Here is a 72,089-nt window from a genome sequence, read left to right on the forward strand (position 1 = left end):
TCTGCTTTCAATCCACATGCGAGAGCGGCCCAGAATTATAACAATGTTGAGGACTTAGTTGTTTCACCCTCAGCAATGTCGGCTTTGGAAGTGCTGCAATCATGCCCAGCACAACGCAAATTACTTTTGTCGGCTATAGGAGCTGTTGATATTCAGGACCCGAACCTGATAATCTTTGATCTAGAAAATAGTACACCGCGTCTCCCTCATCAAATGGATTTCCAGATTCCAGTGATAGTAAAAAACAGGCTTATTCATCGGACTGTAATTGATGAGGGAGCTTCCACGTGTATTATGTCGATTCAGTGTTGGAGATCGCTTGGTTCTCCTTCACTGAACCAATCCCCGACTATTCTTAAGGCCTTTGATGGCCGTGGGTTCCATCCGTTTGGCATTCTCCAGGATTTTCCTATAGGGGTTGAAGGAAAAACCGTTAGTCTGGATGTGGAGGTGGTTGATGCCCCTCTAGACTACAACCTTCTTTTGGGTCGCAATTGGTCTTACGCTATGACAACGGTCGTTTCATCGGTCTTCAGAGTAATAAAGTTTCCACACAATGGCAAGATCGTGACAATAGACCCGCTGGCTTACTTTTCATCCGACCCAGCCTCTTCAGAGAGTATTCAGCATGTCGGTAAAACGACTATCCCTTATAAGGATGTTGGCGTAGGACTAGTTAAAGATTATGGTTTACTGGGAACTTTTCCTTTTCCTCCACTCAACGCAGACCCTTCATTTGCATTCATTCATATGATTACATCAGACACCATTATTTACGATGATCCTTGGATTGTCCCATCTGAATCTGAGATAGACTCATTCGGTGATGCTATGCCTTTGAGTCCATATGAAATTGCTTATGAAGCCGTGCAGTCTTTTACCGACCCGCGTTCAACCCAAATCGACCAAATGAATGTGGTCGGTGAGGGATCACTTTTCACATCAACCTCAGAACAGATAGCGTTTCCTGAAGTTGTGTCATCTGACGAACAACTTCGTAAAATCCTAAGTGTAGACGATCTACCATGGGAAGATCTCCATCATAGATCTTCGTTTTCACCTAAGGGTGATGACTTTGAAAATGATTTTTCATCAATCTTTACAGCTTAATATGTCAAGGACGCTCAGAATCCCATGAAACATCCTGATTCAGAGTTGAATTTGGGGAACATTTCCCAAACTATTGTCATTGACATTTCAGTCAAATCTGGAATTGTTGAGAACATTCATATAGATGCCTCGTGTACAAATGACAAAATTCAAATATACAAGGCCCTATTTCAAGAATTCCGCGACGTGTTTGCCTGGTCCTATGAGGAAATGCCAGGAATTGATCCCTCCATTGTTGTCCATGAGATCAAGACTTACCCGGACGCTAAACCCGTTCGGCAACGTCTGCGTCAGATACACCCTAGGAAAGTAGCTGCAATTAAAGCAGAAGTAGAGAAGTTGTTGAAAGCAGGTTTCATTTATCCGATCCCGTTAACGGATTGGGTATCGAATATTGTTCCAGTTAACAAGAAAAAGGGAACAATAAGAATATGCATCGACTATAGGGATATTAATTGTGCTTGTCCAAAAGACAACTATCCCACGCCCTATATCGATCAAATAATTGATGATTGTGTCGGCAGTGAAATATTTTCCTTTATGGACGGTTTTTCCGGTTACAACCAAATCAATATTCTACCTGCCGATCAACCAAAAACGGCTTTCATTTGTCCTTGGGGGACATTTGCTTACTGCAAATTACCTTTTGGACTTAAGAATGCCGGAGCCACTTTTCAACGAGAAATGTCTTATGCGTTTCACGACATCAAACACATTGTGCAACCGTATCTCGATGATTTGCCTGCTCATTCTTTACATCGAGCTAATCACCTTGTCCATTTACGAGCTATTTTTATGAGGTGTCGGCATTATCGAATTCGGTTGAACCCACAAAAATGTGTCTTCTGCATAGAAGTGGGATGATTACTAGGATTTGTAGTTTCAAAAGCTGGTATCCACATCGATCCCTCGAAGGTAGAAGATATCATCAAATTGTCTCCTCCTTCGAGTCTTCACCAACTCCAAAGTTTGCAGGGGAAAGCAAACTTTTTACGTCGATTCATTCCTAACTACGCCGAGGTTACCAAGGGTTTCACTAGGTTGTTGAAACAAAACGCTCAATTCTCTTGGGATGAGATAGCTCAAAAATCTTTTGATGCACTTAAGCACGCGTTGACCCATGCACCGTTGCTGCATCCTCCCAACTACAACCAGGATTACTTTTTGTATCTCGCCGCCTCCCACTCCACCATTGGAATGGCCTTAGTTCAGGAAGATGAATTCGGAACGGAACATGTGATATATTACCTTAGTCGGACGTTAAATCCAACCGAGCTAAAGTACTCACATGTGGAAAAGTTGGCACTGGCAGCCGTTCAAGCTGTCCAGCGTTTTCGTCACTACATTTTACTCTGTAAAACTACAGTGATTTCGGATTGCAACCCTATGATTTATATTTTGACTAAACAATTGCTAGGGGGCAAGTACTCCAAATGGATCGTTATCCTGCAGGAGTTCGATTTGGAGTTCGAGAAATCCAAGTCTAAGAAATCCTTAGTCTTTGCCGAGTTAATGTGTGATTTCCCGCGTGCTGACACGGAAACAGTGGCAGAGGAGCCCATTGCAGACGAATCTTTGTTTCTTATCAGCACTTTAGATCAGTGGTATGGGGATATAATCGTCTATCTCCAGACCCAATCCTTTCGGCCCGACATTTCAAAGTCGGAGCGTCGGAAAATTCGATTCCAATCCCAACAATACAAAATTATTGGAGATACTCTTTATCGTCGTGGGGCGGATTTGATTTTTCGACGTTGCTTAACTCACGAGGAAGCTGAAAGGGTTTTGAATGACTGTCACTCTGGAGTGTGTGGCGGTCATATGTCTGGGTATGCCACAGCCCAAAAGATATTGCGCGCTGGCTATTTCTGTCCGTCCTTGTTTAAAGACTGTATTATTGCGGTCCGAAAATGCCACAACTGTCAAGTATTTGATCGAAAGATGGGTGCGCCACCTGCTCCTCTCCACCCTATAATTGTCGTTGGTCCTTTCGCCAAATGGGGTATCGATTTTATTACTTGTAACCCTCACTCGGCCGAGGGGCATGCGTATATCATCCTTGCGGTTGATTATTTTACTAAGTGGGCCGAGGCGATGCCTACATTCGAGGCAGACGGCAAGACAGCTGCAATTTTCGTATTCAATCACATTATTTCTAGGTTTGGTGTCCCACAAGCGATAATCACTGATCATGGGCGCCATTTTCGAAACATTATGATGACAGAACTTACAGGCCAGCTTGGTTTACGTCACGATAGTTCTACTCCTTATTATCCCCAAGCGAACGGTCTGGTTGAGTCCATCAACAAAGTTCTAGTTATCATGATCCGATGAATCATTGGTATTCATCGGTCGAATTGGCACAACATGTTATTTTCAGCGCTTTGGGCGTATCGAACCTCAGTGAAAACATCAACAGGGTTCACTCCTTTCCAACTAGTTTATGGTTTGGAAGCCGTGCTGCCCATTGAATGCGAAATCCCGTCACTGCAAATGGCCATCGAATTACTCCCAGCTACTTCCGAAGAGGAGAAGCGTCTGTTATACTTAGCTAAATTAGATGAGACTCGACGTGAAGCTGCTTTAGCAATCGAGACTCATGCAAAACGTATGAAAGCTCAGTATGATCGGAATGTGACCCCTCAAAATTTTTCGGAAGGAGACCTAGTGTTGTTATATGATCAAGCTAATGATAAATTAGGTGCTGGAAAATTCGTTCCTATGTGGCATGGACCCTACATTGTCAAGCGAAAGCTAGCAAAAGGGGCCTATGAGCTGGTAGACTTTGACGGGGACTCTTTGGGTAAACCCAGAAATGGACTTTACCTAAAGAGGTATTATGCTTAAAAGATGGGTATGGAGATTTTAGTTAGGTTAGATTTTTCTTTCTAGCTGGTGTGTTTGTTAGTTTAGACAGTGTGCTTAGCTTAGAGAGTGTGTTTTTCGTCGTTATTCTGGCTTATCTTGGTTTTACTCTTGATATTGCAGATGTCGATGCCTCTCCAAACGTACATTGGATTCGCTGATGGTGCTTGTCGTAGTACACGGAATATCTCTTCTACAGCTTGGGTTATCTATTCGCCCTCTGACGAGTTAGTTTCTATGCATGGGGTGAGCCTCGGTCAAACAACAAACAACATTGCAGAATACAATGCAGTGATTGAGTTATTATCTGAATCTATTTCATTTGGGATTCAGAGTTTGATAGTGAGGTTAGATTCTGAACTCGTTGTATTACAGCTTAATAGAGTTTATGCCATTAGGAATCCAGTGTTATTAAGATTGTTTTTGAGAGTGCGTCTCTTGGAACGTGAATTTGATTACATTGAATATCAGCATATTCCAAGGTCTTTAAATACATTAGCAGATGCAATTGCGTCTCGAATGTTAAACAGACATTTGCAATAATCATAAATGTAAATTTACAAACATTTCATCATACATGTTTAACAAAATAAACCGGTAATAATGATATATATAGATAGGAGTGTGTCAAAAAAATATACATCGTCTTCGATCATAGGTTGAAAAACACCTTATGATCGGCAAAAATGATAAGTACAAAAAACCAAAATGTCACATGTGTCTACAAAGTGACCATCCAATCACTGGTGATGCTCCCTATACGACACCACTGCACGGGCTACCCTACACAAGAACCTCCTAAAAGGTCCTGGGACTGCGACTACATAGCGCTGAAGTCTGATAGGAATATCATCTATAGTAGTCTCTGGTATATCCGCCGTCAGACGCTCTAGATCCTGCTCCAACTCAGCTAGTGTCTCTGCAGCCTCGTCCTGTGGGACCGGTGCCGGTGCAGCTGGTTGTCTCCTCTCAAAAGCCCGGAGATTGGCTGGACGTCGTGGGCCTACATCTGCATTTTGAAAATTTTTACTGTCAGTTTTGAGACAATATATAAAAAACAAAAAAAATAGATAATTTAAAAACTTGCGAAAAATGAAGTACCTTTGTCATCCCATTGTTCTCCCTGTGGAAGAACCATGTCCGGATCACCGCGAAAATCCACTCCGGCATAAGGAAAATCCTGGATCGCAATGACCTGGTTCTCCAACCAGTGAAAGTAACCCGCAGGAAATCGGACAACTCCCGCTCCCTCATCAGGATGCCGGGCCATCACCACAACCCACCGCATCAACTTAGGCTCCCGAGGAGGCCCAACCTCAACAATGAGATGCTGCGGGATCAGCATCAGAACTCTCTCTAGGGCAAAGCTCACAAATAAAGGCCCATACCCAAAGGTCTTCAATTGGCTGTTCTTTGCCGTAGTCAGTTGGCCCTTCATATTGGCCAACACAGCATCGCACCAGTTGAAAATGGTGCCTCGGAAGCAATCAATAGCCATCCGCATTTGGGATCCAGTGGCTATGTGCAAAGCGGCAGCCCCGCAAAGTCTGGTAACTGTAAAGGAAATTACCATAAGTTTAGGTCGAGATATGTATTTGATTTCTATCCCCTTCTCCTAGTTTTGATTATTGGACCACTCTAGCCGGAGACTAGCAAGGGATTGGCCACCCGGCCTAGTCCCGAACAGAGACAGTTGCTCGCCCCTGTTAGGCAAACCAGTGAGAAAATATATGTCTGAGGGCTCTATCTCGAGCTGATGCCCTCCGATGTAAAAACATTGATCCTGAACGTTCCACCTTTCAACCAGCCACTCTAAGAATGGCACCTGGGCCCTCATGCCAGGTATGGCCCAGTATTTGTAGAGACCGCATACCTTCAAAGCATCAATAGAAGGTTGATGACCTATTGCAGCCAAATCGATATCTTCGTGTTCTCTTTCGCGCCAATCAAGCATGGTGGGCAATCTACACACCAGAAAACATCCATTAGAATTCATTAAATCAAAAATTAATGGTTTAGTTTTGAGATTTGGGGTTTTAAATTTTCTTTGCGCGTAGTACGCACCCCACTTTCAGAAACAGAGCGTGGGTACGCAGCTACTCTGAAGGTAGGTTGCGTACACCCGCCATTTTCCCAATGGAGAAAATGTTGGGGTACGCAGGTCACCCATGGGGCACCTGCGTACCCCGAAAAGCGGATCTTGAAACCCCAAAGCCCCCCAAAAATCAAACTAGGGCTTAAAATGAAATTCTAAACAGATGAAAACGAAGAGGAGGATGTTGTGAAATACCTGAAAGAGACGGCGCTCGATTCCGACGGTCGGATTCTCTGCAAAGTCCACGGGAAGTTTCTTGCCAAAAGCCCTTTTCTCTCCCTCAACAGTAAAATGGTAAAAATGAAATGGTAAAAGATCTTTTTATAGGTTTTTTGGATAAATGAATGCTAAGTTTGTTTATTTTTCACCATGAGAGGCTATTTTTCAATGTATTTTTGCCTATCTCAAACAGGTATGAGTAATGTGTTGTTTTTGTGCAGGACAAAAGGATTTTCAGGGAAAATTTTTATTTTTCACGAACCAAGACATCAGAGTCATATTTTAAGCCCTTTTCTGACTCCTAAAACATGAAAAGATTGCTGAGCGTTTCTTTTACACTCGTTAAAATGGAATTAAAAGACGGTCCTCTTATAGCCCTTTTCTGACCGTAAAAACACGAAAAGATTGCCGGATTTTTGTCGTTTCAAATTCGATACTGGAAATAAAACGACGTGCCCTTGATCGCTTTTTACTTTTCAGGTCAAAGGCACTAATCATGAAAGTACTCCTTGGTCGCAAGATCAAGCGGTTCTCTCAGGTATTATTTTATACATTTTCGGGCTTGGGAGACACAAATTTACGAAAAAGTTCAACCCTGGAGTCTTCTTAAGTTTTTTCAGACTCTCTAAAATTGAAAAACGCCGAGTTTCTCCTATACTGGACTCGTTAAAATTTCACAGTAAAGGACCTGTTTGATTACAAACAGGAACGTACCACTCCTTCTTAGGGTCCGAATCTAAACTAAGTTGGACTCATCCGAAGGATGAGCTTATAATCAAGCATATGTTATCCTCCTCAAGCTTGTAAAAAATAAAGAGGTACTTGCCAGAAATGGTGGGGGAAAAGAGAGAAGAATGAACCTATTTGTTATCCTTTGTTACAGAAGAACCTTATGACCGCTCTTGAACATGACACTTTTTCATTCACCTGGGTTGGGAAATCCTTTGCCTTAAAGTTGATTAAACCACTTTGAAAGTCTTCAACCATTCTGGGTATTAACTTTGGGTCAATCGTCGCCAAGCCATCTGTCGTGTCGTTATGTGTTCAAGAGGTCTCTGCAAATAAACCATTCATATGCAAAATACTTGTCATCCATTTTGACCATCCCTGAGTCAGTCCTTACAGCAACATTTCTTCAACTTGAACAATGATTTCGTGTTGTGGGCTTGCCTGCAACGGGTCGCTTTCTATCGACATCAGCACATTATCTAGAAATATGACTTAGAAATCGTCAGTACCTTGAAGTCTGCACGCATCAATGGCAGGTTTCTTGCCTTTGACGACAGTTTACATCATTGACTTTCGATCAAAGGATTCTGTGACGTGTTCGACATCAGCCCATTCATTCGCATCTCATGGATTGTACTGGGTACTTTGAGAACCATTGACATCACTGGTGGTCTCTCTCACACTTGTTAACAGTTTACATCATCGACTGGTAATCAAGTGGTTTCTACCATGTTCGACATCAACTCATTTATTCGCATGGATAGAACCGTACCAATTCGGGAAGTAGGAATGAAGACCCTGGATCTAGTTTCCACCATCCAGGCTGCGAGGAGTTTTGTATTCATTATATGGTAGACTAACCATAAACAGATGGTTGCGTCCATACTGTGTCTACATGAGTCTATGATTGTGATGTACTGCAAAATCATTCCTGTATCAGAGCAGTAGTTAGATTGTTAGTTAAAGTTTTCAATCTGAGTATGGGAATGCCTACCTCAACGATGATATCATCTTATATATTTTGTGTTGAATATTTGCAGGTTCTGACCAGGCTCTCCACAAGATAATCCTTGAAATGATAAAGTACTTCACCCTTCCTAGATGATATAAAACCCTAATCTACTACAAGCTTCGCACTTTAGGGGGCAATCTGTTACACCAAAAAATGTCACCATGACTATTTGCAGTTAGTATGGCTCCATCCACTGTCATACTATCCTCCTTGGCAAGTCTCATGCCTCTGCTCTTCATGTCAAACTCCAAGAAAGAGAGAAAAGTCATTTAAAGTCAATTATCTCTGGGTACGCAGTTTCTCTCAGCCTTACCTGTGTGTACGCAACCCAAGTTCACAATACCTGCGTAATTTTACGCTCTGTATGTAAAGGGGTGGGTGCGTACCCCTGTAAAGGTCAAAAGGCGCGAGTTTCATCTTAAAAACGTTACTTGTGGTCAAATCTAGAGCATTCTAGAAGATGGTTTGACGTGTATTGAGCGCCTCCAGATGGTTCATGCACCCCAAAGAAAGAGGAACTTATCCCATGAAGAGGGGAGCTATCCCATTGAAAGAGGGGCTTATCCCATTCATGGTGAACTAATTAACTTCCTCCAAAGCACTATAAATACAGGCATTGGGCCAGAGGGAGTGGAGGTTGAAAGCTGAACATTCATAAGGGTAGATGTTGCTGGAATTAGGACTTCCTTGTAGAAGCTTGTGAGGAGAGATTCCCATCCTTTCTTGTTTCATTTGGAAGTGGGTGAGCTGATCAAAGTAAAGGAGAACTCTTGTTGGACCCTGGGAGGGACCTGCACAACACCAAGGCTCAGGTTGTAATGGTTTCTTTTGTTTCCTATTAATACAAATAAGTCCATTCTTCTCAACAATTTGTTATTTATGAGTTGTTTCATATACTCCTTGGTCTGTATGGTAAATATGTTTTATTTTATGAGATATTCAGGTGCTATTTAATCGTTTGATTGTTAGTGAATACAGGTTTCGAAGAGAAGGAGGAGCTCATCCGGATCGACGAGGCTGGACTACTACAACAGCGGTGGACTACAGGTAGGATCTAAAAACTTGATTTCTTATATTGTAAATGCATATTTAGAGAAGGATTGCTCTTAATTGTCTTGTTTGTCACTAGAAAGCCTTAAGCTTCTAGGGAGGTTGGTTTTGTCCGCAAAATCGACTCTTTCCGCATGACATCAGCCAAGGAAAGGAAAAGGAGATATCGAATCGGCGCAAGAGAACAAATGGATAACTAGGAATTAACAGTTTGGCGAATCCCTCAGGATCCTTTGATCTTGAGGGATCACTATCTTAACTATTTTTGCATCATTGATATCTCCGCTCAGCTGTTTAAAAAAGGGGTAGCACTACTAGCCCGGGGAGGACGACCTGTTGTTATTCTTATGTAATTTCTCTTTGTATTAAAACTTTGATCATCGACTCTCGTTGAGAAGTGATCCACTGTAACTCTGCTTTGATGCTTTAATATAAATCTGGTTGCTGTTCCATCTTTGATCTTGGAATAATATCAAGTGGTGTGTCCCTGGAGGCTAAGGGCCCGACCCTGGTGGAACATTTGCTCCTGTACCATTATCTTTAATTCGTGTGTGGTTTTCATTATCAGCTTTGTTCGGTAATCTGATGTGTTTTGTTATTTTACATCACGACTCTGTTATATTTACAATATCATTCTCTGTGACAGGAATGTCGTATTGTTCATTCTGACTTTGTAACGCATTGTTATTCCCTTAATCATTGATATAACATTACTGTTTCTTACAGAATGCTATTGCTGTTCAATTACAGAGTAACTGGGCTGTAACGTTCATAAGTTGGTATTACTATATTCATCTATGGTTTACACTTAATCGTGATTGTTGTTCAACTGACATTGCTATTCCATTACGAATTGCAATTGTTATTCTTTGTAATTGAGATTAATATTTGTGGTATCGAAGTCAGATTACTGTTTCCCTCAATATCAAGGTGTGTTGTGTTTGTTATTTATTTTGGTTTACTGTACATTCACATTTGGCTCTAAGTGCTGTTCTATATTTCATTGCTAATCAATTGCCATTCTATTTCCATTTGCTATCCGATTTATTCTTAGAGTAAGGATTGCTATCTGATTGATGTAGGATACGATTGCTGCCTTTATTTCCATAGAATAAGGTTTCGTCATTTATAAGAACTAGTTGTTGTTCCATTTCCTAGTTGTTGTTCCATTTTATAGTTGCTTTTCCATTTGTAGTTGTTGTTCCATTTCTTGTTATTCGCGTTGTCATTGCTTTGAATGATCTGAGACTGTAGTGAGCGTTGACATTTGTTGTCTAGTTCCCAGGTTGATGATCTGTTCCTTGATTATCTTTAGTTACATCAGTTTACAGAGGGATGAGTTACTGTTACTGTACCCTTGACTGATAATTCACTTAGTTTTCTGAATGCATGATTTAAGTCTTAAAGTGCTTTGCTGTAAGTAGATCTTGTTTTAAGCATCCGTTTACTTTTGTATTTTGAGCACTATAATACTAGCATTACTCTGACTAATGATCACCTCAAACTGAGTACACTCTTTGAGATAACAAATCATTCCTGGATTGATAAGTTAATGTGGGGTAATAGAGGTGAAAAAGACCCTTTTTACAGCTCGATAGTACCCACAATTCGCGGAGCTTTACAACAAAATTTGGTCAAAACGTGGGCTTTAAGCCCCAAAACATGCCTTGGGGGGGATTCCTTGCCCAACAGGCACCCAACATAAACATCATGACTCACCCTCGAGTCACTCTGTCGGCGCGGCAATCTTTGAGTGGAGTCTTGCCAACTATTCTTGACTAAGCCACATTTTTTTGAACCTGCTGCATTCGTTCTTCTGAAGCCCCTGTGTCAGGAGAGCTCATCTACCTCAATGTATACATCCCCTACATATGTGCGAGCTTGTCTTCAATATCTGTCGTGATCGTGAAGGCCTCATCAATCTACGATTGGATGTGCGCTTTTAGGACTGCTTCCTTATGCCGAGCCGTGTCCACATGTTCTTTCAATGCCTTGGCCTGCTGTATCCTCGCAAGCCTTTGAGTGAGGACCACCGTCTACGTAGTACCCCGAACACTGTCATATTGTTGCTGGAGTTTTCATGCCTTTGTTTCCAAGTGCTGGATATTGTGGTCCTCTTGCAGATCTATGAGGACCCTCATGATTCTTCCAACATGCGGATGCAATCTTGTACTACACTTCCAATTTCCTCCAATCCCGTTGTGATAGCGCTAGTGCGCTATTATCTAACTTCCGAGGGAGTGGATCGATGAACCTTTAACCACAGCTCAGTGATCTAAAGGTTCAGCTCCAATTGAACCTTGGTCGTTTCTTCCTTTGCCTCACGGACCCCTGCTGCCAATCTGTGGATCCGTGCCTCCGCTGGTATCTTCTGGGATGGCCAGCTCCGGGACGCTTCTACATGCGTCATCTATTTCCTGTAGCAACTGCTGATTCCGTGAGACCAATTCGTTGCACTGCGAGCTTATTTTTTCTATATTGATTTTTTTTCATTGAGAACGTCGACCACGCGGCTCTCCCTAGTGCACATCTATGTCATTATCCCATCCTGCATCCCATATAAGGTCTCGTGTGGAAGTGCAGCTAGATTGAGACTGAGACCTTTTAGCGCACTACTTGAAGGCCTATCGGCCTCATTCGATGGTACTAGTGCTCCTTTCGGTAGCACTATGGTGTTCATCATGCGTGCGCACAATATCTGTTCTACTGTTGTTGAGCCGGCTGCGAGGTTGGTCAAGAGAGTACCAACTTGAGGAGGGTGCACCTGTAATTCCTGCAGCTATGCTCTGAGGGCCCCCAACACAATCTGGTTCTCCTGCCTAAACTCTTGGAGAGCCTCAGAGGTGACATCATGCATTGTCTCGCCAATGTCATGTAGATCTACCGCGGTCAAGGTGATTGGGACAATGGACAAATTCAAAGCCTTTTTCTTCTTCTACGACCCTGTTCACTCTGTTGGGTGTTGGCACTTCAGCTATGTTGACACTATTGGTGGGTCTGTGCCTTCCTCTGTGGTCTCTACTTTCTCAGCTTCCTGTCATTGTGTTGTCTCGGCTATACCTACCTGCCCAGCTGCCTCCTGCACTGCTACTGCTGCTGTGGCCTTCTCTTGTTCTACTGCTACCTGTGCCGCCTCTCATGTTGCCTACACTTCCACTTTTGTTGCTTCCTGTCTTCTTTTTTTGGCCAACTGTGTGATGCTCATCTTGATTCATCTTTCTTCCTTTGAGCTTCTGACCTCTCTGTTTCTGTGAAGTTGGGGGCACACCACTCCGGCGGCCATGCCTAGAGGACATTGAAAATGGCATCGTCCATGGCTACAATGGGTAATTTTGTCCACTTCTTCATTGGTTCCTTCTGCACCCTGATGTAGATGTTATGCATGTCTTCCTTTAGTTCTGCGAAGCTCTGTGGACTGTTGTAGACCGTGGGTGACAACCTTGGCTTACGGTTGATCCATGTCGTGATGTCCATCTCCATAAGCACCGAGAAGATCTTGCAGTTGCGAACCCTTTCCGCATTCTTCGTAGCCTAGAGCGAAGCGCACTTCGCGGCCTCTGGTAAATCTCTGTCAATTACTGGGAATTGACTATCCTCTGGTAATTCCACGGCTACAAGCACTATGGACAGCAACAACCATGCATAGTTGAATGTTTTACCCTGTTCCTAGTAAGCTTCACAACAATTCTCTAAGAATTCTACACAGAGGAATTCAAGTCAATTAAACTGGAACCCCTCCACGCACTACTCGGCTAGTGCGACCACCAGCGCAGGTACCTTGTCTGCACGACACTTGCGCATAACTTTCCCTGCCAGTATTTGGGCTTCCAAGCGTACCGCTTTGTCCGCAATGTTGGAGATGGCGTAGCCCCTTTTATTCTTCTCCAACTTGTACTTCTTCTTCATGGACCCTGTGATGACCAAATCACTACTCTTTCCTTCTGATATCATCGCGGGGTCCTCCCCTTTGCATGAAAGACAAGAGACATGATCCAAATTGGATCCTTAAACTCTCTTAAAGTTACCCGAACTCTGTAAAAACTCATGCTGAAGATCAAAGTCTTATGGATGTCGAGCGTATCAGAAATAAACTCTGAACAACGACAATTTTTTGTTAGCATGGAGCAACGAGGACCCTTGGTCAAATCGTGCAGACCGTTGGCCCATGGTAACAACGCGCTGGCACAAAATTGGCAAACAGGAGGTCAAATCCCAAAACAGACGCAGTTTCTGATACGCGATTGGCGCTAAGTGCTAATCGCGAATCACAGGGCATCCCCCTCAGTGAAGGAAAGCCCCCAAGCACTCGGTCATGAGGAAAGCATAAAACCGTACGGAAATCACCTATTCCATCAGGAGGTGGGACCCACACTAAAACTGGCAGGATATCGGAAGGGCTTCAAGTGGTAAGCGGGTTCGACCGAGTCCCGCCTGATGCCATACACTAGGTGACGCGTGTCTGATGGATGAGAGAGAAAACTTCTCTCATCGCGCGGGTAAAGGTCATGCTACTTACCCTCATGGTATGGACGAAGACTGTAGGATCTGGAGGCTCCATATCAACGACGAAGAAATGCTCTGATGGATGACCGGATTCAACGGGGAAATAGGTTGAGTCATATGAGATTTGAGGTCCGACATGACCACTAAGTTGGTAGAGGAATTAGTTTCGCGAGCAATCTTGGAGCAACGGAAGTAACGATCATTCAAAGAGAACTAACATTCAGTTCGTGAGGAAACTGGTGGCCACCTCTCTATGAAGCATTACAGTGATGATGACGTAGAGCAGGGGAATTCTGGCGGACAGAGACGTAGCCCAGGAGGATTGGGTGAACTCCTTATTAATTTTGTTGTGTTTATGTGTTTGCTTACTGTGTTTCTCTACTGCTTCTGTATCTATGTATTTCGCAATCTTATCGATTCGTTGCATAAAATAACATAGGAACACCCCAACACATGAGTCTGTAATACCTTCATTAATTCCCTGAGGTCATTTACGAGTGATTTCAGATCAAGTGGTATTAGAGCTTCTAGATTGTTAAGGTTAGACAAGCTTGTGGTGGATTTTTTTGTTGAATTCTAACTAGATCAAAGCTCGAATTAGGAGAAGGAGAGTTGGTTGAAACTAACCCAAAAATTGGTAGAATCTATTCCAAGAAGAAAATGTCAGAAAAAAGTCCCTTGGGATCATACGCCTAGTTTATAGATAGTTTCCTGGCCATGAGGTCCATGGGAGAGGAAATTTATAGGGAGTTTAAGAAATGTAAAGATGCAAATGCATCACACTCCAAAGATAAAGGAGAAGAAGAATCTCTCCTCCATGACCACTCAAAAGGCAAAGGGAAAGAAGAAAACTTTCTTACACCTCCTAATAGCCATAAGAATAAAAAGAAGACATCTCTGATTAAATTAGATGTTAAATTTGATTTACCAACATATGATGGAGAGTTGAATGTGGAGAAGCTGGATAATTGGATCAGACAAATTGATGTTTATTGCAGAGTACAAAGTATTGACTCAGACAAAAGTAAGATTCAGCTAGCCAGCCTACGCCTTGGAGGCACTGCCTTGGTATGGTAGGAAGGCAGGACACAAGCTGACATGAAGAAACATGGTAAGATTCTTTCTGTTTGGAGTGAGTTTGTTTCTGCAATGAAAAAGCAGTTCTATCCACTAGCTTACATGCAGCAAGCCATGATGAGCTGGCAAACTCTTCGCCAATTGAAAGGGCAAAGTGTACAAGGTTACACCCAAGAATTTCGGAAAAGAGCTTTGATTCTAGGAATGTCATTAGACTCACCTGAGACTCTGTTGAAGTACATAGGTGGTGTACACAACTACATGAGGCACACCATCCTCATATTTAATCCCACTAGTATAGATGAGGTATCCATTCAGGCTACACATCTGGAAGCCAGAGATAAGAATGGGAACCTAGAAATTAGGTGATCATCCCAACCAATTGCAAGCAAAAATAAGGAGAAAAGAAAACAAAAATGGAAAGAGAGGAAGGCCAACACTGCACAGAAGAGAAAGTCTTCATGCACTCACTGTACAAAGGAGGGGCATGATGATGAGCACTGTTGGATCCTGCATCTGGAGCTGAGACCTAAGAAGTTCAAGGGCAAGAAGAAGAAGGTTGTTGCAACTATTCAGAAAGTTTTGGGGTTAGGCTCAGGAGATCAAACAACCATTGCAGCCACAGTTATAAAAGGTAAGAATTTTGAAGCATCTACTAGTAATTCTACATAATCTACTAATAATGAAGAAAATGAGAGAAAAATACATAAGCTTTTCAATATTCGAGTTATTTCCAAGCATCAAAAGATTGATACTTTGTTTGATAGTGGATGACAAGTAAATTTAATTTCTGAGGCAATTGTAAAGAAGTTGGGATTACTGACTACACCTCACAAGAAACCATACCCATTAGGTTGGTTAAGTGATAAAGCACAACTAGAAGTGACTAGACAATGTAAACTTAAGTTTTCTTTTGGGTCAGCATTTGTAGATGAGGTTGAGTTAGATATAGTTCCTTTGGATATATGTGGAATTGTTTTAGGAAGTCCTTACTTGTATGATAGAAAAGCTATTTTCTATAGAGCTGAGAACAAGTATCTACTCCTTAAAGATGGGATCGAATATATTGTAATAGCTCATAAGCTCAAGAATAATAACACTCTCATAAACTCAGGGTAGATGAAACGAATTGTAAATTCATGCAAACAATTTTTACTGATGGTTGTAAAGGAAAAGAAACGTGATAAAATGAATGTATTTGAGGGTTGTGATGCTAAATAGCAAGCTGATTTAGAAAAAGTTGTTTCAGAATATGATATCTTGTTTCAAGAACCTAAAGGTCTGCCACCCAAAAAGGAAATAGTGCATGATATTAATTTGCAGCAAGATGCTCCATTGCCTAACATTAGAATGTAAAAGTTGTCCGCTTTAGAGAATGCAGAAATCAAGAAGAAGGTTCAGGAGTTGCTCGAGAAGGGGTTCATCAGACTTATCACATCACCATGTGGGTTTCCAATTGTCTTGGTGAGAAAGAAAGATGGCTCGTGGAGAATGTGCATTGATTACTGAGCACTGAACAAGATAGCGATAAAAAATCGTTATCCTCTTCCTCGCATAGATGATCTATTAGATCAATTGAAAGAAGCTGTTTATTTTTCCAAGTTAGACTTGCATAGTGGATATCATCAGGTCAGAGTGTCAGAGCAAGATGCATGGAAGACTGCTTTCAAAACAAAGCAGGGATTGTATGAGTGGTTGGTTATGCCTTTTGGCTTAACTAATGCTCTTGCTACTTTCATGAGTAATGAATGATGTGCTCAGACCTTTTTTTGATGATTTTGTTATTCTATATTTGGATGACATTCTTATATTCAACAAAACGTGGGAAGAACATTTAAATCATGTTAAGCAAACCCTAGATGTTTGAAAAGAGAAAATCTTTATGTTAAACTCTCAAAATGTGAATTTGGCAAAACATATTTAAATTATTTAAGACATATAGTAGGTGGTGGTGAATTTAAGATAGATCCCTCTAAGGTCGCAGTCATTGTAAACTGGCCTAAACCCAAATCTGCCACAAAAGTTAGAAGCTTCTTAGGAGCAGCACAGTATTGGAGAAATTTTATCTCTAACTTTTCCTTAATTGCAGCTCGCTTACAAGCTTTAACAGGATTGAACAAGGTATTTCAGTGGGGAGGCAAACAGCAGAAAGCCTTTGACACCTTGAAAGAAAAGATTATTACAGCACCAATACTAGTGCTGCCCGATCTTCAAAGACCATTTGAAATCCAAACAGATGCCAATGACTATGACATGGGAGCAGTGTTGATACAACACGGTAAACCCATATGTTATCATTCTGAGACATTTAATTCTGCAGTAGTTAACTATCCCACATATGATAAAGAATTCTATGCATTAGTACATAGTGTGAAAAAGTGGAAACATTACTTAATGGGAAAAGAGACAGTTATACATACTGATCATCAACCACTTCAATATCTACACTCCCAAACTAAGTTGTAGCAATCAAGACATTATAGATGGATGGGTTTTCTACAGAAATTTCATTTAGTCATCAGATATAAAAGGGCTGTACACAATAAAGTTGCAGACATGTTGTCCAGACCAATTATAAATGCATCTACTATACTTAAGCATAATTCAATATTGCATGAGAGCTACATTGAACAGTATGCTCAATATATAGATTTTAAAGATGTATATGCACCTTTAAGTCAAGGCAAATGGATAGAAGAATTGGATTATCATGTTAAGGACCGACTCTTGTATCATTGTGGGAAGCTATGCATTCCACAAACTGAAAGAGTAAAGATAATTCAAGAAGCACACACTTCTCTAATATCAGGTCACTTTGGGGTAAGTAAAACAGTTGCACAGCTGCAAAGATTTTGTTATTGGCCAAAAATGAATGAGACAATTTATAGATATGTAAGAGGGTGTACCATGTGTGCTAAAAGTAAGCCCAACAATAGAAAACTAGGCTTGTACACTCCACTACCAGTTCCTTCTCATCCTTGGGAAAGTGTTTCCATGGAATTTGTTGGAGGACTGCCTAAATCTAGGAAAGGTCATGAATATTTATATGTTGTTGTGGATAGGTTCAACAAAATGTGTATTTTGATACCTTGTAATAAACAAATTACAGCTGAACAAATTACAAAGTTATTCTTTCATCATGTATGGGTTCATTTTGGATTACCCACTTCCATTATATCTGATCAAGACACTTGATTTGTTGGGAAGTTTTGGTCGAGTCTGTGGGAACTGATGGGCACCAAACTGAAGAAAAGCATAGCCTTTCATCCACAAACAGATGGCCAGACAAAAGTGGTCAACAGGACAATGATCCAGTTGCTCAGAGGCTATTGCAGCAAGCATCCCAAACTTTGGGATGAACATTTGTGTTATGTGCAGCATGCTTACAACTGAGAAAAACATTCTTCTACACAGAGATCTCCTTTTGAGACCTGTTTTGGTTTCACACCAAGGTCTCCTTTGGATTTTGTCTTTGGTAAAGACATAGCAGTTGATGGACATAGTGATGTGGACAAGGAAACCAATTTCATTGAACAAATCCAGGAGATTCACTAGGTAGTACAGGAACAACTGGAAAAGAGCCAAGCCAAATACAAGGCAAGGCATGGCAAGCATCGGATGGAGCATAGTTTCCAAGTTGGTGATCAAGTCTGGCTGTATATCAGTAAAGACAGAATGCAAGGTGAAAGTAAAAAGCTAAAGCCAATAAGGTATGGACCTTTCAAGATACTTGAGAAAATTGGTGAGAATGCTTTTTGCCTTGATTTACCAGCTTACATGCACATCTACTCAGTCATTAATGTAGATAGCTTGAGACTATTTGAACCTTCATTAATTGAAGATCCCGAAGAGCAGAGTCAATTGCCTTCTATTGATGATCTATTACCTGAATATCTCAATGAATTGCAGGAAGGCATAGTTCTCGACAGGAAGGCGAGGATGACGCGTAGGGGAAATGTTGAGTACCTCAGAATTGGACTCAAGGGTTCAAAGCCAAGCAGTGTAAAATGGATAGATATTGGACAAGTGAGATAGCTATACCCTCACTTAGTTGATGCTTGAAAACCAACTTTTGGTGGTCCAAAATATTTTTCAGTGGGAAGGCCATGATCTGAATTAGATCCTTAAACTCTCTTAAAGTTACCCGAACTCTGTAAAAACTCATGCCAAAGATCAAAGTCTTGTGGATGTCGAGCTTATCAGAAATAACCTCTGAACAATGACAATTTGTGGTTAGCATGGAGAAATGAGGACGCTCAGTCAGAGCGCGAAGACCGTTGGCCCATGGTAACCGCGTGCTGGCACAAAATTGGCAAACAGGAGGTCAAATCCTGAAACAGAGGTAGTTTCTGATACACAATTAGTGCTAAGTGCTAATTGCATATCGCAGGGCATCCCCCTCAGTGAAGGAAATCCCCCAAGCACTTTGTCACGAGGAAAGCATAAAACTGTACGGAAATCACCGATTCCGTATGGAGACGGGACCCACACTAAAACCGGCAAGATATTGGAACGACTTCAAGCGGTAAGCGAGTTCAATCGAGTCCCGCCCGATTCCATACACTGGGTGATGCATGTTCGGTGGATGAGAGACAAAACCGCTCTCATCGATTGAGTAAAGGTCATGCTACTTATCCGCGCGATATGGATGGAGACCGTAGGATCTGGAGGCTCTAAATCAACGGCGGAGAAATGATCCGATGGATGACCGGATTCAATGGGGAAATAGGCTGAGTCATATGAGATTTGAGGTCCGACATGACCGCTAAGTTGGTAGAGGGATCAGTTTTGTGGGCAATCTTGGAGCAACCGAAATAACGATTGTTCAAAGAGAACTAACACTCAGTTCATGAGGAAATAGGTGGCCACCTCTCTATGAAGTGTTACAGTGATGATGACGCAGAGCAGGGGAATTCAAGCGGACAGAGGTAGGAGATCCAGGGAGCTGGGAAGCGGAAACAAACAATCAGGGAGCGGATTGGCTTTAAGCCACGAACAAACAGAGAGTAAAGCAAGCAAAAAGAGAGAGAAGAAAAATCTAAGAGGCAACAAAGGAGTGAATTACAGAGAACAGAGAAGCTGAGCTGACCTACAGATCAAAGGCAGCATCGAGCTAGACAGAGACAGAGAGAGTCCGAGAGTCTATGAACTCCAGAGAAGGCTTGAGAGGTTCAAGCAACTCTTCTGTGCATACCTGTTAGGTATTAAGTACCAAATTGGGCTCATACCACTAAGACCAGTTGAGGTCGAGATTCAGTAAGGAGAGTTTGTGCACTCTAGAGACTTGGGGAATCCAAGTACCATCCTACTGATCATCATCTGTTAAGGGAGACTTGAATTGAGCTCCTTATTGTAAAAACTTTGATTTAAGACATAATAGAAAAGGCCACCACTCAAGGCTGGACTAGGAGACATAGCCCAGGAGGGTTGGGTGAACTCCTTATTAATTTTGTTGTGTTTATGTGTTTGCTTACTGTGTTTCTATACTACTTCTATGTCGGTGTATTTCACAATCTTATCGATTCGTTGCATAAAATAACATAGGCACACCCCAGCACATGAGTCTGTAATACCTTCATTAATTCCCTGAGGTCATTTACGAGTATTTTCAAATCAAGAAATGATGGATCAATTCTACTGTGACGGGGATGGGCTCCTCCAGACATACGCACCCATCATGCACCAGGCAAAGTAACTGTCTGATGATGAAAATGGTTATTGGGTTATGGTGGAAATGTGGCACCCCAGAGTAGGTTCAGTAGCCTTGTCTTTTCCACTCCGTGCAACCATATCCGTGACTCTAATGTGGTCACCCCTCCCACGATGTTCTACTTTATAAGGTTGTCGGTTGCAAGATGAAGGAACTTCTCATGGTCAGCGAGGTCCTAGTCTTTGAATTTCATGCTCGGCACATAGCCCAGGTGCATACCTTCAAACATAATGCCATTCGGGAGGAGCAGGGTCTGGAGCGGGGTCTAGAGTGAGCTCTTGGTCTCATCCAGGTCCTTGGGGGGAACATAGGCAGGAAGTTTTGACGAAATGGGTACGGGCTCAGCTTCCTCCCCCTTGCCTTCGTCCACATCTTCTTCATCCATTAACTCCTCTAAGTTTATTTCTTCTTCATCTGACTCCACGGTAACTGCTTTTACCTTCTCTTTCATGGTTAACTTGGTGCATGATAGGTTCCTTGGGGACATGTGTATGGGAACCATTTCTTTCTTGTCCTTCTTGGGCCTTAGCGTACGTGGTGATTTCGGGATTTCTACCAGGGTCCCAGCGCCCTCTAGTGCATCCCTCACAGTCACGTTCTGCCTAGCTTCTTTAGCAATTAGTGCTGCGGTTACCATAATTTCCTCTGAGGTGGCCATTATGTCTGTCCCAAAATCTAGCACTTGCAAATGTACGATCTTAATCAATTCTTGACACAAATCAACCAGGGCTCGACTCAATACCTTAATCCGCAAATTACCAAGTTTTTTTTGTTGAGGAACCCTTTGAAATTTATAGTACCTTTTGAGTTTGAATTCGACCGTTCCCCCCATATCTGGTTCATTAATGCTTCCCTGACGGCAAATTCCCCCAAATCTTACCCATAAATCGTGTCTTAAATTCCTGTTGCCCACTTCATTTTGCCTCAAGTTGAGCATCCCATAGTGAATAGTGACTTCAACAGTCATTTTCTGGCCAACCAGCATGGTAGCACAACCCCCTGTGTGTGGTCACGAACCTTGTGACTTTGTCCTTCTGTGCGCATCTCTCACATCGTACAGTCTTCCGACAAAGTAATTTATAGTCCCATGCTCCCTTTCAACTACCTGGAATGCTAAGACTTTACTTCCCTCAAGTAGTCAGGTGGGCACACCACCTGTGTAAACATCTGCCCTAACATTTATCACTTTACCAGGGAGATACCCACCTTTCATTGTTATAGATGGTAGCGCGCCCCTTACCTTTGGCAATGTGCCACTGTGGTTGATTCGCTTGGTAATCTGTGGTCCAAGCCAAGGCATCAGGCTGATCAATTCGCATCGATAGTCCTCAAACCTATCAGCGAGGTTTGGTGCACCCTGCTTTGGCACCCTAGTTTTTTTATCGAGAAAATCTTTCTTTATCTCATTTTCCAGTTTCTTGACTTCCACTTCTATTAGTACACTCTTATTCCTTAATCGCACCCTTTCCTTCTCAAATTCTTGGAGCCTGAAATTTCCCTGCCGGACTTCTTCCTCAAATCCTAAGTGTTGGACATGGGATCCCCCGCAGCAGGTTTTGGGGCTCAAAACTCAAGTTTTAGTCAATATAATGTAAAGACTCCGCAAAGTATGGATGCGGAGTGTGAATTGTATAATCGGGTCATAGGGTTGTCCGCCCTAAAATAAAGTAATTTAATGTAAAGTTGTGTTGGCCTACCCATGGTTCGCGGACCATGGGATTGTATAAATAGAGCGAGGCTCTAAGTGTAAAGGGAGGTCACAATAAATAGAGATGTGAAGGCATGGTTAGAGCGTAGAGTTGGATCTGAATTGTACTGGGTCATAGTAGTAGGAAGAGGCTCTGCTGCTGAGTGCGTAGAGGCCTAGTAGAGTCCGCAGCTGAGTGCGCAAACCCCTGCAGCTGAGTGCATAGGGCGGAGTCGAGTCTGTAATTGGGATTGTACTTGAAAAGGATTACTAATAAAGATAAGTTTGATTTAGAATATTGTGCATCTATGTCTCTATTTATCTTTATGCACTTATACTATTTATGGTTACGTGCACTTATCTGAATATTGAATAAGTAATAAGAAGATTGGGCCCACACGATTTAAGTTAAGCACTAATATAATAGTGCAGTAAAAATAGATATTAGGGTAGTAATTTATTCGTGCCCCTTACAAAGGTGTGCGAAGGCAGTGGCATAGGTCGTGAAGGATAGATAGTTGTGCGAAGCAGCGTGAATGCGCAAGGTCGGACCACGAACTTCCAGAAACTTCATCAAGACATCCCTAGGCTGTGGAAACCTGGTTCTAGCACCCTCCCATATTACTTCAGGTGAGACCTCAGTCCGTGCTCTGTGGACTATTGCTAAAGGGGCCAGTAGTACCGGAATTTGTTTGGCTAAATGTCCTTTGAACCTGGGTCAGGCCCCACTAAGCCAACAAATGGTTCCGTTGCCGGGAGCGGGATCTGCATAAGGGATGCCTGATGTCGTGCCATTGGAACCCAACAAAGAAGGAAATTGAAGAGTGGTTAGACAAGAAGATTCACGAGTTCGTGACACAGGAACACAAAACTCTGCAAGTATCTAAGGAAAAATGGTTGGAGTGTTACATGTACATAGAAATCCATGATATTTTCTTTGCATCCTCTCCTTTTGAGTTGTACGAGTGGATTGCGAAGCTAGCCGATAGTAAGGGAAAGTGTAGGCTCGACAAACTGATAGTGTGGACTTTGGAATTAGTACGCAGATTAGAAGCATCAGAGGACACGATTGCGTGAGCTGTGGACCATTGGCATAATCGGATATTAGGGGGATTTATCACTGAGTTTTTAGTAGACACGACCATGAGATACAACGAGGCAGAATGACGCTTTCTCGAAGGGATGCGAGATAAGTACATTAGATCTTTGAATACTTGGATTAAGATTCTATTGTGTGAAAAAAGGGTTATGTGAATAAATTAATGTTTGGAGCTACGCGGAGCAGAAATATCTAAAAAAGCAGCGAAGAATTAGAAAATAGTCCCTTAATTTCACCCTCAAGGGAAAGCAAGGACGAGCTTGCGATGGTTTCTCTGAGAAGCGCGGTCAGTTTGATAAGCCAGCGCATCCCGCGGTTACCACCTCTACCAACATCGCCACCTGCTTCACCTCCCTCACCTCCATCTCCACCCACTCCACCTCCACCACCTCCACAGTTTAGTATGGCAAGCGCGATCAAACTACTAGTATTTAGAGGGGTAGGGAACGAAGATCTGATCCAATTTTGGTTCGTGGTAAGAGTAGTATGGAAAGCACAAGGTGTCATGGACGACAATATTAAGAAGGCTACATTGGTGAGTTCACTGCGGGATCGCACATTGACATGGTATATGAAGCACTCTAACGACCACCCAAATGCAGGGATAGCAGAGATTCAGACCGCGCTGAATATAGAATTTATCAGGCCCAAGTCAGAAACACAATCAATCATCGAGTTTAAAGAAATCGTGATGCTCCTGGGTGAGACTCCTTGGGATCTGGATCAACGGATAAAGAGTTTGATCCGCAAAGCCAATATGAAGTTGACAGATGGACAGCATCACGCATGGTTTGTAGCATCTCTGACACCACACTTGAGGATGGTGCTATCACAGCAAAAGCTTTCCACCCATGCCGAAGCGTTGGAAATGGCGATGAGGTTACATGAGACCTCAATACAAGACCTCGGGTTGGGAGTTCAACAAATCCATGTGCAACTACAGAATCTGTGTTTGGAAATGCAAAGTTTGAAGCAGGATAGGGGACCACGGCTACAGGCACACAAGGAAGTATGGTGCATAAAATGCAAAGTCCAGGGCTATGACAAGGATCATTATCCAGTGTTCGCAAACTACTTGGCAGGAGGAGGGCCAATGCCGTTGCGACTGGAGGCACAGTCTGGGCCGAGTGCGGCACCTGCTTTATGGTGCGCGATTTGTCAGATAGGAGGGAAACACACAACAAATAATTGTCATTTTCTGCAGAAGTATACACAGACACCACAACAATTGTTTTGTAATTTCTACAGGTCGGTAGGCCACGATGACCGCACTTGCCACATCTACGAGCTAATGATGGATCAGACCCCTTCCTATAGGATGCAGACCAAAACATGAGCCCTCGACCCTGCTGCGGGGATGGCGCGCTCTGGATTTCAGGGGCAAGGTCGAGGACGAGGAGGGATGGGACCAGGAAGGGGTCGCAGACAGTTAACTTTTTACAATTGCAGAGGACCTAGGCACTATGCTCGCGATTGTACCAACCCGATGAGGATATCCTGTTTGTATTGTGCTCAGTTTGATAATGAAACAATAGACTGTCCTACATTGATCACCCAGATGTGTGAAAAAAGGGGTATTCCAGCCTCCTCTGACTCAGAATATACAAATGATGAGGTCTGAGCCACACGAAGAAGACCCAAATGTGAACATGATGCTCAGAAGCGGTGCAACCACGAGAGAAGATAAGGGGAAGTAGCCAGAGGAAGATACATGGGTTCGCAAGATTCCTGTAAAAGAACCTGAGCTTGACTTAGAATGCGCAAAGGAGACATTCATGGAAGTTAAGAAGAGCTTCACAGAGGCCTCCACTTCAGGTAGTAAGGATCAACCAGAGACAGGAATGGATCCTTCAATGCTCACTAACTTTCTAGAGACATGCATGAAACTGTTGTGTGACAGTAAGGTAGTTAAGGGACTATAGGAGCTGATCAGCAGGTGCGTGGGGTCAGGAGAACCGCGCATAGTCTGGAAATTAGGAAAGCATGCATTGCGCACCGGAAGGGAAATGAGGTTGACTGCGCAGATTGGTGAGTATGAAATGGACTAGGTAATCCTACATCTAGGTTCGGATGTGAATGTATTACCGAAGAAAACATGGGAACGCATGGGCGGGCCCGCGTTATAATGGTCCCCTATTTAGTTACGAATGGCAAACAAACAGAAGATTTTTCCCATGGGAAGGTTGTAAGGGGTAATACTTGATATTGAAGACGCGAGCCCACAGGTGGATTTTGAGGTAATAAAGGTTATTTAGGACAGCAATCCCTATCCCACGCTGTTAGGAATAGAATGGGCCACTAATATGAACAAATTCATCAACTTGAAGAAGTGTAAAATGATCTTCAAATTTACTACGCATAGTAGTCCCACTGGATCCAACTGAAGGAGCACGCTACACTGAATCAATGCGCAATGACGATAGCGATGATGATCTTGATTGTATTTACAAGATAACTGTGTGAGACCAGGATTGGGTAAATCTGACTGCGGATAGGAGAATCTCGTGGGAGCGCGAAAGCTCCTACACTTCAGATTCAGACAAAGAAATAGAATGATGGCAAAATCGGTTACACGAAGTAAAAACACTGAATTGCAACATGATGGTTAGATCACTGCGTTGTGTAACAACAAAGGCAAGAGAGCTACCGACATATGATGGATTGACAACGGTGGATGAATTCTTAAGAAAATTTGAAAGCACAGCACCCAAACAGCAACGATTTGACGCGTTGAAGTGGGCACTCCGCGGAACACCCACATGATGGTGGGGTACACATCAAAGCAATTTTGAGGACTGGCGCAGATGTAAAAGGATGATTCACCTACATTTTGGAAGCCGCCAGCTTCAAACACGAATCAGACAGCCAGGATGGAGCAACTTGCACCCACATGTCTTGATCGATACAGACACACCCCAAACACAGGATCGAAAATCAAAACAGGACGCAACAACAGGAAAGGCGACGCACACCACAAACGTTCCATGCGGAGGCATTCAATAGGGTATGCAGAGTCCTGAACAAGGTTCACCAGGTGAGACGAACTGATTGGGACCTATGTGTGCCAGCGGTTAGATGGGCCTATAGGGCCATGTGCAAAAGCCTAAGCACGGAGATGGTTCTAAAGCTGAGGAGCAGAGTCAAGACCATAATTTTTGAGGAAAGGAATCATCATGCAATAGCTCCCAAAGTGGGGACAGTACGTGAGGACCAGGATGAAGGAATTATGCAGCAACGCAAGGGTGAACATATGCGGATTCACGAAGCCAGTTGGCAAGGGAAACTTAAGCTTCGCGAACTCGAAGAGGATCGGGTACGACTAAGGAAGAGAAGTAGGTTAATGGACGTAGAGATCAAAAAACTAGAAAATGAAATCACACAAGCATGTCTCGTCGATAAACTCAGAGTGACTAGACAAGATACGAACAATCAAACTCTTGCATCAGAATATTGTCGTCGAGAATTTGTGACTCTGCTAAAATGGCTGCGACCGCACCTTACTAAACAAAGTAACTAGGGGAGCACACCGCAGAAGGAAGAACACACGACACTGACTGTTGCAAGGGCAATTGAGGAGTGCTTGCAGACTAGGTAAGAAGGTGAATTGAAGTCTCGCATAGGTGGTGCGACCACCTGACTAGCCATAGGGAGCATAGTCTCAGTGCTCCGAGCAGTTGAAAGAGAATGCAGGTCTATAAAAGAGTCTGTGGGGGAGTTGCACGATAAGGAGGTTGCGTGCAGGATCAATATATCACAGGGGTCATGCCCGCGCATAGGGGGCTACGCTGACGGGCGGGTAGGCTGGGAGGTGACTGTTGGTGTCACTGTTCGTTTCAAGATGTCCAATTTAAGAAAAAGAGGAGCGGGCGGTGGGCAATTAAGACACGAAGTCAAAACTAGATTTGGGACGATCTACCACCAAGAATGCATTAATGACTCAGAAATGAGGGAAATGGTCAAATTAAAATTCGAAAGACGCTATAAAACTACCAAGGTTGGCCACGAGACAACACTTCTTTGTTTTAGATTTGAGCTGTTACAGAGAGCCCACAGTGTTGAGCGCCAAGCGGTGTTTGAGCCTCCAAAGTCGTGAACAACTACAGACAACTCGAACAAGATGAGAACTACCAGGAGAGGGGTGGGTTTTGTCGAAAGTACCACCAAGGATGCCGCGTAGATCCCTACGCTACAGGTGGGGGACGCACTAGAAATTCCAAAAATTGCCCCAGATGCCGAGGCCCAAGACGAATCTGCAGGCAACAAGACCAGTCCGCATGTCCCCGCGAAATCCACGGTTTGGTAAAATTTCGATGGAAGACAAGGGCAAGATTGTTAATCTTGAGACAAATTATGAGGAGGAGGACCTCCAGGCTTTCATCAAAGAGATAGAGGCAGATGAAGAAATGGAAGAAGACATCCAGTTGGTGCGTGCTGCCACAAAACTGGCCAAGTATGTCCCTCCGCGGAAAGGGAAAGCAAAAGTACCCAAGGATTTGGATGTCGTTAAGAGCTCACTCCAAACCCCGCTCCTCCCAGATGGAATTATGTTTGAAGGTTTGGCCCTAGGTCACATGCCCACGATGAAATTTGAAGATTGGGACCTCACAGACAGTGAAAATTTCCCACATTTGGAGACTAGCAACCTCATGAAACAGAGCAAGGATGGGTCAGTTACAACGTTAGAGCTGCAGAAATGGCTGCGTGGTGTGGAGAAGGCTGGGCTACTCCAACTACTATGGATTCCACACTTTCACCGGGCACCGATCACGATCTTTGTCATCATGAAACTGCTTTTCCTGGTGCACAATGGGTACTTGTGGCTGGAGGAGCCTATTCCCATCACGACGGAGCTTATTCACAGGATTTCTTGGCTTCCCTGTATGAGAAGGGACCACACGGAAATAGCTGGTAAAAGCGGAGATTTGGCACTCCCAGAGGCCATGAAGAAGAAATACAAGTTGGAAAAGAAGTAGAGAGGCTATGTAATTAGTAGCATTCAAGACAAAGGGGTGCGCGTAGCCACCCAACTGCTCGCTGAGAAGGTGATGAGGAAATGTCGTGGCAAAAAGGTACCAACGACGATCGTCTCATTGGCCAAACAATGTGCGGAGGGGGTCTGATTCAACTGGGCCAAATTCCTCTGTGAAGAATTCCTAACCAACTGCAAAGAAGCTCAGGAGTAGGGCAAGACCTGCCACTACACGTGATTGCTCTTGTCTATCTTATTGGTGACACGGGAACTGCCTGAGGACAGTCAGTTCCCTCCTCTTGAACAAGACTTGCCAGAAGCGAAAAAATATGTGTCACTCTGGGCGACAAAGGACACCAGAAGGATCCGTGAGACCAAGATATTATGGGTGCTCATGGAGGCGAGCGTCCGGGTGTGGATCAAAAAAAGGTCACGCCTATCCCCCACAGTGTATGACAGTCTGCGGAGCTTTGCAGACTTCAAGGCGGATATGCACAATGTGTAAATCAAGGCGTGTAAGGATCTGGCACAGAACTAGACCAAACTTCCTTTCATCACAATTGATGATGCCATTTTTGTTGTGCTCGACTCATGGCCCCCTGATTGGCACACCCTGGCGGCGCGCGATAAGACAACGATACAAAAACAGAAGGATGCCACCAAGCTGCTGGCACAATAGAAGCACAATGAGCAGTTGGCCGAGGAGGTAAGGGCTTTCGATGAGGCAGCGAAGGAAGCCGCAGAGTAGACCAAGGCCGCCGAAAAAGTAGCAACAGCACTGCAAACAGGGGCCACCATGATGCAGGAGGAAGGAGGCCCGGACCTAACAATGAGACAGGGGACAGAGGACACGGCGGAAGGCGCGAACCCAAGCATGACATCTACACAACTGAAATGGCCGCATGGTACGAAATGAACAGGCCCATGGAAGAAGAACAAGGCTTCCAAACTGGACGGTGAACCCATTACACTGATATAGGGTGACCTATACGACATTGGCGACACAATTTGCAAGGTCACCAGGGAATTGCTCTAGGAAGCAATGTCGGAGCAACAAAATTTGTTGGGGACCCTCAAGGTGTAGCTGCAGGAACTTCAAGTGCGACCCCCACAGGAGGGAACGGTAGCCGCATACAGTGCCATAGGTACATCAGCAGCAAAGCAGTTGCTGCAGGCCAAAATGGCTAACACCGTCGTGCTGCTAGAAGGAGCACTGACAGCGGATGGAATGGAGGACAGAGCCACTGTGGGCCGGCTCAGGGGACTTGGCCTAAGCTTGGCTGCCCTTCCGCGGGATACATTATACCAGCTACAGGACAGAGCGACAACAGAACTCCATGCTAGGGAAGGATGCACTGTACAAATGCTTAGTGAAAAGTGAATCAACATCGAGAAGCTTTGTCTACAAAGCGATGAAGCTCTGGCATAGAATCAACAGCAGGAGCAGATAGTAAAGGAAGCATGTCACCACGCTCCAGAGCTAGAAATTGCGACAAACCTACTAGTTGGAATGCGAATTCATAGATTGGATAGTGGATTCCGTGAGGCAAAGGAGGAAGCAACGAGGATACAACTGGACCTCAACCTTCAGATTGTCGAACTAAAATTAAAGGCATAGTCATCCACACCCCCGAAGTTTGGGAACAGTGCGCTGACACTATCCAAAAAGGGCTGGAGGAAATAGGATAGGTAGTGTAGAACTGTACTACGATGTTGAAAGAATCCTTCAAAGTATTCACTTCCTTGCATGAGGACCCCACCATACAGCGATTAGAAATGGAGGCACAAGAGCTTCAAGTACAGTATGACAGTGTGTGTGGCATGACATAGACAGTTGTCTTGACCGACCCAACAACTGGCGAAGCTACAACAGGTGAAGGCATTGAAGGAACAGGTGGATGCCGAGCGATAGAAAGAGGCAGTACTTAAAGCACACATCCAACCTTGGATTGATGAGGCCTTCCTCATCACTACTGACATCAAAGGAAAGCTCCCAAAGATGAAGGTAATGCATGCCGTAAGTTGGGAATCTATGCCTGACAGTGAGAATTCAGCCAAAAGAATAGAACAGATCCAGTAGATGGCAGAATAGTGCATTGCAGACCTTCGTGCAGCACAGGCACAGTTGGATGGGCTCTGTGCCAAGATCACCACACAGTGACTTGGGATGAGTCATGATGATTGTGCTTGGGGCTTGTTGGGCATGGGATCCCCCGTAGTAGGTTTTGGGGCTCAAAGCCCGAGTTTTGGTCAATATAATGTAAAGACTCTGCAAAGTATGGGTGTGGAGCGTGAATTATATAATCGAGTCATAGGGTTGTCCGCCCTAAAATATTGTAATTTAATGTAAAGTTATGTCGGCCTACCCATGGTCCATGGACCATAGGATTGTATAAATAGAGCAAGGCTCTAAGTGTAAAGGGAGGTAACAATAGATAGAGATGTGAAGGCATGGTTAGAGCGTAGAGTCAGATCTGAATTGTACTCGGTCATAGTAGTAGGAAGAGGCTCTGCAGCTGAGTGCGCAGAGACATAGTAGAGTCCGCAGCTAAGTGCATGGACCCCTATAGCTAAGTGCACAGGGCGGAGTCAGGTCTGTAATTGGGATTGTACTTGAAAAGGATTACTAATAAAGATAAGTTTGATTTAGAATATTATGTATCTATGTTTCTGTTTATCTTTATGCACTTATATTGTTTATGGTTACGTGCACTTATCTCAATATTGAATAAGTAATAAGAAGATTGGGCCCACACGATTTAATTTAAGCACTAATATAATAGCGCGGTAAGAATAGAGATTAGGGTAGTACTTTATTCGCACCCCTTACAAAGGTGCGCGAAGGCATTGGCACAGACCGTGAAGGATAGACAGTTGCGTGGAGCAGCGCAAATGTGCAAGGTTAGACCGTGAACTTCCAGAAACTTCATCAAGACATCCCTAGGCTGCGGAAACCTGGTTCCATCACCCTCCCATACTACATTAGGTGAGACCTCAGTCTGTGCTCCACGGACTGTTGCCAAAAGGGCCAGTAGTACCGAGATTTGGTTGGCTAAATCACCTCTGAACCTAAGTCAGGCCCCACTAAGCCAACACTAATCCTTTAGCTTCCTTCAACTGTGCGATCCCTTCCTTCAAAGTGCCACGGGTCCTCATAGCTACTAACATTATCTTGCATGCTTGATGCTTCATGGGGGCTCTCGCGGTTGCCTCATATTCCATTCTTGGACGTGCCTGCGTCGTCAGGTTTTTGCGCGAGGTCTTATAAGCCCATAGAACCATTGGTACGTGTACGTTCCAATCAGTTTGTCCCGCACCTTAGGCCTTGTTGATCACTTCGCATACTTTTATAATGGCTTCTGTGTGGATGTCCTTCAGTGCACTGGGTCTTTCCATACTTCTTAGTTCGAAACGGAGTGGTTGTTCACGCCATTTGCTTACTCGCATCTGCTTATTGATCTCGTTTCTTATCGCGTAAAACACTGGTATCCACCGGAACAAGTGAGAGCACAAGTCGGTTCATCCAACCATGTCATCTGTAAGTCACCTTGGTAGCTCCTCGAACTGTGTGTGCATTATCCTTTTGCATTCGCGTCAATCCTTGAAACTTTGTCAATGTGCACCCCACCATTGAGTGGGCGTAGCGCTCAGTGCCCACTTCAGTGCATCAAAACGCTGTGGCTCGGGTACTTCTCTTTCGAATTTGGTCAAGAAGCCATCTACCTTGCTCAACCCTTCATACGTAGGCAGATTTCTAACCTTCGTCGTTACGTAGCGCAACGACCTCATCATCATGTTACAATTGAGAGTGGTTACTTCATGTAACCGGTTCTGCCATCGTTCCATCTCTTCATCAGAGTCTGAGGTGCAAGAGCTTTCACGCTCCCAAGAGGCTCAACCATCCGCAGTTGGGTTCACCTGATCCTGCTCTTGTGCAGTTATCTCGTAGATGTAGTCCAAATCATCGTCATTGTCATACTCATGCACCATCTCTGTGTAGCATGATCCTTCTGGAGGGTCTAGAGGTACCACTACGCGTAGTGACTTTTTCTCAAAAATAATCTTGCGCTTCTTTAGCTTTATCACTCCATTCATGTCAGTGGTTGAATCTATTCCCAAGAGCATCGGGTATGGATTGCTGTCATCCACAATCATTATTACTTCAAAGTCTTCCAACGCGCTTGCTCCTTCAATATTTACTGTAATTTGTTGCAATCTGCCCATTGGTATGATATTTTGTTGATTCGTCATTCTCAGCTAGATAGGTGACCATTGCAGTGGAGTGATCTGAAATGGGGCACTAAAGGCTTCTTGTCAAGCTTACAAGAACCTCTCCCACTCCAAAGCTTATATATTCCGCAGACCTATGCTTACAATTGATAATTGCAGAATTAATAGTGCTTGAAATAGGTGTATGTTTGTGTTTGTTTTTAAATTGTTCAAGTGCTTATGTATATTTGCTTATGCTGATATTTAAACACACATAACAGTAAATAAAGCAGCAAATCAGCAAAAACATAAGAGAACAATATAATTAGGAGTTCACCCAAACCTCTTGGGCTACGTCTCCGTGAGCTCTAGTCAACTCAACTAGACTCACTGGGATTATGGTAATCTTTCTTTTACAAGTTCCACACTCAACTCCATTGGTTTACAACTGAACCTATGGGTTTAGATTACCATCTTATCCCTGGTTGTCCATACTCTGTAGACAGATCTAGGCTTCTCTGGACTAGACTCCTTCGATTAGCGCTCTGAGCTATCTTTAGCTCTATCTTGCACCAACTCCCTCAGATTTCTTTTAACTGTCTCTGGAACTCCTTCTTCTATCTTCAGCACACATCGGACATCAGCAATAGCTTGATCATTTGAACTCTTTGCTGTTCTCTCGCTCTGTCTTCCCTCTAGCTCTCTGGCTCTTAGGCTCTCCAGCTTTGCAACTCTGCTGCGTTTAGCTCTCTGGCTCTGTAACTCTGTTGCGCTCAGCTCTCTAAGGAATATTTTCTTTGCCATCGCCCCCAACCTCTAGTGGCTTCTTTGGCTTTCTCTGGAATTGCGGCTCTGCCTCCAACCTCTGGTGGCTCTGCCTCTATCAGCTCTCTAAAGGGAAAAACTAGCTTCTTCGCTTGGCTCTCTGGCCTTTAAGGAACCCTCCGACTCTGCGGTTTCCATCCATTCCTTTGTCCCCAATCATGAGGAATCATTCCCTTGCGACTCTTCAGCTCTGCATGCTTCATAACACATCCATGTTACAGAAAGGCCCGCTCATAGCGTGACACAGGTGTGATGGTTGTTTCCAAATGGAAATGAACTGGCGACATAGGAAACCCGATCATTTGGCCTTCCTGTGTAGAAATCCCGAAAATATCCACATAATGGAATACACAGGAAAACCGAAAAAAAAACACATCATGGAGCGTTTTGCCGGAACTCATAATGCATTCAATTGCATTGATAAACCTATCGGGTCCGTCCTATGATCGCAAATCGCAATCGCACAGGTGGAATGGTTAAAACCCAAGAAATGGCCAAAAACATCAATACACAAGAATACACTGAAAATCCAAAAATCTGGACTTCAAATAATATGCAATCGCCCCTATAAGCCTTTCGGGTCTATCCTTACATCGCATATCGTAATCGCTTTGCGTAGGCCAAAAACCCAAATACACAGAAAATACAAAGAAATCCCGTAAATCTAGATTTCAAATTACATGAAATCACGCTTATAAACTTATTAGGTCTACCTTATTTATCGCATATCACAATCGCATGTTTCAATGACCCTTTATATTGGGGATCCACCGATCGCCGATCGTCGATATTGGCGCATCGCATATCGCTATCGCAACGGCCCCGGGGGTTCTTTCCATATACCATGCAACATTGCAATGCGATTTCACATCACCGACACCAATCTACTGATCCGATCATCGCAATCACAAGTCGCACGTCACATGGCTCTTAACAATATCTCCTCCGATCACTGATTGCTTACGCCGATCGCCAATCGCTACTTGCCGCCGATCGCAATCACTCTATCTGCTCATCTGGGTTCCGATATCGCATGGTAGCCTACCTCTGATGCGATATGTTAGAGATCACAATCGAGGGTCCTTAAGGCCTTTGGTCTAAGTCATCCCTTTGAACCTTCCAATGTGATTTTTCCATAGAAAGCCTTTATCTCTCTCAAGTCCTATTTAATAAGAAAATGCCTCCTTTTCAAAGGACAATGGGCAATTTTCTTTTCACAATATCTCCTTCATTCGAAGCCCGGTTTAGCCCATTCAAATTGTGTTAGATCTAAAATTAAGAGATCTCTGGAATGAGGCTATTTTCAAAATCATCCAATGACTTTCATTTTTCCTCTATGAGGAAAATTCATATAATTAGAAGTCTATGTTAGATCCATTTTGGATCATGCCTTCCCATTAAAAATCTTTTGGACTCCAAAAGACTAATATATTGATCTGAACAGTAAATGAGAGTAACAAAACCCTCTTCTTTTAGCCTCCATACACTTTCCTTGCATAGTGCCTCTCAACCAAAGCCTTTGAACACTCCCTTCTTGGATGTGCTTGTCCTCTTGGGAAGAACAGTCTTCCTCCTTGACTTTCGGCAAAACTCCTGCTGAGAGGGTCACAGAAGGTGGTTTGAAATTCTCCACCTTTATCATTGATCTAAGGTGGCTCAAACCAATGTGAAGTTACATTTTCTTCACAAATTTTCATTTGTACTTGTTTGACATACTGTCTAACAACAACTGTTAACAACAACAGGATTACAAACAACAACTGGATGGCCTAAACTCCTGATTCAACAAAAGAAATAGATTTCACATCTTGTGAATACCTCCATGTCTTTACATATGCATACAAATGATTGACTAGATAACAAGCCAACAAAACATGCCTTTAAAACAATTGACCCTTCAAGTCAAGCATGTAGAAAAATAATTCTATAGTTCTTCTTCAAAGATGAAACACTTCATCATCATCTCCATCTTGGAGACCAAATCAAATTTTTCCAATTCAATGTTAACATTACATGCATGCTTAAAAACAAAGCAATCAACCCTTCAAGTTGTTAGGGCCCAAATCTAGCTCAAGCTGAGAAAGGCAGGTCTAGGGTAACATCAAACCATGCTTAACCTAGTAGCTACCCCTACCGGGTCGGGAGAGGGCTCTCTCATTTTCAATCTCAGGAAATATAGCAAATTAGGCTTGAGATGACTAATGTAAAGACTGATTTTAGGCTAGGTATATGCTCAGAGGATTTTGAATGAATTTTATGTTGGTTTGCTAGATCAAAAGTGAAAGGCAGTTTTGGGTCTGGGGAATGGACTCAGTCTTGCAGAGGTTTCTGTGGGGTGAGGTAGGAAAATGCTTTAGTACTCTGAAATAAGTGAAATGGAAAGTCTTAAGACTGGTGAGGAGTTGGAGAGGGCATGAAAGTATCAAGAATCCTCTTCAAACAATAGAAAACATATAAAACTAAACAAACCCTAAGGTAGAGCACTGCAACATCAATGATTTCGACCTTTATATTTGATTAATTTAGTTAAGCTGAAATGAGAGAGATAATGGTACACATAAACACATGATAACTTGAATCACAAAAAAAAAAAATACTAAATCACCTTGCCACAAGAATCCCACAAAATGCTGCAAACCCTGGTCTATTTCCTTGCCAAACTGCATAGATGAATGTACAATGATGCTCAAGGCTTTCACAAGAGTCCAACCTTTACAAATGACTAAAAAAACACATAATATAGACCTCCAAACCACTTGTTCTATCCATAAGGGGTGGAATCCATGAGAAGAGGGGTGGTTTCAACCATATCTAAACTAGGAACACAAAAATAGGCAGTGGAACAACTTGCCTCTAAAACCAAGGAAACTGATTCATTCCACTCCAAACCACCTACAACTCATGTATCTACCTTATCAAGTCATTTTTTTATCATTTTTACATCATAGTACATCAATTTACAACATGTCAGCTCATGAATTTGACCATAAGAGAGAAAAAGTCACACTAGAAGAAAACTAAGCGAAAAACATAGTTTCTGAGCAAAATTGGCACTTTTTCATCCTGTGCATAGCGCCACTTTTTCTGTGCGTAGCGCTCTTTCCCTGCTGCATTTGGAGGCCTTCCTCTTCACCAAATTTTCTCCAAGTGACCTTGTTGGAACGTTTTATCTGTCTACTTTCTAGGACAGGTGGAATTTTTAAATTTGGTGCTCATTTTCCCCTCCAAAAATCAGTTCTCCCAACACTGCTTCCTGTGTGGCCAAAAAGTGGCAGAGAGGGCATTTTTAAGGTGTTTTTGACCCTTTTGGTGACCCAAAACTTGTCCAAATTTCCTAGTAATTTTTGGGCATTCATAATTTTTCATGAGGAATCCAAAAATGCAAAGTTTTCCTCTAGAGGAGGTCCCTAGAAAAAGCGAGCGCCAGGTGGCGCTACGCACCTGCCAGAAAAACCTGTTTTTTCCTTGAAAAATTCAAAATTGTCAAAATTTTTGCCAAATTTATTGAAATTTGGCATGAGTGAACTGAATCAAGTACCATGCCAGGCCAAGGAAGCTTTAGCCAAGATCTTGAGCTTATATTGGTCTTTCTTGCTCCTCAAAGTCTTCCTCAACTTGGCTTTTAGGCACCTTATCCTAGTTTTGCAAATTTTGTTTCGTGCCAAATAGTGATAAGCCATGTGCCACAACATATTTTTCTCCTTATTGGCCTTCTCAAGAATCTTCTCCAAGTTCATATTTTCCCTCTCTAGCCAAGATTCCTGGTCAGCATCAATCTCTTCCTCAAGGGGTGTCAATTTGAATTTCTTTCTTTTTGTTGCTTGCTTGTTTTCTCTTATGGTTTGTAGCTCCATGATTGTTTGCTTATCCTCCAATTGCTTGTTCCGTTGCTCAAGGTAAGTGATCATCCACTTAGCCCTTTCAAGGTTAAGAGATAAGGCATGGATGTCAGATTCTTACTCTTTGATATCTCCTTGAGTCTTGAACTTTGGGAGCCCAAATCAGTATCCTCATCCTGAATCAAAATGAAATCTTTCTCCTGACCTTCAAAAGGCCCTACCTCATGCAATGGATGCTTCCCTTTATCCTATACCTGCTCTAATGAAGAAGAAGGCAAATCCCCTTTCACCCTGGGTGAAGATAGCATTTTCCTATTGTCTGATGAAGGAAACGAGACCCCTTCCACTCCAGGTGGAGATAGTACTTGTTTTGCAGCTACAAATAGCCTCCTTGTCCCCTTTTCATAAGTGACAAATACTGGCACACCTGTAGCTTGAGTCTCATGAACCTCTAGTTGATTTGAAGGCCTTCCTTCCTCTTGAAACACTGATGGGGTCACTTGAGGGCTTTTGAAAACCTCATGTGAAATGAAAGTATCCCATGAAACATTCAACAAACTCAGCTAATGCAAAACAACAATCGTGGTCAATGAAAAATGAAAAATGTTGTTGAACTATTGATGAAGAGGTTTTCTTTGCACCAATGTAGCCATTTTCTCAATGTTTCTGCATATGAAATAGGGGAGGTTCATCATCCTCACTCTTGTGAAATGCATCAATAATCTAACATGATAGGTAAGCGAGAAAATCTCCCTTCACAGTTGAAGTATTTGATAATGAGCTTCATGAGTGGAGCATAAGTGTCCTGTAGGTACCTGAAAGGAAAGACCCTACTGATTTTCTTTTGATAACTAGCCTTGATATAACACTCATAATGCTCTTTGACCACATGTTGTCCTTTGTTCCAATGTTCACCCGCATTTGGAATACCTGTTGCTTCAGCTATAGTTTCAGGTATTAGAGTGAAGGAAACACCTTCTAAGTTCACCTGACTATTGTGAAGATGAAGGACAAATAGTCTAGCAAGTTCATGGTGGTATTTCACCCTCTCCACCATCTCACAAAACTGGTAGCAAGACCGATGTTTGAAACATGTCACTGCAAGGGGACAGGCCAATAACTCTGTGAGTGTAGTGGGCTCCTCTAAAATGTGTTTCCCTCCCTTATGTGGTTTTCTTGGTGCATGAATCTCTTGGGAGGAATCACTCACCTTTTCCTCATCCCTTTCATAAGCTGAATCTGTTTCCATATTTGCCACTGTATGGTGCAAAATGATGAGTATAAAGAGATTTTATTTCAAGAATAGGTGACTTCTGTTTTCTTCCTTGGAATTTGATGAATGGGACTGATGAGTGGAAGGTTTTGATGCTTGCTGTGGGGTTATTAGGGAGTAATAGGGGTTTGGGAATGAATATTAGGGTTTGGGGATAGAAGGAATTAGGTGCTAGGGTTTGGGAAAAAGGGAGTAAGATGAGTGTGAATGAAAGAGGGAAAGGGGAATAAATTTAGGGAAATTTAGTGAAGAGGGATAGGATATGGGAGAATTATGTAGGGGAGTCAAAACAACAGGTATGACAAAATTACAAAACCCTAGACAGTTTTGCAATGCAACTGTGCAACAAATTAGGGTTTGATTTTTCATCTATCAAAACACTATCAATGATGACCAAATCTCTTTTATGGCAAATTTGGAGGGTTTACTTACTTGGAGGGATGATATTTAAAGATTTTGGAGCTTGAGGAGGTCGATTGAAAGAGTTTTGGGCTTGGCAAACTGGTGCACCGCGCTAACATCCAGGTGCACCGCGCCTAACAAGTGCGCCACTCACGTTCAATGTTTAGTGTAATTTCTGTGCTCAGTGTGCCGCGTCGAGTAGGTGTGCCACACCTATGCCCAGGTGCGCCGCGCCAAGAGAAATCTCTGAACTTCGCTGCAATTTTCCTCTATTCACCTCAAAGCGCAATTTTCACCTTGTTTCTCTCTCACTTTGAGCAAATGAAGTTTTCAAATACCAAAGATAACTTTATATATACCTTGGATTTTAATTTTTCATTTGAAAAACCCATTTTTCTAAAATTCCTTTTCACTTTGTTCTTTAAAAACTCCGTTTTGCAGTTTGGCTCTCTTTTTGTCATTTGATGGACTCATGCTTGGATTTTCTTGTTTCTTTTGCAGGAGTTGGAGTGCAAGAGTTTGGCAAGGTGACCCATGGATGCATTTCTGAACTTATTACATATAGGAAAATTAAAATTACATGAAATTTTATACATAGAACATAAAAACTCTGTTTTTCCTCAAAACAGGGTTTTGAGGAAAAAATCAATTACTGAGTATATCATTATTGAAATTTTGATGCTGAGACCTTATTAGACCTCCTCATGTGCCTGCTGACCATTATTGAGCTTTTACATGAACATGGTGACAAACCCTAGACCTAATGAGACTTGAAAACCCTAAAATGACTTCTGCAACTGAAATGAAATAAAAATGACAGCAAATGACTTGTGCATGTGAAAATAGGCCAACAGATGAAAGGCATGGGGGAAATTGACAAAGAACCACTACCATCAGATGATCCATGACCTAATGGAGTGCAACTGATTGGATGGGACAGCTAAAATGCATGCAAAAAGAGAATTTTGATCACTGATGGAGGCATGAAGATACCGACACTAACACAAGTCAATCACACATACATGTTTAAATACAAGGAAATCATCAACATCCCTGTGTTCATGCATATCATGCTTATGCATGCATTTCATCCTTGAACTTTTTCTTAAGCACATTTTACTTTCGAAGCTGAAATGAATATAATGTTGCAGCAATAAAGTGAGTCTCCTACTCAACTTTTCCATTCACCTTCTTGGTAAAAACTTGCAACTTGCATCTCATTAACAAAGAAATGCAAATAGATGCATTATATCAATAGACATGCAATCTTAATTGGATAAGAATTCTAACCATTTCTTACCAATCCATTTCAAAGGTCCTTCCTTTGTCTGCACATCAATAGAAACATGTGAATCATCCTGAAACACATCATTCATGGAATCTTTCTTTCCATTCCTACCATTTTCTCTTTCCACCTTCTTCAAGTTTCGTGGAAGCATTGTTGGATTCAGAGTCCAACATTTTGCAGCAATATGTCCTTGCTTATGGCAGTAAGTGAAACACATTTGCATCCTCTTGACAGCATGATTTTCCTTGTCCAATGGACCTTTGGCTTCTTGCTTCCTTTCCTTCAAAAGTTTCTTGTATGTGGCCATTCTCTTCCAACATCTAGAAACATTATGGTTATTCAAACCACAAAAGGAACATGCAATTCTTTTCCCATGCTTATATGGAAATTTATCATGCTTTACATAATCAAAAGGAATATGATTAGAACCAAATTTATACCTTTCTCTTTCACCTTTATTACCTTCATGAGGAGGTGAATTGAATGGAGAAGTAGCTCCCTTTGGAACACCATCAACCTCTTCAATGGTTTCAGAGTTTCCACAACTCTTTGGTTCAAGTGTATGCTGATATACACCTTCTTTCTGCAAATGATGTTTCAAGCTATTGCATTCTCCATGAATACAATCTTTACACTCTTGAGGTAGAAGACCTGAAATGAAACTCCTTCTTGGAACTGTTTCAATTGTCTTCATAGCCCAAGCCTTTTCCTTCATAGCCCATCTTGGACATTAACTTGGAACCTATGCCTCTACTATGTTTTTCAAAAGGACCAACATAAACATTCTTAGAGGAATTTGAAGACAAACAAGAATTGTTTACCTCTTCTTCAAGTTGATAGTTGACCAAGGATTCTTTGGCAACAAGGAGCTGTGTCTCCAACTCATGCATCCTTTTCAGGTTCATATTTGCAATATGAAGTTGTCTCTCCATTTCCTGCAATTTGTCAGAAAGCAACTGCTCCTCTTCCTTCATGGAATTCAACATCTCTCTAAGTATGATGCTCTTCCTTCCATCCTCATTCATTTCTCTCACCATATCCATCACGCTGAATGAGTCTTGCTTCATGTCTTCATCAAAGAATATTGTGAAGAAAGAAGAATTTGAGGACTCACTTGTAGAAGTTGTCATTATCAAAATGATCAAAAGAACTTCAAACAAGATTAGCAAAGAGCTTATTCAAGAAACCTTTTGCAACAAACCTCTTGTGCTTCAAGGATTTCCTTGAGGTCCTTTGGGCTTCCTTCTTGTCCTCTCTTGGACTTAGCTATCAATAGCTTTCACCTCTGCAAACTCACACAACAGTCAGTTTACAAACAATCAAACGGCTAAATTCTTTCTACTGTTTGAACACCTTTCAAGTCAAACAAGCAAATATATTGCTCTATCAATCAAGCATTCTGATCTGATACCACTTGCATCATGATACCATTTGCTCTAGTATAACTTAAGTTCTAATATCACCTTCTTTGAAGGTGGGGTTAATCAACTTGATGATTTGATATAACCCGCTCTGTTACCACCTTCTTTGAAGGTGGGGTTAATCAACCTGATGCCCTGATACCACCTGATCTGAAATGGGGCACTAAAGGCTTCTTGTCAGGCTTACAAGAACCTCTCCCACTCCAAAGCTTATATATTCCCCAGACCTATGCTTACGATTGATAACTGCGGAATTAAAAGTGCTTGAAATAGGTGTATGTTTGTGTTTGTTTTTAAACTGTTCAAGTGCTTATGTATATTTGCTTGAGCTGATATTTAAACACACATAACAGTAAATAAAGCAACAAATCAGCAAACATATAAGATGACAATATAATTAGGAGTTCACCCAAACCTCTTGGGCTATGTCTCCGTGAGCCCTAGTCAACTCAACTAGGCTCGTTGGGATTATGGTAATCTTTCTTTTACAAGTTCCGCATTCAACTCCATTGGTTTACAACTGAACCTATGGGTTTAGATTACCATCTTATCCCTGGTTGTCCATACTCTACAGACAAATCTAGGCTTCTCTGGACTAGACTCCTTCAATCAACGCTCTGAGCTATCTTGAGCTCTAGCTTGCACCAACTCCCTCAGAGTTCTTTTAACTGTCTCTGGAACTCCTTCTCTTGTCTTTAGAACACATCGGACATCAGCAATAGCTTGATCATTTGATCTATTTGTGTTTCTCTGGCTCTGTCTGCCCTCTGGCTCTCTGGCTCTTTGGCTCTCAGGCTTTGCAATTTTGTTGCAATCATCTCTCTGTCTTTTCAACTCTATTGTGCTTAGCTCTCTGAAGAATCACCCCTTTACCATCGCCCCTAACCTCTGGTGGCTTCTCTAGATTTCTCTGGAACTATAGCTTTGCCTCCAACCTCTGGTGGCTCTGCCTCTATTAGCTCTCTGAAGGGAAAAACTAGCCTCTTCGCTTGGCTCTCTAGCCTTTGAGGTACCCTCCAACTCTGCAGCTTCCATCCATTCCTCTATCCCCAATCATGAGGAATCATTCCCTTGTGACTCTTTAGCTCTGTGTGCTTCATAACGCATCCCTGTTATAGAAACACCCACTCATAGTGTGGCACAGGTGTGATGGTTGTTTCCAAATGGAAATGAATCGACAACATAGGAAACCCGGTCATTTGGCCTTCCTGCGCAAAAATCCCGAAAATATCCTCATAATGGAATACACAGGCAAACCGACGAAAAACACATCATGGAGCATTTTTCCGAAACTGAAAATGCATTCAATCACATTGATAAACCTATTAGGTCCATCCTGTCATTGCAAATTGCAATCGCACAGGCGGAATGCTTAAAACCCAAGAAATGGCCAAAAACATCAATACACGGGAATACACATAAAATCCAAAAATCCGGACTTCAAATAATATGCAATCGCCCCTATAAGCCTTTCTGGTCTGTCCTTTCATCGCATATCGCAATCGTTTTGTGTAGGCCAAAAACCCAAATACACGGAAAATACAAAGAAATCCCGTAAATCCAGATTTCAAAATATATGTAATCGTACTTATAAACTTATCAGGTCCACCTTCTTTATCACATATCACAATCACATGTGTCAACGTCCCTTTATATTGGGGATCCACTGATCACCAATATCGGTGCATCGCATATCGCTATCGCAACGGCCCAGGGGTTCTTTTCATATACCATGGAACATTGCGATGCGATTTCACATCGTTGACGCTAATCTGTCGATCTGATCATCACAATCACAGGTCACATGTCACATGGCTCTTAACGCTATCTCCTCTGATCACCAATCCCTGCTTGCCGCCGATCGCAATCGCTCTATGGGCTCGTCCGGGTTCCGATATCGCATGGTAGCCTACCTCCGATGGGATATGTTGGAGATCGAAATTGGGGGTCCTTAAGGCCTTTGTTCTAAGTCCTCCCTTTGAACCTTCCGATGGTATTTTTCCATGGAAATCCTTTATTTATCTTAAGTCCCATTTAATAAGAAAATGCCTCATTTTCAAAGGATAATGGGCAATTTTCTTTTTACAATATCTCCTTCATCCGAAGTCCGTTTTAGCCCATTCAAATTGCATTAGATTTAGAATGAAGAGATCTCTGCAATGAGACTATTTTCAAAATAATCCAATGACTTTCATTTTTCCTGTATGAGGAAAATTCATAGACTTAGAAGTCTATGTTAGATCCATTTTGGATCAAGGGGGCCTACCCATGCGCTCCCATGTCTTCTTTGGGAGGACGTTCATGTCTGACCCTAGATCCAAAATCACTTGATCCATTTCGTATTCCCTGATCTGCGTAGTCAATCTCATCTCCCTACCTGTTCATGTAGCGTGCTTCTCGAGCTTTCAGACTACGCACGGTTCTCCTGGCGCAGTCCTAGCGCATCTAGTGATGAGTTCTTGTAGTCCTTTTACAGCCTTGCTGTCACACAGTAGCTTCATACACGTCTCCAAAAATGTAGTAAGCATTGATGGGTCCAGGTTAGGCTCTAGTCTTTCTTTACTCCCTGAGGTGGAGGCCTCCGCGAAGCTCTGCTTCGCTTCCATGAATGTTTCCTTAGCGCGCTTTAAATCAAATTATGGTTCCTCCGTCGGAGCCTTGTGAACCCAGGTACTTTCTTTGGGTTGCTGATCCAGGTGGATATTGGTGGCCACCCGCTAATTCCACTTGCATCCCCACCAGTGCTTCTTTCAGTTTCCTTAATTATAGCATAGTTTACTATTTTTAGCAGTTTTTTGGGTCCTAAACTTCCGGAGCCGTTTTGAGGCCCTAAACGATGTTTTTTGGGAAATCTATCGCCAGCAATTTTCTATCTAAAATCATATTTTCCGTCATAGTCCTTGAAGAGATCTTTCCAATGGGCTGTCATGTGCATCAAACAGAGAAAATATGTCCAGTTCGTGACCCCGGAAAGTTGGCTGTCCAACTCACCCCAACAGGGCCCACAAACTCTTGGTGTTACAACTCCTCGGGTTAGGGTTTTGGTTGTTTAGGGTTTTTTCTTATTGTTCAATAATAAAAAGGCCCTTGAGCCTCATTGTAAGACAGTTCAGAGGCATGTAGCCACCACATCTCTTCTTAGTGATAAGCTACCATCGCCCTAGCTGGTTTATTTCCATTACTGTTTGTAAGCAAATTTCAGTATTTTACATTAATGAAATGATGTAGTATTTCAGCTGCATATCTATGTTTATGGTTATCTCTGTAATTTGTTGCGTTCCTATTTAATTCTGGATCAGTGGTATCAGAGTGGTCTGCTTTTTCTCGATTTTTCTTTGCATGTCCCAAACGAGGTCGGGATATAAGGAGTTAGGGCTTGAACTGGTTGAACCTTTGCAAGACCAGCCTCGCAAATCCCGACGGCCTCCCATGGAGGATGAGAAGAAAGATGAGGGGGCAGGAGATCCTATGAAAATCTTGCTCGAAGAAGCCCTCGAGCGACAACGGAACGCGATGATGGATAACTTTGCCCAGATCCTTCAGCGGCTACCCAGAAGCGATGCATCGGCTTCCAGCGGCTACTCTAGAAACGCCATGCCCTTTAAGGTACAAGTTAATTTTGAAATCCCCATATTCAAGGGTCAGATAGATGTAGATGCCGTAGATAAATGGTTAAAGGTTTACTTATGAATTCCAGTAGGACCCCGCTCAAAAGCCGCTTAATTCATTCTGGTATGCCCATGCGAAGGTGATAGTTTGGCTATTGGAAGTAGCTCCTTGTATGGCTGGTTCATATGCTTCTGAAACCCCTGCCTTTTTCCTAGTCCTTGACTCGGAGAGCATGGCTTACTTTGTTCTATATACCTTGATGTTGCTTTGACCATCTCTCACTGCTTGGTCAACAGAATCTGGATTTGGATCTCAATCTCCTACTGCTAAGTGAATAAAAAGGTTCCGGCACGGGGTATCTTACATACGATATTATGGGAACTAGAAGGGAAGCTATGACGGGAAGGGATGCTGGGCAATAGAACCTAGTCAATTTTAGGTATGTGAAATTACAAGTTACTCTTTTCAATAGGTGGAATTTCTGTAATATCGGGCTCTACTCGCTCTAATAATTAATATTGAAAAAACCTAATCCGTCTAGAGGGTCGAATGATTGGATCAATAAGATCGAGAAATGAAAGGACAAACTAGATATTTCTATTCATGAATTTTCGAGTCGGGAAAATATTGTTTTCGCTCTTCTCAAAGCATCCCCCCACATCAAGGACTGGTAGGAAACCTACTGCGAGTAGAAGGATGAAAATACCGGGTCACTATTTTCAGCCGCACCCACCTGGAATTCATTTCGGGATGCCATTAAGGAGCAGTACTACCCTGTTGGAAGCTATGAGGATGAATACATAAAGTGGACCACGCTGCGGCAGGGAAGGGACCAAGACGTGCCGGAGTTCACCAATCTTTTCCATACCCTTCGCACGAAATTGGGTATTAGGGATTCAGAGTAGCATTTGATACTCAAATATGACGGCTGCCTGCACAAGTACATCCAGGAAGAAATAGAATTCTTGAACATCTCCTCGCTTGGCACAACATACTGATATGCTGTCAAGGTCGAGAAGATGCTTAAACAAAAGAAGTGAGACTTTGGATTTGTGAATCCGAAGCAAGGGAAAGGTGCCCCTAAACCACAGAACAAAGGAAAAAGCCAAGGTGGGGTAGCCCAAGACAACCTGCCAAAGTTGCAAGCAAAGAACAGTGCTGCGAAGCCGAAAAAGGACACGGGAAAATGGTGTGAGCTCCATAAGAGCTCCACTCACAACACAAGTGAGTGTCGGGCCAACCAGTCACTGGTGGCTGAGCTAAAGGTTTCAGAATCAGATGCATGTTCTGACTCTAAGTCAGAACCCGACAAGTGGAATGACAAAGGGAAGCAGATCATTGATGCGGATCCCAACGCCATTGTTGCTACTTCCAAGATCTAGAAAAATGAACCCGAAGATCCAGAGGAGGAGGAGCCTCTCTTCCACTCCCAGACGTGGGTAAAGGGATCCCCGCTACAGTTCATTATCGATAGCAGGAGCCAAAAGAACCTCATTTCGGTAGAGGTCATCGTGAAGCGGTTGGGCTTACCGACCAAAACACATCCATATTCGTACACCATCGGGTGGCTTCACCAAGGACGAGATCTTCGCGTGAGCCAACAGTGTCACCTTCCATACAACATCAAGCCCTTCACGGATGAGGTATTGTGTGACATTACTCCCCTTGAAGTTTGTGATGTATTATTAGGACAACCATACTTGTGGAAGCGACATGCTGTGTATGAATTAAGGCCCCGTGCTGTTATTATTACATTGGGAAATAGGTTGTACAGGATACCAGAGGTAGTACCGCCTACTGCCATCTCTTTGATTACTACAAAACAATGCAGTAAGCTCATTTCCAAAATTGGTAAATTGTTTTCCTGATGATACGCCCTCAAGGAAAGAGCAAGACGGTGGTCACAGCCTCCAGACAGGGCCCTTCCGCACGACAACTATAGATGGACAAGGTCGTGGAGGAGTACGAGGACATCTTCACCTCCCCCGCAGGGGTTCCTCTGCACTGTCAGGTCAAGCACTCCATCGATCTGACCCCAGGTGTGCCGCTACCCAATGGACCAATTTATCGGCGCTCTGTTCTGGAGAACGATGAAATCAAGAGGCAGATTTAGGAGTTGCTGCAGAAAGGTCACATCCATCCGAGTTCATCGCCTTGTGGAAACCCAATCGTGTTGGTACAGAAGAAGGATGGGACTTGGAGACTCTGTATTGACTATCAAGTGCTAAACAAGATCGCTTTCCGTAATAGGTACCCAATCCCATAGATTGATGACCTCCTAGACCAACTAAAGGGGGCAAAATATTTCAGCAAGATCAATCTAAAGTCAGGATATCACCAGGTACCAATCGAATCCTCTGATGTGTGGAAGACTACCTTCAAAGCCAAGGAGGGCCTTTTCAAATGGTTGGTTATGACTTTCGGATTGATGAATGCTCTTGCAACCTTCATGAGGCTGATGGATGACATCTTACGGCCATTCACCAACTCTTTTGTAGTGGTATACTTAGATGACATTTTGATCTTTAGCCAGAGTTGGGAAGAGCACCTCCACCACATTCGACAGGTTCTCCAAACACTACGGCAACACAAGCTATGTGCCAATTTGGAGAAATGCACTTTTGGCATGACCCAGGTTCAGTATTTGGGATACATTATTGATGAACATGGGGTGCATGTGGATCTAGCCAAGATCCAAGTCATTCGGGATTGGCCATCTCCAACCACTCTGACAGAGCTCCGCGGCTTTCTAGGTCTTGCCAACTTCTACTGCAGGTTCGTGTTGGGGTTTTCTCATATCACTTGGCCTTTGAGTCAAGTCACCAAGGGAGGAGCGAAAGAAAAATTATTTTGGTCTGAATCTCAACAGAAGGCATTCATAGAGTTGAAAGATCGCCTCTACACGGCACTAGTGCTCGCGTTACCATATTTACAACAACCATTTGAGGTTGAGACAGATGCCTCTGACTATGCTATTGGGGCAGTCCTTACTCAACACGGGCATCCAGTGGCATATCACAGTGAAACACTTTCAGACACAGTATGGAAGTATCCCACTTATGATAAAGAGATGTATTCCATTGTGCAGGCCTGCTGACAATGGAAGCATTACATTTTGGGGAAGGAAACGGTCATCCACACAGACCACCGACCCCTACAGTTCATATAGACCCAAGGGAAATTGCAGAATGATCGCCATCAGAAGTGGTCCACATACCTGCAACAGTTCCATTTGAATATCAAGTATAAGAAGGGCAGTACCAATAATGTTGCAGATTGCCTCAGTCGACCACCGATCATGGCGTTAACCACCGTGCTCAACTCTTGTGGGCACGAGACTTCTGATTGGCCACTGCTCTACAAAAGCGACCCAGAATTCGGCCACACATACCAGACACTCTTGGAGGGTCAGCATGTTCCAGATTTTCACCTCCAAGACGGCCTGTTATGCAACTTGGGTCACCTTTGTGTTCCTTCAAGCGAGCGTGCCAAGATGATTTGGGAAGCACACTACAGTCGGGCTATTGGGCATTTTGGGGTCGAGAAAACAGTGGCAGTACTGCAGAAGTATTTCTATTGGCCGAATCTTCGATAGGATGTCGGGAAGTACATCAGATCATGCACTGCCTGCACCATTGCCAAACCGACCATCAAGAAGCAAGGCCTCTATACCCCGCTGCCTACCCTAGTCGACCTTGGGAATCCATCTCCATGGATTACATGTCAGGCCTCCCTTCCACTAAGCATGGAAATGACTGTGTTTTTGTGGTCGTTGACAGGTTCTCAAAGATGGCCATTATGACGGTCTGTAAGAAGAATATCACAACAGAAGCCACTGCTAAAATCTTCTTTGAATGAGTGTGGGTACACTTTGGGATCCCACAGTCTATCATCTCAGATCGGGACAGAAGGTTCCTCAATACATTTTGGTCTAGTCTCTGGTCGATGTTGGACACCAACCTCACTAAGTCCACAGCCTTCCATCCTCAAACTGATGGCCAGACAGAGGTTGTCAATAGGATGATCGTACACATTCTGCGCATGTACAACTCAAAGCATCCACACACATGGGACGAGAGCCTCCCCTATGTTCAGCATAGCTACAACCAGGCTCTCCACAGCTCGACTAGCCACAACCCTTTTTAGTTGGGCTTGGGATTCCAGCCACTATGTCCCATCGATGTGGCCATGCCATTTGTAGCTACTCACGCAGATTCTCCTCATGTCCAGTCCAAAACAGATAAGGCAAATAGCTTCATTGAGCACATCCAACATATTCGCCAACGGGTCCATGACATTCTGGAGAAATCAAATGATAAGTACAAGCAGCGACATGATCAACATCGGGTGCCACACAAGTTTTAGGTGGGTGACAAAGTCTGGTTGCATTTGCAAAAGGAACGCCTTACCGGAGCCTATCAGAAACTCAGACCACTTCGATATGGTCCTTACACCATTACCAAGGCTATGGGAGACAATGCATTTGAGCTCAGCATTCCCCCATTCCTTGGCCTGCACCTAGTGTTCAATGTAGACTGCCTTCGACCATACTTTCCACCATTACTAGACACATCCGATATTTCAGAACAACTCACACCCACAGAGTTAAATCCAGATTACATGGAACAAGCTGCAACTGATCGGATCATGGACACACAGATCAAGCACACTCGCCAGCAGAATATCCAACTGTATCGAGTTGTCAAAGCAGGCCAACTCCTTCACCAGGGCAAGTGGCTCACTAGGGACTAAGTTCAGTAGAAGTTCCCTCATCTCATGGAGGAACTCAACGCAATGGGGACCATTGCTTCCTAAGGGGGGAGGAATGATCCAGGTGGATATTGGTGCCCACCCGCTAATTCCACTTGGATCCCCACCAGTGATTCTTTCAGTTTTTCAGTTTCCTTAATTATAGCATAGTTTACTATTTTTAGTAGTTTTTTGGGTCCTAAACTTCCGGAGCCGTTTTGAGGCCCTAAACGACATTTTTGGGAAATCTACCGCCAGAAATTTTCTGCCTAAAATTGTCTTTTTTGTTGTAGTCCTCAGAGATATCTTTCCAACAGGCTATCATGCGTGTCAAACGGAGATAATATGACCAGTTCGCGACCCCGGGAAGTTGGCTGTCCAACTCACCCCAACGGGGCCCACAAACTCTTGGTGTTACATCTCCTCGGGTTAAGGTTTTGGTTGTTTAGGGTTTTCTCTTATTGTTCAATAATAAAAAGGCCCTTGAGCCTCATTGTAAGACAGTTCAGAGGCATGTAGCCACCACATCTCTTCTTAGAGATAAGCTACCATCGCCCTAGCTGGTTTATTTCCACTACTGTTTCTAAGCAAATTTCAGTATTTTACATTAATGAAATGAAGTATTATTTCCGCTGCATATCTGTGTTTATGGTTATCTCTGTAATTTTTTGTGTTCCTATTTAAGTTTGGATTAGTTGCTTACCTTTGTCATCACCTATCATGATACCACTTCGAAGCATGATATGTATGCTCGGGTCCTCTTCGCGTGACTCAGACCTCATTATTTGTAGGTTCTACGCTGGGGGGGGGGGGGGGGGGGGTGTTGAAGTGTCCCCTTATCCCGCAGCTTTGCTATCAGTGTGGGACAGTCCTTCGCCTCATGGTCAAACATCGTGCAATACACACATGAGGGGTGCGTTGTATTTGTGCAATCACGGGCATAATGTCTTGGTCCTCCGCAGTTGTAACATATTAACTATCCTCAACCTCTTCTTGGTCCCATTCCACCTCGACCTTGTCCACGGCCCTGAAATCCAACACGCGCCATCCCTGAATTTTGATCAAGGGCCTGTGTTTCGGTCTAAACTCTATAGGTGGGAGTCTGATCCATCATCATTTCGTAACTTCTACAAGTGTGCTCATCGTGACCCACTAATCTGCAGAAGTTACATAACAACTGCTGAGAATTCTATGTATACTTCTGTAATAGATGGTAGTTATGTGTTGCATTCTTCCCTCCTATTTGAAAAATCATGCACCACAATGAAGGCGTTGCGCTCGGTCTTGCTTGTGCCTCCGGTCTTAGTGGCATTGGTCCTTCTCCCGCCAGGTAATTCGTGAACACTGGATAGTGGTCCTTGTCATGCCCATGGCCCTTACACTTTACACACCATACCTCCTCGCGGGCTTTTAGGTGAGCTGTCCTATCTTATTTCAAACTCTGCATTTCAAGACACAAGTTCCGCAACTGCACGTGGATCTGTTGAACTCCTAGGTTAGTATCCTACATCGGGGTTTCGTACAATCTCATTGTTAGTGTCGGTATCTTCATCCCTCTGTCAGAGATCAAATTCTCTTGTTGCATTGCATATTAGGTGTCTTGCTCAGTTAGCTGCATCCCATTAGGAGCATGGATCATCTGACGGTAGTGGCTTGTTGTACATTTTCCCTCATGACCTTTACCTGCTGGCCCATTTCCATTCATCAAGATTATCTGCAGTCACCTTTTGTCTTTAAATTTGCAAGAGTCATTTCTAGGGTTTCAGTTTCATTAGGTCTATGGTTTCATCAAAATGGTCTTCAAAATGTCCAATAATAGCCAACAGGTGCATGAGGAGGTTGAATAAAGTTCCAGTACCAATAAATTTCATAATCAATTTCTCATAAATGTATTTTTCCTCAAAACCGTGTTTTGAGGAAAAACAGAGTATTTTAGGTTTTGTTGTATAAATTCATGTAATTTCAGTTCTCTTATATGTAAATCACTTCAGTGGCAACCCTGGTCACCTTGCCAAGCTTCAGCAGCTCCATCCCCTACAAGGCAAACAAAAATCAAGTCATTCAGTTCATCAAAGGCACAAATAAAGTAAACTGCACAAAAAACAGAGTTGAAAAAGTAAGTTACAATGCAAACATTATAAAGTAGGTTTTATGAATGAAAAATCAAAATCTCTTGTATATAAATCATTTTTCACAATTCAAAAAGCTCATTGGCATTCAAAGAAGAAAGATTGAGCAAGTGGAGGTCATGTTGAGCAAAGGAAGCAAGCTTGGAGTAAAACTGTGCAAGTTTGTGGGCGCGGTGCATTGGGTGAGAGGCGTGGTGCATACAAGTGGTGTGGCGCATTGGGCCACCCTCCACAGTGTTAAAATTATACTGGCGTGACACATACAAGAGGCGCGGTGCATAGAGCTACCAAGCCCGATTTCATCATAAACTCCCTCAAATTGCCAACATTGCTCAAATCTTCTAGTGTGCAAGTAAGTCAAACCCTTTTCCTTGCTAGTGAAAGAGTTTTTCTTAAAAATTTATGGTGGTTTAGTGTGAAAAAAATCAAACCCTACTTCCTTGCAATTTCTCAAAAAACGATTGCCTAGGGTTTTCATTTGTCATTTTGCTGCCAAGTTCACTCCACCACTCCCTTGCTCTTTGACTCCTCCATTTATTTTCCAGTTCATCCACTCACTCCCTAACTCCCATATTCCTAAAAAATCATTCACCCCTATCCCCAAATCTCATTTTCCCAAATCCTAATTCCAAAATCCCTAAACCCTAATTGTTGTCCCTAAGCTTACACACTATTCCCTAAACCCCCTATTTCCAAAAAAACTTGTCATAATATTCCCAAAACCCCTCATACCCTCTCCCTTCACAGTCCCTCATACATTCTTACCCTTGGTGGTAGAAAACTAAAATGACCATAAATATCTTCATACTCATCAAGAAAACTCACACATTAGCAGGCATGGAATCTGATCCTTCATATGACTAAGATGAAGAGACACACAGTGACTCTCCTATAGAAATGCATGCACCAAGGAGACCCCACAAGGGTGGCAAACATATACGAGAGGAGCCTACTTCACTTGCCGAGCTGCAGGATTGCCCTCTTGCTATCACATGATTCCAACACCAATCCTGTTATCAGTTCTATGAGATGGTTGCTAGAGTCTAGTATCATCATGAGTTAGCCTGGTTGTTTGTGCTTCATCTACATAATGGCCAAACCACTCTAGCTGGTGTGACATTCACCTTGACACCAAAGTCTATTTCTCTAGCAACCAGCATTCCAAATGTCGGAGAGTAGTGGAATAAAAGGCAGCAAATTGACAGGGAACATTATGAGCCATACATCAAGCCCGGTTATTTGAGACAGCTTAGCAAAGTTTTTCCTTTTCGGTACCTGAAAGACTCATATGCTCCCTTGATGAAACTCATAATGAAGTATTTCAGCTGTGAGGGCTAGTTTTCTCGCCTATATGCCTATCATATCAGATTGTTGATGCACTTTACCAGGGTGAGAATGATGAATCTCCCCTACTTCATGTGCCGAAATATTGAGAAGATGACCACCCTAGTACAACAGAAGACTCCTCAGCAGCAGTTTAACAGTATATATCATTTTGCACTCATCAAAATTGTGGTCATACATCAACTTGGTTTGTAGGGCATCTCATGGGAGGATTTCATTTCTCATGAGTTCTTCACGGCTCCTCAGGTACCTCCAGAAGCTTTTCATGAGACAGGTGGACCTTCACATCAGCAGGAGGGACATGAGACACAGACTGCTAGTGTGTCAGTGTTTGTCACCTATCAAAAGGGCACTAGAAGGTTGTTTGCAGCAGCAAAGCAAGTATTATCTCCACCCGGGGTGGAAGGGGTCTCGCTTCCTTCATCAGCACAGCAGGTTCAGGACAAGGGCAAGAGGCCATTACATGATGAGGGGCCTTCAGGTGAGTAGGAGACTGATTTCATTCTCATTCAGGATGATGACACGGATTTGGGCCCACAAAGCTCAAAGCTCAAGGAGGTCATCCAAGAGCAACAGGCGGACATCAATGCTTTGTCCCTCAACTTAGAAAGAGATAAGTGGATAATAAAGTACCTGGAGCAAAGAAACAAGTAGCTAGAGGATCAAAAAACAATTATGGAGATTCAAAACATGCGAGAAAACCGGCAAGCTGCCAAAAGGAGGAAGGTGAAGCTCACAACACTTGAGCAAAAAATCAATGATGATCGTGAGTCTTGGTTGGAGAGGACAAATATCCACTTGGAGAGGATGCTGGAGAAGGCTGTCAATGAGAAAAATATGTTGAGAAACATGGCATATCACTATTTGTCAAGGAATATGGTGTGCCAAGCTAGAATCAGGGACTTGAAGGCCAAGATGAAGAAGAGATCAAGGAGGAAAAAAGCGCAAGATAAACTTCAGATCTTGGCTAAGGCTTCCTTGGCCCAACATAGCACTTGATGGAGAACACTCTGCCCAAATTTCAAAAAATTTGGGCACTTTTTGCATTTTTGAAAATTTTGGGCTAAAACACAGAATTTTCTGTCCAATGTGCTGCGCCACCTGGCGGTCGCTTTTGATGGAGGCCTCTAAATGAAAAAAACTCAACATATTTGGATTTTTCTTGGAAAAATATGCATGCCTACCAATGGCCAAGAAATTTTGACAGGTTTTGAGCCCCCAAAAATGTCAAAAACACCCAAAAAATGACCTTACTGTCCCTATTTTGACACACAAGAAGCATTGTTGGGAGAACTCAGTTTTGGAGGGGAAAATGGAGGCCAAATTCAAAAATTACACTTGTTCTAGAAAGTAGATAGGCATACCTTTCCAACAAGCACACTTGGAGTAGATTTGGACACTGGGAAGGCCTCCAAAAGTGGTTGCAAAGAGGCGCTACATGTGGAGAAATCAGCGCAACACATTGGGGAAATTTTGCTCAATTTGACCAAGTATACTCTATTTTTCCCCTAGTTCCTTGACAGTTTGACTTTTCTCTTTCTTAATGTCAAACTTATGATGTAATTTAATGTAAATTGATGGATCTTGATGTAATTATGTCAAATTTTAACTCATGGAGGTAGATTCATCTATCAAAAAGTAGTTTGCAACTGAATGAATCAGTTCCCTAGTTTCTAGAGGCAAGCTGTTCCATTGCCTAATTTGTAGTTCTCAGTTTATAATTAGTTGGAACAGCTCCTAAACTCATGAGCTCGACCCCTAAAGGCTAGGATGAGTTGTTGTTTGCCTATATCTTGTGATTTTTCAGTCATTAGCATGGTTGGACTTTTGGGAAAGCTTGGAGCTTCATTATATACTCATTTCAGCAGTTTGGCTAAGGAATAGACCAGGGTTTGCAGCACTCTATGGGATTCATGTGGCATATTGCTTTGATATTGTGTTTGCTTCTATAATTGTAAGTTTATATGTGTTTTATTTATGCCATTATCTCTCTTGCTTCTTCTTAACTAAAACAAAAAAGGATAAAGGTAGAATCCATTGAAATTGCAGTGCTCTACCTAGGGTTTGCTTAGTTATTGATGTTTTCAGCTGTTTGAAGAGGATCCCTGAGGTTTTCTTGCCCTCTTCAACTCCTCACCTGTCTAAATCTCTCCATTTCATTCAATTTGAAGTATCAAATCACATGCCTACCTTGCCCCATAGAGATCTCCGCAAAATTGAGCCTCATTCCCCAGACCCAAATTTTCCTTTCCATTTGAGCCAACTAAACATCTTTAAATTCAATCAAACTCTTTTGCACACATACCTAGCCTAAGATCAATATTCATATAAGTCATCTCAAGCCCTCATTGATCATATTTTTCTAAGAGTGACAAGGAGAGATCCCTCTCCCAACCTAGTAGGGCTAGCTACAAGGTTAAGCGTGGTTTGGTGTTACCCTAGATCCTACCTTTCTTAGCCTAAGGTAGATTTAGGCCCTAATAGTCATCGCGGCTTCCAGGGCCTCGACCTAAGTGGTTATCTTTTGTTGTGTCAGCGTGTTCCGTAGGTGCAGTGTTAATGACGCTACAAACCACGCGAGGTGTTGCCCATATGTTAGTGTCATGTTTTCTTCACGAATTTTGCACTTCAGTCTTTGATCTAGATCTCACGGGGCTTCGCCTGGTAACATCGTTATTTCTTTGAACCCAATGATCGAGTGTGCCTCCAACTTCGGCCTGCTAAATTCCTTGATCAGTGCTACTTGGATAACTGCGATCCCTACATTCGGGTTATCGCTAGAATGCTTAATGTAACAAGTCAGCGTGTGATCCTATAGAGCGCTGACCATCGTTTCCTTCTTTAAATTGTCATTCGTGACTCCATGCGCTTCCCATATAGCTTTTACCATGAACCAGAACTATTCTAGGTCTTCATTCCCTACTCCATTAAATACTGGCAATTTGATCACACTTTCCATATTGAACTGTGGTGGTGGCGAAGGTGGTGTGGACGAAGATGGGGTTGAAAATGGTGAGACTGGCAGTGGTGTAGGTGGGAGTGGTGTGTGCGGGATTCACTGCCTTATCAAATTGATCACACTTCTCGGTGAGACCTTCGCGAGCTCTTCCTCATTCACTCGCGAAGGTGAAATCAAGGGGCTGGTTTCTGGATCTGTGCTACCCTCGTTTCTGTAGATTTTCCTGCTAAAAGGTCCTTTGAGGAAGTGTCGTTTTGCCTCGCTATAGCTTACTGAAGTATATACTACGAACTCAGTGATAAACCCTCCTATAATTCGGTTGAGCCTTTGATCCACAACGCCCACGATCTTATCTTCCAATGCTTTTATTCTTTGCACTAACTCTAGGGTCCACCCAATAGGTTTTTCAAGTCTACACCTCCCTTGACTGTCTGCTAGCTTCGTGATCCACTTATACAACTCATTTGGGAAGGATGCAAAGAAAATTTTGTGGATCTCTGTATATAAATAGTAGTCTAGACACTTTTCTTTTGATAACCGTGGATTCCTATTTTCCTGCGTTGCGAACTTGTGAATCTTCCAATCTAGCTAATTTTCAATATCTTTCTTTCTTGTATTCCAATGATCTGACATCAGACATCTCTTATGCAAATCCCGGTCCCAGCAACGGAACCATTTATTGGATTGTTGGGGCCTGACCCAGGTTCTGAGTTAATTAGCCAAACAAATCCCGGTACTACTGGCCCTTTCGGCAACAGTCTGTGGACCACGGACTAAGGTCTCACCCGAAGTAGTATGGGAGGGTGCTAGAACCCGGTTTCCGCAAACTGGAGATGTCTGATGAGGTCAACTGGTTTGTGCAGTTTGACCCTGTGTGCAGCTTGCCTCATGCACTTTCCCATACCTCGTGACTTGATATTCGGCCTTCGCGCTGCCCTTACTGAGGGCTGAGCACCGCGCTCTGTTTTATTACCCAAGATCTCACTTGTATGTTCTTATGTTAGTTCGTTAAGTGCCTTAAGTTATATTTAAAAGCATAAACCATTCATACAGATGCGCGCAGTAAACAAACCATATACGTGTGAATATTAACCCAAGAATAGATACACAAAGTTATAAGAAAACTTATCTTTATTATCTCTTTCCTCAGTTACAAACTCGACTCCGCCTTGCGCACTCAACTGCAGGGATCTGTGCACTCAGTTGCAGAGCCTTCCCCTACTCTATGACCCAGAAACTTGCTTATGCACTTAGAATTTATCTTCCTTATGCATCCACAGATGTCTATTACAACCTTGAGCCTCGCTCTATTTATACACTCCCATGGTCCGCAGACCATGGGTAGGCTGACCTTATATTACAAAACTAGGGCGGACAACCCTATGACTATATCATACTTTCGCGCCCCGCACCCCCAATTCGCGGAGCTTTACAACAAAATTTGGTCAAAACGTGGGCTTTAAGCCCCAAAACATGCCTTGTGGGGGATTCCATGCCCAACAAGAGATTGAAACAGTATCTCACACAGTATTGTGGAATTATAATAGAGTTGTGTATGCATAATTCATAGAATACTTTGAGGAGAGTTTCATATTTTTTGTGTTGTAGGTGGCAGTGTTTAGAGATGAGAATAATTGGATGTTTATGGTGTGTTAAAGAGAAATTTTTTGGTGTGAAAATAAGAGAAGAATTTCCCTCCTCCACGAATAGTTTTTTATTTATATTTTATGTGTAGAACAATGGTGTTGTTATGTTTCTCATGTTGAGAAGATTGAGAACCTACACTAAAAATGTATGAAATGATGTTCACATGGAGAGAGTGAAGGCATGTAGGCTTCAGAGTAGATAGTGATTCAATTTATTCAGTAGAATGAACAAATTTCTCCATCCAATAGGAGTTGTATATTCCAATGGGCATCGGGTGAGGATCGTTGGTAGTGGAGGCTTCCAGGGGATAGATTTTCGTAGATCCGTGAGAGAAAGATATTTTCAAATTGTTAGGTTCCAGCATACTGTAAAGGAATCCAAGTCTTCTGGATTATGGGTGTAATATAATCCATGTCAAATCTTGTTAAGAAAATTAATCAAAGAATTGAGTAGCACAACAGTAGCAAGGTGGTTTTCTCTTGAAATTGTTTCCTCCGGAAATAATTTTGTTCTTATGTGTGCATATTTGTGTTGATTTTTCTCTTGTTTATTATGTTATGAGTTGATGTTGATTTCATATTTTGATAAGCTAATATTGTGAATGTTTGTGGCTATTTGATACTATGGTAAAAATATCGAAAATTGAAATAAAGGCCATCACTATTGATTCACCCCCCCTCTCAATAGAGAGCACATTTCCAACAATTGGTATCAGAGTCTATGCTCTTCAGTGAAGCTTGACCACTTGGAGAGTAGATCGTGGCTCATGGCCAGAATCAAGAAGAGGATTTCTCAAAAAAAAAGAGTTTGAAGAAGGAAGAAAATCAATCCATTGCAAGGAGTTGTAAATTGTGAAATCCCTGCCAAATCAGTTGTGTCATGAGGTAATATTTTGAAATAATTTTTGAATTATGATTCTAATGGTTCTATTGAGTTCCATAGTGATCATGAGAATGATATTTCATTTGTTAAGGCTAGATATAAATCAACAATGGTTGTAATCCAAGAATTAGTTTCTCAAGAGGATAAACAAATAGATGCATCTAGGGATCATGAGAAGTTGTTGTAGATTTGTGATGAAAAGGAGTAAAATCTGAATAAAGAGCTCACTACCTTAAGGACCATCTATCAGAAGAAAAAATAATCGAAGAAGTAATGTGAAACAATAAAAAGGAAAATAAATATTATGCAGAATCACTTGAAAATGTAATAGATAAGTTGAGAAAGAAACTTGAAGAAAAATACCAAAAACTTGGAAAAGTTAAGAGACACATAACAATGAATGTTATGTAACTAGCTCACAAAATAGAAAAAAAGATAGAGCAACGACTTCAAAATTATCCACTTCAAGGGGGAAACCTCCTTATACAAATGAACGATTCTTGGATGATACAAACGAAAATACCTCCTTTCTATAGATAGGAGTCTAAGGGGTCACAATATAGTCAAAACTGACATAACAATAATAATGTATGGGCATAACAATAACAATATGGGGCTACAATGATAATAATAATAATAAGGGAATACACTATTATTATAGGGACCTAACATGCCCCTCTCCTTCAGAAAAGTTTTTTCCTTAATGCTTGAGTAGTTCTGGATGCTTTTGTATAAAATTCTCATCCTCCCATGTGGAATCTTCAGTGGGTAAGTTCTTCCACTTGATGAGATACTCTGAAATTGATCGATTTCGTAGTTGTCGAGTTCTTGTTTCTATGAATTCATTAGGTTCCAATATGATTTTTCCTTCCTCTTCAAGTTTTGGCAATATTGTTTGAACTAAGAGCTTGTCACCTATAACCTTATTTAAGCATGAAACATGGAAAACTGGGTGCACTCGGGAAGTTGTAGGAAGCTCCAATTTGTATGCCCTAGTACCAATATTTTGCAACACCTTGTACGGACCATAATACTTTGGTGATAATTTATTATCCTTCTTAGCTTGCTTGAGGGACATTTGTTTGTATGGTTGTAGCCGTAGAAATACCCAGTCACCTACATCAAAACTTCTTTCATTGCAATGTTGATCTGCCTGTTGTTTCATTCTATTCTGTGCAAAAGTGAGGTTATCCTTTAAGAGTTGGAGAACTTGTTGTTGATGCTCGATGTGATATTCCACTGCTTGAACCTTAGAAGTTTCTCTTAAATATAGTGTGATGGATGGTGAATGATATCCATCAAGTGCCATAAATGGGGTCATTTTTGCTGCAGTATGGAAGGAACTGTTATACCACCATTCAGCTAGAGGCAACCATTTGACCCATTGTATATGTTTATCATATACAAAGCAACAAATATATCCTTCCAAACATTTGTTCACTATATTAGTTTTCCCATCAGATTGAGGATGATAAGATGATCTATGAGATAACTAAGTACCCAGACACGAAAATAATTATGTCCAAAAATTTCTAGTGAAAATGGGATCTTTGTCTTTTACAATAATATTTGGCTTTCCATGTATCTTTTGAATTTTTTCCATAAATGCAATATCAACTGTACTGCTTTAAAGGGATGAAATAATGCACAAAAGTGTGCATACTTGCTAAGTCTATCAACTACCACCATGATGACACTCTTTCCTTCAGACTTGGGTAAACCTGTGATAAAATCCATTGAAACTTCCTCCCAACGTTGACTTGGAATGGATAAATGTTGTAATATACATGGGGTCTTAATTGTTTCAACTTTATTTTATTGGAAAACCAAACATTTCGCCACAAACTTTTGAATATCAGATTTAAGGCCATCCCAAAAAAAATCCTTCTTAACCCTATGGTGAGTTTTTAAAAATCTCGATTGCCCTCCTAAGGGAGAGGTATGCAATTCCCTAAGAATATTTTGTTTGAGTTGGGAATTCTTACAGAGGTATAAGTGATCTTTGTACCATAACGAAACATTTTTCCAACTAAATGTATCAGATGTAATGGGGTCTTGTTGTAACTTTTGAATTAGTGCCCACACTTCTTCGTCATTCTTCCACTTATCCCTTGCTTCATTTATCCAACCTGTTTGGATAATAGAAATGGCGCAAAGAAATGATTCCACATCCTCATCCTTTCTTGAGAGTGCATCTACAACAACATTTTTCTTCCCTTTTTTGTAGATGATTTCAAAGTCATAACCCAACATCTTTGTGACCCACTTTTGTTGCTCTTCTGAAGATAATCTTTGTTCTAAAAAGTATTTAAGACTATCATGATTTGTTTTTACCTTGAAGTGTCTCCCATTAGGTAAGGTCGTCATTTCTTAAGTGCGTGTAGTATTGCCAACATTTCCTTCTCATAAATATATTTTTGTAAATACTTTCCTTTGATTGGAAAACTTTCGAAAGCAATGGGTCTTTCATCTTGCATTAAAACAACACCAATTCCATTTCTTGAGGCATCACATTCCATAATAAAGGGTTTTGTGAAGTCTGGTGTAGCTAAAACCGGTGCTTGGCACATTGCCTCTTTAAGATGTTCAAAGCCTTTCATTGCTTCTACAGTCCAAGAAATTCATCTTTCTTCAGTAATGTTGTTATAGGTTATGATATTCTCCCATAATTCTTAACAAACTTGCGATAATACCCTGTCAACTCGAGAAATCCTCGCAGATGATTTATGGATGTGGGGATTTTCCATTCCTTAATGGCTTTAATTTTGTTAAGGTCTACCTTAACACCTTTATGAGATACAATATGACCTAAATATTCCACCTCTTGAACTCCAAAGAAAAATTTGGAGCTTTTTGCATATAATTGTTTCTCCTCCAATAGTTTGAGCACTCTATCAACATGTTGAACATGATCCTTCCAAGACTTGTTGTAGATTAGAATATCATCAAAAAATACTAACACAAATTTTCTAAGGAAGGGTTTCAAAATGGAATTCATCAATCCTTGAAATGTAGAAGGTGCATTCGGTAAGGCCAAAAAGCATGAACAAAAATTCATAATGACCCTCATGAGTTCTAAATGTTGTTTTCGGAATATCTTCAGTCTTCATTTTGATTTTATGATATCCTGAATGAAGGTCCAACTTGGTGAAGTAAATTTCCCCATGCAATTCATCAATGACAGGAATGGGAAATTGATCTTAAATATGATCTTGTTGAGCTCCTTATAATCCAGACACATGCGCCATGATTCATCCTTCTTGTGCACCAATACTACTAAAGAAAAGAAAGAAATTTGATTAGGTTGAGTTATACTAGCCTCTAGCATTTCTACAACCATACGTTCAATTTCACTCTTTTGGGCATAGGGGTATCTGTAAGGCCTAATGTTTGGAGGAACACTTCTTGGAATCAAATGAATAGCATGATCATGATCATGAATAGATGGGAGGCCTTTGGGAGTCTCAAATACCTTGGAATGATTGTCCAAGACTTTTTGGAGATCTGGAAAAATAGATGTTTTCAACGTGGGAACCTCTAGCGAACATAATTTTTCAACTACACCACATTTTTCTTTCTTTAGAAGCTTTTTTATGTCGTTAAAGCTAATTATCTTTCTCGGTTTCCCTTCGTTACCCCTTAATTCAACTTCATTTCCTTCTGGTAAAAAAAAAAAACAAACTAAAACAAAAACAAAAACAAAAAGACAAAAAAAAAACAAAAAACAAAAAACAAAAAACAAAAAACAATAAACAAAAAACGAAAAAAACAAAAACAAAAACAAAAAAAAAAGGTTCTTGAAAATTAAAAGCTATTGTACCGAAAGATTGTAGCCAGTTGAATCCTAGTACAACATCAGCACCACCCATTGGAATGGAAAGCATTGGACTATTCAACACATATTCTCCCATTGATAGCTTGATATTATGGCACTTTCCATAGAAACCTATGGTTCTTCCATTTATAACCATCACTTGACACTCTGGTGCTGGATATAGGAAGCAATTCAATTCCTTCGATATCTTACAATGAATAAAATTATTGGTACTGCTCAAATCAATCAACACAATTATCTTTTTCTTCTTGATATGTCCTTCTATCTTGATAGTTTGACGATTGGTTATTCTGGCCAATGAATTACAATATATGATTAGATTCATTTCTTATTTCTCTAGGCTTTGTTCCTAGTGTGTATCCTCTTCTTTTGATGTTTCTTGTTCTTTTTCTTCTTCCTCTTCACAATATATGTAAAATAATTTATTCTCAACACACTTATGACCTTTAATGTATTTTCTATCACAACTATAACAAAGCCCTTTTTCTATTTTTTCTTCCAATTGTTGTGATGTCAACCTTGTAAGTTATGGAAGGCTAGGGGCAAAAAAACTTCCATCTTTATAGTTGTGATTGGTAGGCTTTCTTGTTGCCATAATTTTTCTTTCAATTTTTCTTGCCAACCTGAATGCCTTCTCCAATGAATCAAGTTCCCAAAGGTGAACCTCATGTTGGATGTTATCCTTTAATGTCCCTATGAACACATCAATCTTATGCTCCTCTGGAATATATTTTACCCTTATAGTCAATTTTTGGAAGTCCTCAATGTGCTCCACAATTGAACCTTTTTGTTTGAGATTTATCAATTGGCTAAAAAAGGTGTTGCTTTTTGTATCCTCATAATGTGCTATCATTTCTTCCGTAAAAATTTCCCAAGTGACATTTTTTTTACAAGAACAATACCATTGATACCATACAAACTGATTATGTTCCAAATATAAAGTCGCAATGTGTACCTTTTGTGTGTGTTTCACATTATGGGGATTGAAATATTGCTCCATATGTAGTATCCATGTTACGAGATCCTTGCCATCAAACTTTCTCATATCGATATTTGGAACATGGTGGGTATTCAATCCAACATTAGAGTCTATGAAATATGAATAACATTTCTTTTGTTGTCATCATGAGTTTCCTCTACTACCTTTTCGCCATGAGGAAGCATTTCTTGTAGCAACTTTGCCAAACCTCCTTTTAAACCTTCCATGTCTTTCTTCAAATCTTGAATGTTTACCTCTAAACATCCATCTTAGCTTCCACACCATCCATCTTAGCTTCCACGTCATTCATATTAGCTTCCACGCCATTATTTAAACCATCCATCTTAGCTTCCCTGCCTTTCTTTAAACCATCCATCTTAGCTTTTGTTACATTTTGTGAGAGTGAAATTTGTTGCACTTGGTCTCGTAATTTTGATATATCATGTTGCATTTCTACCTCTTCTTCATGAGTCATGCTAGAGATTTCAGGTTGCTTACTTTCCATTTTCTTTCTTCAGGGCATCAATTAATGATAATTATGCTTCACTATGTCCTTTGAATTTCTTCAAACTAATTTTTCAAAACAAACTTATGCAAAATTTTAAAAAGACTACACACTTTTTTTGTCTTTGTAGGAGCTTGATATTGAATCTATTGTATCTCTGTAATTTCGGATCTCCAAGGTCTGAAAATGCATCTTATGGTAGCTCTCTGAATCCTCATTCCCACCCCGCAAGTTTGATCAAGATTGTATTCCCTAAGAAAATTTATTCCAAATCTCCCATGATGACTCGATTATAGACTGGTTCAATAGACTGAACTTGCACTAAGTAACATGTTTCTCTGTTTCTACCTTCAGACCAGAAACTGATCTAAAGAAAACTAAATTTCGTCCTCTTTCTGTACCATTTTATGAAATTTCATTCTGATGCTCAAATAGAAAGTTATGACGATTTTCCCCAGGTCATCTGTTTGAGATATAATTCGGGAGCCTACAAACACCCTAACTTCCTTGGATCCTATCTCTGAAACTATAGTGATACAACACCTGAAATTCATATCTAATGTTCATCACGATTTCGGCTCAAATGGGTTTTAATGTTAGCTTCTAAAACGTTGTAGAAGAAAAATTATAGCAAACAATCCACAATGACATGTTTGAAGCAGTGAAACCCTAGAATCCAAAGCTCTAATACCAATTGTTATGTAACCAACTCACAAAATAGAAGAAAAGATAGAGAAACAACTTCAAAATTAGTCTCTTTGAGGGGGAAACCTACTTTACATTACACAAATGAATAATTATTGGATGATACAAATGACAAGACCTCCTTTCTATATATAGGAGTCTAAGGGGTCACAATATAGTCAAAGCCAACATAACAATAATAATGTATGGGCACAACAATAACAATAGTGGTCTTCTATGGGGCACAATAATAACAATATGGGGACAAAATGGGCACAAAAATAACAATAAGGGGCTACAATGACAATAATAATAAGAGAATACACTAGTATTATAGGGACCTAATAATGAACAAATCTGGTCCTATCCTTCAGATAGGAGAGATAATTCCATATTTAGGAAAGATCAGAAATGTAGAACCAAAGAAGCCTACAACAAATGTTGTGAGCAGCCATGAGAGTATTAGATAAAAGAGGCAGCAGATGCATCATTATCATCAAAGAAGAGAATTAAATGGAGCTTTTATGTAAAGAAGATCATGCACTACTACAATTGATAGTATCAAAAGTCAAAGGTGAAATCAAAACTCATTTTCCCCTTTGATGAACAAGATTAATTGTTTCAACGGTCATCAGTTTTGACATGTGACAACCATTTGTAGGAGAAAATTGGACACATATATGAAACAACTTGGAAAACGAAGAAGAGGATCCTCTTTCAAGTATACAAATTTTTTTAATGGTTTATGTTATGCTTGTAACCTATTTGGCCACAAGTCCATTGATTGTAGATCTAGCATGAAAATATGGTTATCTAGCATTAGTGACAAAATATCAAATCCTCTAACTTCTTATCTTGGCCATATAAAGTGTTATGTGTGTCACAACTTTTGGAAAATGTCCAAAGATTGTAAAATGCCTAAATTGTTGAGGCATTTGGTTCAAAAGTATTTGTCACATCAAAATGCCCAACCAAAAAATCAGCCTAGGAACATGTGGAAGAAGAAGGAGCAACAACTAGGAAGATGTGGCATTGCACTTTGTTCACGTGATGAGGATGACATGGGGTATATTGATAATGGATTCTCACACCATATGTCAGGAGATAGTAGCAAATTTCACTTCTTGAAGAGAATCAAGATTGGCCACGTTGTTTTTGAAGCGAGTGAACCAACGAGAGTATTGGGAAGAAGTAAGGCCAACCTTGGTGAAAAGAGGACCAATGCAGAATATGTTTGGCTTGTTGAGGGTCTAAAGCACAATATTCTAAGTGTGATCCAAATGGTTACTCGAGGTAAGGAATTGGTATTCAACTCCAAATGTTGTTTCATCTAGAAAGAAGGATCAAAGAGGATAATTTCTAAAGGAGTCAAGACACCAAAAAATGTTTGTGTTGAAGGGAAGAGTAAGCAAAGAAAGGATAGCAAAGAAATATTCTTCATAATCATATTCTGAGTATAAGAGATCAACACATATTGCAGTTCGCTCTTGCATGATAGATCATTTATACTGCAAAATGAATGGCCTTCGTTGGCTCGGGGGGAGCATATGGCACAACTTGTTTTGCATGCAATTAGAATGTGATGTTAATGGTTCTTATCTCTTTGATTATGATTTCAAGATTTTTGCTACTAATGTTGTTTTGCTAAGCTTATCATGATCAAGAAGAAGGTTGATAAAGCATGATGGAACATGCTCATGGGGAGCATCTCATATGCCTCTAATGTTTTTAGTGATATTGATTGCATCATGGTTCTCTGGAGGAGTTTAATATATGTTCCATGTTGTGTGCTTATCTAACATGAGGTTGTTGCAAGAGCTTGTAGTTTGGTTGTGTATGGATTATATGTTGTCTATATGAGTGGACATGCAATTGACTTGTATTATGCATTTTGGGTTAACGATGCCATGCATCTGATGGTGCCATGGAGATTAGTATGATGATGGTGTATGGTTATAATTGTTTGCATTCATGCATTAGATATTTTCATCTTATACACAGGAAAACTAGAAGTTGTTCATGATGGATGTTTTTCATGTTGCTGTTATTACATATGGTGGTTGTTTGTTGCTCATTTCTCATAGGCCACTTACTCATGTTGTTGATGATTATCCATTATGTTGCATGGACACATTTGATGATGGAATTATCCTCGTTGGTTGTTGATTTGAAATCTAATGTTGGAGCTTGTGTTCTTGTTGGAATATGACCTATTTAAGTGCTTGTTTGGAATGACAGTAGGGAAACTAAAACATCACTTCCCCTTGTTATAATCATGGTTCAATCAAGTTTTTTATCTAAAAAAAAAACTAGTTAAGATAATATTCTTTGTTTTGAATTAATAAAAATTTTAAATTTTAAATAAACAAAAAATTTTAAAATTAAAAATTAAACAAAGTCTTTTGGTAGAAATCACATAAGAGAAATTTTTGGCCGACATGTTTCGAACCAACAAGTGTGGTTCATCATCAGGACCAGATGAAGAGGCAGATCATGGCAAAGGCTTAAATAGATAGCAATGTAGAGACCAAAATTTCAAGTAACGACTATATTTGAACAATAATATTTAAATTATGATATTAATTTATTAATATATTAAAAACAAATATTATTAAGTAACGACTATATTAAATGGTTAGTTTTGGAAAAATAATACTTAAATTATGATATTAGTGTACTAATTTATTAAAAATAAATATTAATAAGTAATGGCTATATTAAATGCCTAGCTTTTTCAAAAAATAATATTTATATTAATTTATTAAAAAAAATAACCAGAATCAAAAAATCAAAGTCAAACTCCAAACAAGGAGGGAAGTCAAAAATTATAAAAAGGAGTCAATACCCTAATAGAGAAAATACCATTTAATAAATAAAAATAATTAATGGAAAATAAATAAAACAAAACAAAAATATACACAAGTCAAAAGATATATATATATATATATATATATATATATATATATATATATATATATATATACAGAGAAAAATAATCAATAAATAAAATTGGGTCGACAATAAAAAATGCTGAGGTCCATTGAAAATACTAAAAGGAGTTAAGAATGAATAGGATGATAAAATACTTAAGAAAACATGAAGGCTCAAAAAAATAAACTCTAATGAAGAATAAATCAACAACAAATACTATAAAAAGGACGCCAATACCTACATAGATAAGCAAACAAACAAAATAAATCCCAAAAAGAAACCTAAAGAACTAGGAGGACATGGTAGGGACCTAACTTCTACTAATATTCCAACCATTGTCTCTATTCAAATTATTGTGTCTTTTTTAAATTTCTGGGGCCTCCCTCAATTTACGATGATGGAAATGACTAACCCTAGCAATGAATTGGGCCTCCTCAATGCAGATGTGATGCTTAGATTTATCTGCATGGTTTGCCAAAGAAGAGGACTGGGTCCTACCATGCTTGATGTCAGTGGTATGCTCACGAATCCTTTGATTAATAGAGAGACCAGTCTCACCAATGTAGGGAGTCCCACAAGAGCATGGGATAATGTAAACACCCTTCATATTCTTGAAGTCCATTGGGTCTTTTACAGATCTAAGGGAACTTTTGATGATATTTAAAGGCCTAAAGGTTGAAGCCACCTTATGCTTCCTTAGGATCCTCGCAATCTTGTCAGTGGTCCCTTGTATAAAAGGAAGATGAGCGCCATAAAATCAATCCTTGGTATATTTCTTAGCACTAGGACCTTTTTCATCTCTGAGGAAAGACTTAGTACATTGTTGTCTACTATTACCATTATTAAAAAAACACTTAGGAGATGTGCTTTCTCCTCATTGAGATGGTTGTTATCAGAAACTCTCAAAGCTCTAGTCACTAAGGTGTTGAGAACACCAAGTTTTTGAGCTCGTAAATGATGAGAATTAGCATGAAGATATTGTTTTGTATGAGTTTTCTTATGAAATACGTGAAGAGAAAAAGAACCATCATCATTCCTTGAGAGGAGGACGTCAAGGAAGGGTAGACTACCATTATTTTCAAATTCCATGGTGAACTTTATGGAACTAGATTAATTGTTAAGATGGAGGAAAAGCAGTTTCGACTCTTCCTTAACATGGGACCAGATGACACAAGTGTCATCCACAAACCTCTTCTACATCTTAGGCAGAAGACGAGAAGAAACTAAGGTCTTTGATTCAAAATCCTCCATGAATAGATTAGCTACCATAGGGGAGAGGGGACAACCCATGGTGACACCGCAAGTTTTCTCCAAGAATTCCTCATCGAATTAAAATAAAGTAGAAGTAAGACAAATACCAACTAAATTATCCATATCAGTATCCCTAATGCACTTGATGACTTCGATGGCCTCGTTGATAAGGATATTGGTGTAGAGAATGACCACATCAAAGCTCACAAGCTTGTCATCGAGATCAAGCTCGAAACTCTTTACCTAATTGACAAATGATGCAGAGTCCTTGATGAAAGATTCTGTATGACCAAAAAAAAGCTTAAGCTTATGGGCTAATGTAACATCAATAAAAACAAAAATTATTTCAATAAGAAGTTTATTTTCAAAAATAATGTCGAACTATAAAAGCAATTTCCGCGCAACTGGTTTTGCGCGCATAGAAGCATGTTGCCTATTTCAACAACAAATTTCTATTGGCCGACCACCCTCCATTAGTCATATGGGGAAAGACAATGGCCACGTGACTCGGCTTTTGTTTCATTAATTAAAAGATATTCGAATCCACTTGCGAAGTCGAAAGTGAAATATGGCCATATTTTATATTTTCTTATTATTCACCAGTTCGGTGATGCAGCTGCGCACCTCTTCTTACGTCATTGCAATGGTGTGATAACGTGGTTCTTCTATTAAATATTTAACTCCATAAAGAACCCTTAGGTCATGTTTATTTATTCAATTGCATTGATAAATATAAATAGACTTTTTTATTATTCATAAAGGTGATAAACCATGACATAAATAGAAAATAATGAATTTCAATTTTATATTCAAACTTTAATTAATAGTATTAAAAATAATAAGATAATGTAATTGATAAAACTCAAATCATAGATTAGATTTGGGAAATCTTTGAAGAAAGAAAATATAAAATACGCTGTCTTTGTTAAACTATGCTCACCTTTCCTTTTCAACTTTGAAAGTGCAGTGGAATATCATTTAATTTAATTAATGAAACAAAAGTTGAAATGACTAGGGGCACTGTCTTACGACGAAGGGCGGCTCGTTCGGCCAATAGCAATTGAGAGTTGAAATAAAAAGATCATAAGCTTCCAAACTACGCACTAAAGTCCATGGAGACACCCCGATCCTTCTTCATATCTACATCTGTAAATGTTTGTGTTTATAATATTTAATATTATAATAAATTGATAATGTTTCCGAGTATAAATAAAAAGTTTGACATCGATTTTAATCATATTCAAAGTTGTATTGCAAAATAAAATTGGTTTATACTGGAATCGTGTCATTACAGATTTTGTATACAAATTTTGTTATTAAGAATGATTAAAGTTTAGATTTAATATGGTAAGGTATCTGGTAGCCTGGTTTTACACTTCACTGTATGATTCTTGTTAGCATTATTTTTTAAACGATCATTTTTATTTTTGAGAGTTAAATTATATATATATATATATATATATATATATATATATATATATATATATATATATATATTATATATTATATATTATAGATCTTTTTCCCAAATTTTTCTTAATTATTTTAAATATTTTTATATTTTGAATTTTGCTGTGTATATTTTTTTATCAATTTTTCTCCAAATTATTTTAATAATTAAATATTTTATATTTTGAATTGTCCAGTGTGTATTTTTTTTATCAAATTTTCTCCAAATTATTTTAATTTTAATTTTAAATATTTTATATTTTGGATTTTCCGTGTATATTTTTTTTTATCAATTTTTCTCCAAATTATTTTAATTTTAATTTTAAATATTTTATATTTTGAAATTTTCTGTGTATATTTTTTGGTCAATTTTTCTCCAAATTATTTTAATAATTAAATATTTTATATTTTGAATTTTCTTGTGTATATTTATTTATCAATTTTTCTCCAAATTATTTTAATTTTTTTTAAGTGTTTAGGATTGTAAATATTTATAATTGGGATTGCACAATTTAAATCTAAAAAGGTTTTTAGAAAATATTGATCTAATTCTACATTTAAAAATATAATCTAAATTATGGAAATTGCAATTTTAGTAACAATTGTATAATTTGATTTTATTGATAATTGCCAAAAACAAATCTAAAAATAAAAAAATTATTTAGGTTTTTTTTACCAATAACTTATTTCTCTTGACCCATTAGTTAAAATATATTTATACTTAATAAGTTTAAGTGAAAGTTAATGCAAACATACTTCTAAAACATATTAATATGAAAATTTATTTTTTACAAAAATCAAAACCTCCTTTACAGTTAACCAAACATTTTCTCAATCAATTTGATTTTTCATTTCAATTTCTCTTTTACAAATTTCTAAATATTCCCCATCCTAAACACAACTTTGATATTAAATCTTTCATATTTAATATAATAAAAGAAGAAAAATAAGATAATATAAATTCATTTTAAGTTTAATTTTGTTAAATTAATTAGTTCCTAGTATTTATTTTAGAAGAGAAATTAATAAATATGAAATGCAATTTGTTAGTTGATTTTTTTAATTATAAATTTCAATTTTTGTGTCTTTGAAGTGAAGTATTTTGCATTATGTTAAATGAGGATTACATAAACCAAAAAAATTATATTACTAATATGTTTAAATAAAAATCAGGCCACTAACATAAGTGCGCCTCCTCTTATGCCATTGCAATAGTGTAACAAGTTATGCGATGTAAATGAGCACTTTCTCTTAAGTCATTGCAATGGTGCGCTAACATGGATAACATGGTGTTGACGGTGTTGGAAATCCATCAACCAAGTGGGTCTCCCCTATGTGAACTCCCAATTAGACCTCACGCTATTTGAAGTAGGAGCCACATCTAGAGTATCAACCCGAACTGCCATGTATGTTGCATATTTTCCTTGGCTACAATGTTCAGCACAAGAGAGCAATACAAAGTTATCTTTGGATCAACAAATGAGTATGCCTTGTGAAATGTTCAGCTGTGGAAAGTATCAAAGTCCTTCTAACAAAACGGGAGAGAAAAGTGGGCCCTTTAAAGATAAGTAATAGTTCTAATCTAGAAAAGGCACACAAGCACATACATAAGAATGAATCATTGATCAACTAGCAAAATAGTTCACAAGGAAGAAATGATTGTTATAGAAAATACAACACACTTTTAACAAGATAAGTACTAGAGCCACCAAAATAGTTCAATTTCCTTAGTACGTATGAGAAACAACATATAT

This window comes from Pinus tabuliformis, chromosome 1_1 (genome assembly GCF_031772625.1).
Source record: "Pinus tabuliformis cultivar Carrire ecotype Pingquan chromosome 1_1, CPIR1, whole genome shotgun sequence".
Classification (NCBI taxonomy): Eukaryota; Viridiplantae; Streptophyta; class Pinopsida; order Pinales; family Pinaceae; genus Pinus; species Pinus tabuliformis.